The sequence below is a fragment of the Camellia sinensis genome, chromosome 5 (assembly GCF_055761805.1).
Source record: "Camellia sinensis isolate YWXY chromosome 5, ASM5576180v1, whole genome shotgun sequence".
In the NCBI taxonomy this organism is placed as follows: domain Eukaryota; kingdom Viridiplantae; phylum Streptophyta; class Magnoliopsida; order Ericales; family Theaceae; genus Camellia; species Camellia sinensis.
This window is the reverse complement of record NC_138965.1, coordinates 170,166,514-170,238,602: the sequence shown is the minus strand read 5'-3', so window position 1 is coordinate 170,238,602 and position 72,089 is coordinate 170,166,514. Positions and strand designations below refer to the sequence as shown.

Genomic DNA, 72,089 nt, shown 5'->3' with positions numbered 1-72,089 from the left:
AAAGTTATGAGGCCTATTGTAGACGCACCCTGAAGGCCTCATGCTACAGTTCGGACTCAATTTGTCACGGTTCTTAATCTGATCTCACAATGTGTGATGTGAGATTGATAAATCACCAAAGAGTCCAAATCCGGCAAATCGTTTTGGAAAATTGATTTTTGTAAAGAAGTGCCAAACATGGACTGCTTTGCCAAATACAGAGTCGCCACATAAATATTTTATTTTGGAGAAATTTAGGAAACCCTGACTCATTGCCTAAGGCCACGTGTCCATCATCACCAAATTTGCCTCGGCTCGGGAACTTGGGTACGATTGGGGAAGGTCATCTATGAGCACCCCCGCTCACCCGATCAAAGATCGGCCTGTACTAAACATGATATCTCATTTTTGAAAACACATGCGTTCTTATTCCGATTAATTAGCTAGAATTACTATGTGATGCACACAGCAAAACAAGTATAGACTAGATCGCCTAATTTGGAACAGAGCATTACATATCCGTTTGTTTGGAAAATAGTTTGGAGTTTGCTACTCGTAAGTTGGCTAAAATACGGATTTGATGAATTGTTCCAATTCAAGTAATCCAACCTTCAGCCACAGGCATTCAGGAAATTATATCATATAAGCAAATAGCCTCATGGCAAGCATGTTATCATGGCAGCACTCACACTCATCCAAGGATGCTAAAGCATAAACACTTACAGTGTACTCCGAGCCAGAACAGAAACTAGTTAGTAATCAATGTATGATCCTAGTTCACGTTAAGATGGCTAATGCAACACATGCGAAATGCAACTAGAAATAGGCCCGGCTATTCTAAGATGGCATATAAGATGCAACATTTGATACATGTATTTAACTTGGAATTGAAATACGATGCAGTTAGTATGATGCGCCAAGGCCGGTGCATGCAATACGGATGAATGATGCAAACATGCATAGCATAGGGATGCTATTGAAAATGACCTAAAACTAACCATTAAAAGCGGTAAGTAAAAGGGAGAAAGACGTGGGGTTGGAAGACATGCACACACTCACACACACTTATTACAAAAATTGGCCCTCTTGACAGAGGGTCCGAATGAATAATACATGCTAACTAATTAACTAACTCACAAGCTAATTAAATATTACATAACCAAATTGAATAACTAGCTACAACTAATTATTACAAAACTTAATTAATTAACAAATTAATTAATTACAAAACCAAATGCTAACTAACAAGTAAGCAATTAAACAAAGCTGCCCTGGCAAGTTGAAGGAGGTGAACATGCATGCTCGGTTCCCGTCCCAGTAAGCTCTCCGGTTGCTCTTTAGAGGCTCTGTCTGCAGGGTGTCCTTGAGACCTTGCTGATGGAACTTACCAAAACCAGTCTGGGGAGTGCATCAGTGGCCTGCCGGCCACCCGCCGGCCAAAGAAGGTATACTGCCGGCCAAGGATGAGGAGGTGTCGGCCATCTGTAGGCACTGTTGGCCACTGATGTGCTGTGACACCAAGCTACAACAGAGCACAAAATAGAGAAAATTGAGGGTCTCCCAAGGGCATGTGTGCACTATGCCACCCCATATCATCTCAAAACATCAAGGGAGAGGCATAGTCGGATCTACGACCATCAATCACGCATCCCGATGCATGATGGCCAAAGATCCGACTTGTGCAAATCAATATGAAATGAATGCACAAGAAAATTACATAAGTGCCTAGAACTCTATCATGGATCATCAAGAGTGTCGGCAACCGAGAATTGAGACACGTTTCATCACTTGAAGTATGAAACGCCCCTCGTTCCTCGTGTTTGGATTAACACTTAACCCAAACAACAATGCGGTGCAAGCACGCCAAATACAATACAATGTATGTAATCAAGGTAATGCAACCTAAACATGTAAACATCGTGGCATGCAACAAGTATGCAATCATGTATCAATACATGCGACAACATGTGATATAACAAGCATGCGACAACACGCAAAATGGCTAAGCATGTAACAACATGCAAACACACAAGCATGCAACAACATGCAAGGGGGTGGACTTAAACTAAAATGGACAGCTCTCAAATAGGTCCAAATCAGTGGCCAAAAGTGTTGGAATGATGGTATGGAAAACATGATATGGCGGGACAAACATGCATGCCAATTGGCTCAAGGATTAAGACGCAATGATGCAACTCTTAAGGACACTTAAAGAGTAATAAGCATGGATATGTGATAGCACCCTAAGCTCTGAAATCTCATGTAAATTGATGCCAAATCAACTCAACAATGCAAGTATGGCATGTTAGGATGCTTAAAGCTCAAAATAAGTAAAGGGACTTAAGCCATGGCCATACAAAGCAAGCCCCAAAGGGCCAAGGGGACCTAAAACAGTCCCAAGGCAAGTCCAAACAAGACCAAAAACAAGCTCGAAGTTAGCCAACATGAGCTAGAACACAAGTCCAAACACATGGAACATGCAAAGCTACAAAGAGGCATTACACCATACCTATTAGAACCAAACATGGCATGACTTGGACTACATAAAATAGAGTTACATCATGGTATAACAAGACCAAAAATGCACTGAAATGATGAGCCAAGGGCTTAGGCTTAATGGCATGCACAAAAGTTCATTCTTGAGGCATAAAGAGCCAAACCTCCAAGGCATTAAAAGCATGTCAAATGCAAGTGTATGACCACATTTTATGGATTGAAATAACACTTAGAATGATGGCAAAGCATGCAAACATCACGTGTATGTCATGGTGGGGACCTCAAAAACCAAGACTAGCCTAAGCATTTACACTATAGCTATACAAAAGAAGAGTGATATGGCCATGGCAGCCCAAAATAGTCCTAGGACAGCCTAAAACAAGGACAAAATCATGCTGGAGCAAAGCCAAAACATGCTAGGTTGATCAGTCAAAACATCATGCACATGATGCTAGTAAGCAAGATTTGTTCTACAAGTATATGGAGCATTTAAAGGATAACCAAACCCACTTTAGATAGAGTCATGACATGGCAAAATATCACCAAAAACATGCTGAAATGGGCTCAACATAAGTTAGAATGCCATGCTAAAGCAAGAAGCATACAAGACTAGTTTATGGGATTTACATTACAAGTGTAAGATGCATGCATGGAGTCACAAAACCAACCCAAAACAGATCTAAGGCATGGTAAAATATCACCAAAAACCTACTGAAATGGAGCCAACACGTGCAAGAAGAACATGCTACTTTGTAAGGCTTTGAATGGGATTACACTGCACATGTAAGATACATGCAAAATATGACCAAACCATCCATGGAAAGACTTAAGAAAGGTCCTAAAAGTCACAAAAAATGGTCTGAACCAAGCCTGAAAAATACATAGAAGCATGCTCCTTTGGAAGGCCAAAAATACAAGCAAACAAGAACCAAAACAGAGAGGGCCACCCCCTCTGATTTGAGGCCTAAAAATCTCATGCCAACCACTGAAAATCCACTGGATTTCAGTGGTTAGAAGGCCAAACCAAGGCTAGCTCGATGGCCTTAAGGCATGGCTCAAAACATGGCTAAACAAAGCAAATAAGAGGGTTGAAGACCCTCAACAGCACAAAGATCTTAAACAACTACCAAAGGCACTTAAATACAAGACTTTTTTCAGTTGAAAGCAAGGCCTAAAACAATATGCAAGAATGGCCTAAATGAGGTACAAAAAAAGTGCTAAAATAAGGAAGAAGCTCACCCTTGAAGCCCAACTTCGAAAACAGTAACCTCAGGGGCCAAAAACTCACTTTCAGAACTCAAGTAACCTTTCCAAGAACCTCAGTCCAATGGTGGTGGTGTATCTCTATGTGTTGTAGTGTAAAAGTGCAAGAACAAGGCACAAAACTAACAACAATATAGACAGAGAGTAAGAAATATATAGAGAGAGAGCTATAACTCTTCCAAAATGCCTGAACCCCTGCTAAGGAGAGAGGCTCTCTCCTTATATAGAAGAAAATCAATTCAAAGCTTGTTAAACAAGCTTGGCAAGAGCTTCATCCCTCCATACACGTGTATAGAGGGGAGATGAAAGGATTCCAGCTGGCTCAAAAGATCTGGCGTGAAACCTGCTGAGACAAAGGGTCTGCCGGCCATTAGTGTTGGCAGGCAGTGGCTCACTGATGGCCGGTAGGGGTCACTTTTGGACGGCATTGGCCATTCATGGCCGGCACACTCCCATAGAGGCCGGCAGCAAAAATCAGTCCTAGTCCCCGATTTGAAGAAAGCCTAACTCTTTCATCTAGATACCTTTTCAGGTCATTCTTGTTTGCAAATTGAAGCCCCGGAAGTCTTCTTTCTAAATTTGGCTGCCTCACCTCAAAATTCCATGTGTGATAAGAGATATCTCTCTTTTAGTGAAGGATGCTCAGTTTCGGTCCAACCAGAATGATGCCCAACTTTAACCAATCATATCTTCTCCATCCGGACTCGGCTTTAGGAGATTCTTAAGTGAAAAATGAAGCCCCGGAAGTAAGATTTCCAACGGTGGTGGCCTCATAGCTGAAATCCAAGTATTCAAAAGGATAGGCCTGATTTGGCGAGGATTGCTCGTCTCTCTCTTAACGGTTCATGCTTATTTTCTCCCTCAACTTGGTTTCTTCTCTCCTCTCCTCTTTTCTTCAACTCCAAACCCCTAAACAAGGTGTTTTGAAAGATTTTTCAAAGTGTTCATCTCTCTTTCATTCATTTCCACTTTGTCCTTGCTCGGTTTACCGAAAAGCACGATATTTAACAAAATGCGAGCGTTGGAACATCGTAGAATCATCTTTTCAAAAATATTTTGAAAGAGAGGGTTTTATGGTCTAAAAACCATTCAAAATAGTTTTAGTCCAAAAATGGGGTGTGAAGTTGGGATTTGACTCACTTTGCTAAAGAAAATCGAACCCTTGCACTGCACAGCTTTCAACACCAAGTAAACCATCAGTAACGCCCGAGTCTTAAGGGCGGTCAAAAATGGGGTGTCTACAGTTGCCCCTCTTTGACAGAGCTCAGAGTCATGAAGTGATGTGAGTGAATATCAAAGCCCAGAGACGACCCATTTTTTACAAGGCCGAAGACTTGGACAAACAAACAAAATACAGATAAATAATGGTTGCGCCCGCAGGCTGCCTACGTATCCCTTTGCAAGGAATCAAACCAGCGTAGTTCAGGGGCAGAAAGCAAAAGATACACAATATATATATATTAAAAAAAACAAAACAATGTAACGAAACAATGCAAATGATATGTAATGTAATTGAGATAATCAGACCACAAGCAGTACAAAACCACACAAATATCATAAAGGGATGGAGATGCAACATCAGACTACTTTTAACATAGAAAAGGCAGTGGGCACGAGCCGAACGATGCCTAACACAGGCTAAGTGCCTACATCCTCAGTGCTGGCCCAGCCCAGCGTGGATGATTACACATAACAGAACTGTGTTTCAACGTGAAAGGGGTGCGAACACATGCAAAACTATGTGTTTCGCAGAGAGACCACAAAGTACAAGTAATTGGGTGGTATGATATAAGTGAGGAATGATCTGCTGAGGAAAGATCGTGATCCTACATGCTGAATGCAACAAACTAAAATATGATGCAATGAATGCAATGGATGAAGTGAAAACGGCACGCGGCCAAACCATATTTTTCCTAGAAAAGGCATAGACACAAAACAAACCATGTCTAACATAGAAATGGTGCCGTCACCCTCAAACAATAGACGCGTACACATAATCTCATAACCATGCTTTAACGTGAAAAGTATGGGCACATGCCAGACTAAGCTTAACATGAAAAGGATGCAGGCGATACAATGGATATGCAGTGAATGCATGCGATAAATGCTATGTACAATGCAATAGACATACTAGATGTTGTAGTAGTTAGGAGGTGAAGGTACCATTCAAGGGCAATTGGTAATGACCTACCTCAGCAATGTCCTACCTCATGCTGATGTGGGAATCTTTCCCTTCTTTTAGGTTGAACCACAAGTACTACTTTTCTCCCTGGCTATGGTCGTAGCTGTCCCTATTCTCTAACAGGGTGACAGACTAGGTTGGTTCAGTATCCAAAATTGAGGCGCATACCTGCTACCTCAACCTATGGGGCTTCCATACAGATTTCAAGCCGAGGATACACACTTGGGTATTTAAACCAGACTTTAGTCTCGAAAATCCCGAACCTTTGCATTCTAGGCAACGGCCATTCGAACTCTAATTTCCACCATCTCAGTTGATCTCTTAGGAACTCACCGCAAGCACAGGCAGGTGGCTTTACCAGACCACCGAAAGTCGTTCGGGCATGACAAACACCAAAGGAATTGCACCTTCAGAGGATTTAAGGTCTCCTAAACCAGAGAGTGCACAAGACAGTGTGAGGCAGAGTGAATGCACAAAACAGTGCTATATAGGTGCACAAGAAATCACGATGCGCAAGAAAGCGCGATGCGCAAGAAAGCGCGAGTGCACAAGAAAGTGCGATGCGCAAGAAAGCGCGAGTGAGATACAAAAAGTAAGTGCACGAGACAGTGCGAGTGAGATATAATGTGTAAGTGCACGAGACAGTGCGAGTGAGATACAATGTGTAAGTACACGAGACAGTGCGAGGAATGTGCACAAAAGAAGTGCGATAAAATGCATGTTCTATGCAAGTGAGGTGCATTCTCTATGCGAAAGATACGAGCATTTTCTATGCAATATTGAAAGCACATTCTATGCATGAGGCAAGCGTATTTAATGCAATAGTGAAAGCATATTGAGGAAAACGAGCAACACTCAGCGTAATGCGTCATGTACATTATGAGATGAGTATGGAGCGCTCTGCCACAACCTATTGGAATGTTCTATAGAAGGAGGCAACTCAACAAAACTCTGTTAAGCAAAAAAACCAAAGTCAATAGCAAGAACAACCAATCACGCAGTTCAAAGTAACCCATATGTATAAACATGTAGACATAACACACATGCATTAATTATAGGGAATATGGCAATCCCCAAGAGAGTTTCGGAATGGTCGGAGATAGTTTTCAAAAGTTGAACCACATCAGAATCATCATGGGGGTAAACCCACCCTAATCCAGGGGAAAGTGCCCAACAGATGACTTTGGCAAACTGAGAGATAGGTTGGATCTAAGCTCCTTGTTCAATTGATGACCCGATCAGATGCACTGAAAGTTGCCCCTAGTGTCCAGTCATTGGGCACCGATTGGGTTTATGCCCCTTGTTCAATTGATGACCCGATCAAATGCAATGAAAATTGTCCCTAGTGTCCAGCCATTGGGCACTGATTGGGTTTATGCCCCTTGTTCAATTGATGACCCGATCAAATGCAATGAAAATTGCCCCTAGTGTCCAGCCATTGGGCACTGATTCAAACATTATGCAGGCACAGGTAATGGCGATCTTCAGATCCGTTGTCAACCCATCAGACTCATGCTTCTCTTCTGACATATTAAGAACCCACTGATCATAAATGTGTTGCCCTTTGCATGGGCACTCAGCTCATTTATGAATTCCACACATGGATTGTTTCCGAGTTAGAACGAACATTTGTGTATGGAATTTTGACCATGCCACTCTGTTGAACTTTTTTGAGCGACAAGCCTGTTAGGGTGACTCGATGAATAGCACTTTTGACAACACAACAGACGTGTTATGGTGACTCGAATAATGACATGCTATGGTGACTCAATACAGAGCGCAGATTGAGACAAACATTGGGCGCGACACAACATAACTCACAACTGACCCAAAAGTAGAAAAAGACTCAAGGTAATTGATCATTCATAGTGCCCCTAGTTTTACTTATGCTCCCTTTAAAATTCAATTTTAATTCCTGTTTTGCTCAAGGAAGAGATTCTACTGATAAGTTCAAGTATTGAAAATTGCTCCACTTGTCAATTCGAGTTAGTTCTTTCTTAACTAGTGCAATTATATGATATGCACAGCAGTCGATGTAGCTCATGGATTGATGTGAAGTTGACGACAAGACTTGGGCAAGGTGATTGAGTTGAGACAGAATGAGATGGATATGATTGAGACCGAACTTCAGGATGAAGCTGCCTACGTATCCCAAGCATGGGAATCAGGTTAATGTAGTTCATGGCGGAGGTTCCCTCGGGTGTTTAACCTCTCCTTTTATGCTCTAACTTTTGCCAAAGTCGCCTCTTCGGGGTTTTTAGCCTTGCGAGCTCTATTTATTTAAATTCTCATTTTTCCATGCTCTAACTTTTGCCTAGGTCGCCCTTTCGAGTTTTTGGCCTAGCGAGCCTCTCAAGGATAATGATACGACATTTGTGGTGAATGTGGTGAATGTAGTGAATTTGATCAATGGCCACCCTTGCCCTAATCACTGGAACTGACTTCACCTTAATTTGAGCTTGGTTCTCGAGGATGTCTTATTCTTTTCTCTTGCTCCATTTTGAAGGTTGGCTCTTCTTGCACTGTGGTACACATTGGTTTTCCCGAATTCATACAGAAATTCCTTTCCTGATAGTTGATTGAATTTCATTCCAATGGATGCCCCTAGCTTGATGATTAACTTCTTTCTTTTCTTTTTCTGTTCTTATTTCCATTTCTTTTTTTTTTCAATTCTTTTTAATTTTTTTTTTCAATTTTCTTCTTCTTTTTTTTTTTGTTTTTTTTTATTTCTTTCTCTTTGAAATAATAAAAACACCAAGGGGAGAGATTCTATGACTTGTGAAATCTGAAAGTTGCTTTGTGCTTATAGGTCTGAAAGCTGCCTTGTGCTTATCAAAATGATCGCCTGACGACGAAGAGAATCCCCAGGACAAAGTAAAATACCACACACAATTCTAAAACTAACTTCGCAAGCTTTGCAAAAGAAACAGTTAAAAATTCTTGACATCGTGAATGACTTTGTGCCGGCAAGTCAGAATTCACTCAAACTATTCAAGGGATCCTTCTCAATACTCGAGCATATTAGCGGAACTTCAATCAGAAAACAATTTCAAAAACAAATTCAAAGTCTTTTCTATCTGTAAAAGGTCACACATGCATCACTATAGGCACAATAAAATGATCAAAAAAACTTGACTCTCATTTTCTTATAAAGATGAAAACCTGAGGGTACATGAGAGCGACTCAAAGGAAAAGACTCAACTGACGCTACAACGTAAGAAAAGGAAGAAAATAGCATTCACAACAAAACTATTTACAAGACACACATCAAAACAAAATAAAGTATTTCTGAGACCAAAAGGGGATTACCCTTCTCCAAGTCCATCCGCAGAATTCAAAAACAACTTGAAGTAGCCCATAGGAAGGCCCAGACCTGCCTTCAATACGCATCCACGCCCAAAAAGGTTGGTTTCAGACTTTTACCTTAGTTGAGACTGAGGTTTCTCATTCCAACCACCAGTGTTGGCAGCACCACTTGATAAATCTTCCACACATCAAGATCAAGTGAATTTTCCATCTCTTCAACGATGCTATTTTCTTTGTTCAGACTGGAATCAGAAGATTCTGGGATAAACCCAATGGGTTCGGGCTCATTAGCGGGTATGATATGTTGGCCAGGGAAATGTTTGGCCATTGACAAGCTATTTGCGGGTTTTATGTTATGGCATGGCAATCTATTGCGGTCAGGGAGGAGGTCACTGACAGCTTTGGGATTTTCAGGTGGAGTGATGACTTTCTTATCAAACAGGTCTTGAATTTCATGGCGAAGGTGAAAACAACTGTTAGTGCCATGACCGGCTCGTTGATGAAAGGCACAGTACTTGGCCGGATCATGTAAGAGAGGGAGATGATTCGGGAGAGACCGAAGCTCAAGGGGTTTGAGATGGCCTTTTTCGATCAACACACTCATGGCTTTGGATAAGGGCATATAAAGCGGGGCGAAGAACCTTTTGCCTCGGGGTGGGTACTTTGAGGTTTGTGAGGTTGTGTTGGATGTACCGGCGAAAAGGTCGGCAGGTGTTGACTGGGTTTGTCGATCTCTTTCGAGTGTAGGACTGGAACTGAAAGGAGTCTTTCTAGTACAACATCCCTTGTCTCGGCTTGCCCCTTGATTCAGAATGCCCTCATCCTGAGTAGCAAAAGTGTCATTCATCGTTTTTGCAACAATTGTAAGCACTTGCTATCTACTTAGCCCTTTGACCTTCAATGCCTTGATAACCCACTGAAGTTGTACATAAAGATCAATACTTGCCCCGGCTTTGTCGTTGCCACTTACTTCTGCTTGGCCAAGGGATTGGATTTCTATGTCGGAGCGGAGCCCAATTGTCATTGCCACGTCACCACCCAGACTTAGAACAGCTTCGGATTGGCCTTTTTCACCTACAGTTTGCCCCATGGTTGAGGACCTTGGTGAATTGATCGAAACGCCAAATGTTAAAGCTGCCACTGTTCCTTGAAGGTTTTCAATCATTCCCAACATCTCAACAATAGTGGGTTCACTCATGTTGCGCCCTCGGCGTTCCTGAATCGGATTGGGTGCATCCATCATACACAAATCAGTACTTTCTGGAATGAACACCTTGGGCTTGGGTAAATGGGCCGGGGTGATGTATATGGTGGGGTTAAAGGTAGGCGATAGTGTATAGATGAGGTTAAGGTAGGCAGGAGATGTTTGGTCATTGGGTTCTGGAGGTGGAGCTATCGTCTGGTTGTCGATGAGATTCTAGATCTCATGACGAAGGCGGTAGCAACAATCGGTGCCATGACCACGCTGCTGATGGTACATACAGTACTTGGTGGGGTTATGTCTGGCAGGGAGTGGGTCAGACAGAGGTTGAGGATCGAGGGGTTTGAGATACCCTCTTTCCATCAAGACTTTTAGTGCACTGGTTAGGCTCACATAGAGGGGGGTGAAAATTCTGCCTTGTGCTCGGGCTGGGCTGGTTGTTTGTAGGCTTGGTTTGGCAAAAGGGTCAGTTGTGGTGACTGTGTTGATTTTAGTGGGTTTAGGAGTAGCGCTATTACCAGCATTGGTACTCCCGGCAATCACTTTCCTTATCGGTTCACTTGTTCTGGGAATGATCCCACTGTTGAACGCATTCTCGACCTGAACCCCTAGTTCATGCAAACTTTTGAAGGTGAATAGTGGAACAACTATTAATTTCTGCAACAAGTTAGGCTCAAGGTTCTGCACGACTATCCGCACTTGGTCCCTCTCAGAAGGGCGATCCGCCATCTGTGCCACCTTTGCTCTCCACCTTACAGCAAATTATGCACAAGACTTTGTAGGATTCTGACGGGTTGCTTCAAGCTCTTGAATGGTCACTTCAAGTTGGGTATTGTAAGAGTACTGATTGACAAACGCCTCAGCCAACTCTTCCTAGTTCTGCTTCACTGTATCCTCCAACTTGGTGTACCAAGTGGCTGCTATACCCAACAGGGTTCTCCCATACAGAGAGAGCTTTTGAGGCTTAGTCAGACTTACCGGTTTTAGGATGTCCAAGAAAAACCAGATGTGTACCATAGGATCTCCAGACCCGTCGAAACGGTCAATATATGGCATTTTGAATCTGTCTGGGAGTCGTACAGCAGCCTCGATCTACCCATCCTCAATGTCAGGAATGGAATCAAGTCCCTGTGCCTTTTTAAATTGCTTCTCAAGATTAGCAATCTTTACCAAGGTCAGGTTGAGATCATTAACATCAAGGGGATAAAGCCTCTCATTAGACTGCACTAGGGGTTTGAAAACTCGAGCTCGAGCCACCCCTGCTCGGGGATCCGGACCTTGCACATTTTCAGTTGGCGGAGGTAAGTCAAAGTTCGGCTGGGGGCCCAGGACTGGATGTGTAGTAGATGTCCCAGATGGGCGCTGCATTTCAGCATTGGTCTCATCTTGTATAGCAATTCCCTAGTTTAGGGCCGTTCTCATGGCCACAGCTTCTTCTGGACTTTGAGCCATCACGGGTCTGCTGAGTCGGATAGCTGTAACCTAAATGCTGACCAACAAGGACTTCGACCTTGTTATACCTGATGTATCTGAATTGGATTAGTTTAGACAGGTTTGACTGGATTGGGCTTTTTCAGAGTGGGCCTTTTGACATTAGCTGGTTCTTTTCTTAGCTGACCTTTGGCGGATCAAATGGATTGGGCCTTTGCTGAGTGAGTTTTTTTTTTTTTGGGATTTGAATAGACTGTGATGGGTTAAGGTAAGTACTGCTCCTTCTCTAGCTCAGACAAACCCCTAGCATTGAAAACAAATGCTCCATTAGATCGGGATACTGGATATGCTGGTCAAAACAAAGCAAGATACAATTCTTCCCCGGGTTCTGGTTCTGGTATATTTCCACCATATCGAACACGAACCCTTGGATTTTGACCCAAATCTGATTCTGATATGATCCCCAAGGTTTGAAGAGGTCATTCTCCATATCAAGACTCTCAAAGGATTATGTCACACATTCCCAACGAGTTCACATTCTGCACAAAAGCACTCAAAACACCCCTATGAGAGGTTAGGGTTTCCCTGTCCTATTTTATCAGAAGCTAGGGTTTCACTACGCATGCAGCGGTTTCAAGCAACCTACAATCAGGTAAGCAACCTGTCCTAGTTTGGAATAGTCAGTATGGATTCCGAATATGCACTAGGTCGAATGGCCAAAATGGGTGCCCTAGTAAAACTGGGGTTTGTATTCCTGTCGTGGCAGAGCCCGCAATCGGTCAGCCTTATGGCATGCTTTTCCAAGTGAGCCTCCGACAAACCGTTCAGGAATAGCATACGGCAAACACGGTATCCTAGATGCACCAATGCAATGCAAAGAGACACATAAGTGTAGTCAAAACAAGATATCATGAGTTCGAGTCAAGTTCTCTAAGTCCCCAGCAGAGTCACCAGAAACTGTAGACGCGCCCCGAGGGCCTCATGCTACAGTTCGGACTCAATTTGTCACGGTTCTTAATCTGATCTCACAATGTGCGATGTGAGATTGATAAATCACCAAAGAGTCTAAATTCGGCAAATCGTTTTGGAAAACTGATTTTTGTAAAGAAGTACCAAACATGGACTGCTTTGCCAAATACAGAGTCGCCACCTAAATATTTTATTTTGGGAGAATTTAGAAAACCCTGACTCGTTGCCTAAGGCCACGTGTCCATCATCACCAAAGTTGCCTCGGCTCGGGAACTTGGGTACGATTGGGGAAGGTCATCGATGAGCACCCCCGCTCGCCCGATCAAAGATCGGCCTGTACTAAACATGATATCTCATTTTTTAAAACACATGCGTTCTTATTCCGATTAATTAGCTAGAATTACTATGTGATGCACACAGCAAAACAAGTATAGACTAGATCGCCTAATTTGGAACAAAGCATTGCATATCCATTTGTTTGAAAAATGGTTTGGAGTTTGCTACTTGTAAGTAGGCTAAAATATGGATTTGATGAATTGTTCCAATTCAAGTAATCCAACCTTCACCCACAGGCATTCAGGCAGTTATATCATATAAGCAAATAGCCTCATGGCAAGCATGCTATCATGGCAGCACTCACACTCATGCAAGGATGCTAAAGAATAAACACTTACAGTGTACTCCGAGCCAAAACAGAAACTAGTTAGTAATCAATGTATGATCCTAGTTCACGTTAAGATGGCTAATGCAACACATGCGAAATGCAACTAGAAATAGGCTCGGCTATTCTGAGATGGCATATGAGATGCAACATTTGATACATGTATTCAACTTGGAATTGAAATACGATGCAGTTAGTATGATGCGCCAAGCCTGGTGCATGCAATACGGATGAATGATGCAAACATGCATAGCATAAGCATGCTAATTGAAAATGACCTAAAACTAACCATTGAAAGCGGTAAGTAAAAGGGAGAAAGACATGGGGTTGGAAGACATGCACATACTCACACACACTTATTACAAAATTTGGCCCTCTCGACGGAGGGTCCGAATGAATAATACATGACAACTAATTAACTAACTAACAAGTTAATTAATTATTTTATAACCGAATTGAATAACTAGCTATAACTAATTATTAAAAAACTTAATTAATTAACAAATTAATTAATTACAAAACCAAATGCTAACTAACAAGTAAGCAATTAAACAAAGCTGCCCCGGCAAGTTGAAGAAGGTGAACATGCATGCTCGGTTCCCGTCCCGCTAAGCTCTCCGGTTGCTCTTTAGAGGCTCTGTCTGCAGGGTGTCCTTGAGACCTTGCTGCTGGAACTTACCAAAACCAGTCTGGGGAGTGCATCAGTGGCCTGCCGGCCATGGAGAGATGCTGTCGACCACCTGCCGGCCAAAGAAGGTATACTATCGGCCAAGGATGAGGAGGTGCCGGCCATCTGTAGGGCACTGCCGGCCACTGATATGCTGTGACACCAAGCTGCAACAAAACACAAAATAAAGAAAATAGAGGGTCTCCCAAGGGTATGTCTGCACTATGCCACCCCATATCATCTCAAAACATCAAGGGAGAGGCATAGTCGGATCTACGACCATCAATCACGTATCCCGATGCATGATGGCCAAAGATCCGACTTGTGCAAATCAATATGAAATGAATGCACAAGAAAATCTCATAAGTGCCTAGAACTCTATCATGGATCATTAAGAGCATCGGCAACCGAGAATTGAGACACGTTTCATCACTTGAAGTATGAAACGCCCCTCGTTCCTCGTGTTTGGATTAAACACTTAACCCAAACAACAATGCAATGCAAGCATGCCAAATACAATACAATGTATGCAATCAAGGTAATGCAACCTAAACATGTAAACATCGTGGCATGTAACAAGTATGCAATCATGTATCAATACATGCAACAACATGTGATATAACAAGCATGCGACAACACACAAAATGGCTAAGCATGTAACAACATGCAAACATGCAAGCATGCAACAACATGCAAGGGGGGGTAAACTTAAACTAAAATGGACAGGTCTCAAATAGGTCCAAATCAGTGGCCAAAAGTGTTGGAATAATGGTATGAAAAACATGATATGGCGGGACAAACATGCATGCCAATTGGCTCAAGGATTAAGACGCAATGATGCAACTCTTAAGGACACTTAAAGAGTAATAAGCATGGACATGTGATAGCACCCTAAGCTCTGAAATCTCATATAAATTGATGCCAAATCAACTCAACAATGCAAGTATGGCATGTTAGGATGCTCAAAGCTCAAAATAAGTAAAGGGACTTACGCCATGGCCATACAAAGCAAGCCCCAAAGGGCCAAGGGGACCTAAAACAGTCCCAAGGCAGGTCCAAACAAGACCAAAAATAAGCTCAAAGTTAGCCAACACGAGCTAGAACACAAGTTCGAAAACATGGAACATGCAAAGCTACAAAGAGGCATTACACCATACCTATTAGAGCCAAACATGGCATGACTTGGACTACATAAAACAGTGTTACATCATGGTATAACAAGACCAAAAATGCACTGAAATGATGAGCCAAGGGCTTAGGCTTAATGGCATGCACAAAAGTTCATTCTTGAGGCATAAAGAGCCAAACCTCCAAGGCATTAAAAGCATGTCAAATGCAAGTGTATGACCACATTTCATGGACTGAAATAACACTTAGAATGATGGCAAAGCATGCAAACATCACATGTATGTCATGGTGGGGACCTTAAAAACCAAGACTAGCCTAAGCATTTACACTATAGTTATACAAAAGAAGAGTGATATGGCCATGGAAGCCAAAAACAGTCCTAGGACAGCCTAAAACAAGGACAAAATCATGCTGGAGCAAAGCCAAAACATGCTAGGATGATGAGTCAAAACATCATGCACATGACGCTAGTAATCAAGATTTGTTCTACAAGTATATGGAGCATGCAAAGGATGACCAAACCCACTTTAGAAAGAGTCATAAAATGGAAAAACATCACCAAAAGCATGCTAAAATGGGCTCAACATAAGCTAGAATGACAGGCTAAAGCAAGAAGCATACAAGACTAGTTTATGGAATTTATATTACAAGTGTAAGATGCATGCATGGAGTGACAAAAACAACTCAAAACAGATCTAAGTCATGGTAAAATATCACCAAAAACTTTCTGAAATGGAGCCAACACATGCAAGACGAACATGCTACTTTGTAAGGCTATGAATGGGATTACACTACACATGTAAGATGCATGCAAAATATGACAAAACCAGCCATGGACAGACTTAAGGCAGGTCCTAAAAGTCACAAAAAATGGCCTGAACCAAGCCTGAAAAATACATAGAGGCATGCTCCTTTGGAAGGCCAAAAATGTAAGCAAACAAGAACCAAAAGAGAGGGGGCCACCCCCTCTGATTTGAGGCCTCAAAACCGCATGGCTACCACTGAAAATCCACTGGCTTTCAGTGGTTAGAAGGCTAAACCAAGGCTAGCTCAAAGGCCTTAAGGCATTGCTCAAAACATGGCTAAACAAAGCAAATAAGAGGGTTGAAGACCCTCAACAGCACAAAGACCTTAAACAACTACCAAAAGCACTTAAATACAAGACTTTTTTCAGTTGAAAGTAAGGCCTAAAAAAATATGCAAGAATGGCCTAAATGAGATACAAAAGAAAGTGCTAAAATGGGGAAGAAGCTCACCCTTGAAGTCCAACTTCGAAAACAGCAACCTCAGGGGCCAAAAACACACTTTCAAAACTCAAGTAACCTTCCCAAGAACCTCAGTCCAATGGTGGTGGTGTATCTCTATGTGCTGTAGTGTAAAAGTGCAAGAACAAGGCACAAAACTAACAACAATATAGAGAGAGAGAGAGAGAGATATAACTCTTCTAAAATGGCTGAACCCCTACTAAGGAGAGAGGCTCTCTCTTTATATAGAATAAAATCAATTCAAAGCTTGTTAAACAAGCTTGGCAAGAGCTTCATTCCTTCATACACGTGTATGGAGGGGAGATGAAAGGATTCCAGCTGGCTCAAAAGATCTGGCGTGAAACCTGCTGAGACAAGGGGTCTGCCGGCCATTAGTGTTGGCAGGCAGTGGCTCATTGATGGCTGGCAGGGGTCACTTTTGGACGGCACTGGCCATTCATGGCCAGCACACTCCCATAGAGGCCGGCAGCAAAAATCAGTCCTAGTCCCCGATTTGAAGAAAGCCTAACTCTTTCATATGGATGCCTTTTCAGGTCATTCTTATGTGCAAGTTGAAGCCCCAGAAGTCTTCTTTCCAAATTTGGAAGCCTCACCTCAAAATTCCATGTGTGTTAAGAGATATCCGTCTTTTAGTGAAGGCTGCTCAGTTTCGGTCCAACCATAATGATGCCCAACTTCAACCAATCATATCTCCTCCATCCGGACTCGGCTTTAGGAGATTCTTAAGTGAAAAATGAAGCCCCGGAAGTAAGATTTCCAACGGTGGTGGCCTCATAGCTGAAATCCAAGTATCCAAAAGGACAGGCCTGATTTGGCGAGGACTGCTCGTCTCTCTCTTAATGGTTTATGCCCATTTTCTCCTTCAACTTGGTTTCTTCTCTCCTCTCCTCTTTTCTTCAACTCCAAACCCCTAAACAAGGTGTGTTGAAATTTTTTTCAAAGAGTTCATCTCTCTTTCATTCATTTTCACTTTGTCCTTGCTCGGTTTACCGAAAAGCACGATATTTAACAAAATGCGAGCGTCGGAACATCGTAGAATCATCTTTTCAAAAATATTTTGAAAGAGAGGGTTTTATGGTCTAAAACCAATTCAAAATAGTTTTAGTCCAAAAATGGGGTATAAAGTTGGGATTTTACTCTCTTTGCTGAAGAAAATTGAACCCTTGCACTGCACAACTTTCAACACCAAGTAAACCATCAGTAACGCCCAAGTCTTAAGGGCGGTCAAAAATGGGGTGTCTACACCTATGGCCGTTCTATGAAAGTTATGAGACCTATGGCCGTTCTATGAAAGTTATGAGGCCTATGGCCGTTCTGTGAAAGTTATGAGGCCTATGGCCGTTTTGTGAAAGTTGTGAGGCCTATGGCCAATCTGTGACATCTGGGCCTATGGGCATTCTGTATGATCTGTTAGTATGAAACAAAGTGCTGCCATGCGAGTCATCTCTAGAATTCGTGCGAGCCACCTCTTGAGTTCAAACATACATGAAAAGGGCTGATTGCCATTTTGTTTAAGGGCTCAATGCCACTCTGTTCAAGGGCTTAAAGCCATTCTGTTTGAAAACTAGGCCCAAGGCCGTTTTGGAAACAATTGCAGGATAAAATTAACTACATGTATTTTGCATTATATACGCATTGATATGCATTGTAATTCAAGTTAATTAATGAATTATTAAAGTACTATTATTCACCGAGATTGTCTCACTCTATATTTTGTCTAATTCTGTAGGTAGCAAATTTGGAGGTCAGCCTTAACCCTCGATGCTCGTCTCTCCCTTCGTCAGCCTCTGTGTGTCCAAGCATTTGGGTGAAACCTACCCGTTTTGTGAAGTTTGCTAAGTTTTGGCTTATACTCTGATTGTCTATTATATGTTGAAGTTCCAATGTTTTTGTTATACGCCCAAACAAGGGGTGGGGTTGTATATGTGAATGTAAATATTTATCACCTGATTCACTGTTTGTGATCCTGGCATGATAGTGGTCGCTCAATGGGTGTAGTTTCTTTTTATTTCATGTTATTTTGTAATATTTACTGCTTCCGTTCAGGCCCTATATGTATGTATACCGAATTTTACGTTTGTTTCAGAAATGATCATGCCTAAACTTTTAGGGGTGAGTTTGGGGCGTGACAAGTGGTATCAGAGCACGAGTTGCTATCTCACACACAGATCCATTGAGCTTTAGGATGTCTAGAAAAAACTTAGGCATCATGCATAATATTTTGAATGCAAACGGAAGGATTGATAGCAACGTTAAATGTACTCTGTTAACACTAACGATTATGATCCATGCCTATTGTATATTCTTTGTGTATATTGTGATTGATTGTTATGCAGAATATAGTAAGAACTATTGCTTCTATCTTAAATGGATTGGTGGATAACGCAAGACATGCAGATGGGATTAAATCAACAGCATTACACTACGGAAGCGTGGTGAGGATTCGAGCTGATCGATAAGAAAATTTATATGTAAATCTGTAGAAAATGATGATAACGTGATTGTGCTTTTTAACATCGGTTTAGATGAAATGATTAAACTCTAAGTATGAAATATTTCTAAGACCAAAGGAAACGATATATGTGATGCTCTAACTTCTATGATATAGTTATGTCTTCCTTGCCATAACAATGTTTAGATCTGTGATTTTGAGAAGTTACTGTGTTTGAATGTTTTGATAAGATGTGTTTTGCGTGATAATTGAAATTGTGTTAAGAATGACTGACTGTAAGAAGTTATGCATATCATGATCCCTCCTAAAATTGTGTAAGGAGTTAATTGGTTGTGATCTTGCTCCCAATTAATTGTTTAAATAGACAAGCTATGCTTGGAAGTTCGGTATTGACCTTGAAATAGCATATAATGTATATGATTTCATAAATCGAGAAATTGACTGACGACTTTTGGTGAGGAATCGAGGGAATTATTGATGGTGTCGGATAAGTTTTGTTTATATATGTAATCGGGATTTGTTTGTGAAATCTGTGATCTGGAATTTGCAACCTGTCATCGGTACTCTGTAATTTGTTTTGTTTATGTGTAATCTGTAATCTGTAATATGTAATCGAGATTCTCATAAAGAATGGTCGAATGATAGGAAGAACCCCACCTATATTACGTGTCTACCCTATATGACACCCATAAAAAGATAGGCAGTTATTTACTACTTTGAGATCAAACTAAATGATTGGTAATCTGACAAGTTACCGCAAGGAAAAAAAAATCCTGCCTCTGTACAACAATGACTCAAGATTGAGGAATCATTCCTGTGATATTTCTGTGAAAACATGCAAATTTGAAAACTAAATGTAAACTGTTCTGCATGATATTGTAACCTCTGAGAGAAGCAAAAAGATATGTATTGGACATTTACCTCTGATTGCAGGCTTATACGGATGTATACGATACCCATTACGTAGTTACACATTGATCTAATATCCTATTGAACTAACCTGGCCCAGAATTACTAACTGTGAATTCTTTTGCTATATCATTGTCTATGTAGTGTTGACCTTATGGAATCTGGACGGATGTGATAATTATGATTGTTGTATATGTAAGGGGATTTATGATTTCTGTATAGTCGTCTGTTGGTTACTGCATTTCTAAATTGTGAATACAGAACAATGCGGTTGATCTTGTAACAAGAGGAATGCTCAATAAGGGAGGATGTAGTACCCTATTGTAATGACTGATTAATTAAATATGATTTTGAATTTGACCTTTGGCCCTATCTTTGGATGAATTTCTTTGCTAACAAAAAAAATAAATAAAAAATGGTTAATTTACCTGTTTCTGTTACTCAGACCCGAACTTATAATAGTATGATTAAGTGTCTGTCATGGCACAGCTGCATGAATTTGCAAAAGTATATGACACTAGTTTTGATACTGTTGTAACTGTTTGATTCGGAGCATGGTTCTCTTTGTGTTACTATACTTAGGAGTGATGCTCTAGGGAAATAACGATGTGTATTGTGATCCTTCTTTCTATTGTACTGACTTTGTGAAAAATTATTACATATTGTTATGAACCAATATAACGGTATGACTTTAAAATGCTTTTGGAAAGCGGGGAATATTATGAACAAACTGTGAAGTTGGTGACTACATACGTAAGTGACTTATTTGTGATTGTGGAAAGGAAGTATACCTTGTTAAATAGGTAGAACCTTGTTGATGGACTCTGATATCCGATTTCATTGTGCATAATATGATTTGAACTTAACTACAAAATGGATCTCTCTTGAAAACGATATATAATTTTGGTTAACAACTCACCTCTAAGTGACTTGTACTATGTGATTTATTCAAAGAAATGATATGGGAATGTATATATAAATTATGTACCCACGGAAATGATATCTATTATGTTTCTGTATTTGAGAATTAGATGTTTTTGTATTGGCAAAATGATACTATGGAACTTAACAAGAAATATCGTGATTATAAACTTGCCTACCGAGAATCTCATACTTTGAGTGTCCTGCAATGGACTCTTGAACTCTTATCTCATTCGATATATGATCCAAGATATGATCCCATGAAATGAATATATGGACTGTCCTTTTATTCTACATGCCTGAAATAGACATCGAAACGACTAGTTGGATAAAACCATACGATGCTTATTATGTGGAGGACTTTTGTGAGGCCCCTGACTTTTTTTGTAAACCTTATTAGGTCCCTAAATTTTGAATTATTATAATAAAGCCCCTAGTTAGTCGATTAATCGCAAATTAAGCCCTAGGACTGAAAACACATCACGGGCGAATCCATACAAACCCTAATCGATCCTGGAAGCTTAGAAATCAATTCTAACACTCTAATATTAATTACTTAACTCTCAAATTTTAGATTAATCGCTCTAAACCTTAACTTTCAATTTTTACAGTCATCGTTCGGTTATTTACCTTTAAATTCAAAGCAAGATAATACAAACTGAATTATTTTACACTGGAAATAGATACTTTGATTGAACCCAAGCCCTCACATTTTTATTAAATCACAAATTGACCCCAAACAAGTACTATTATATTTATATATATATATATATATATGCACTTATACCCAAAAATCTTTTTTTAATAATGTATTTTGCAATTTCCAAGATTTGTACTATATATATATATATATATATAACATGTCCATCAATTCACCATCACATGGCTAGCCATCATACCCCCCCCTAGACTATAATCATTGTACTTTAAAATCTCTTGAAATCTTGGAGCAATAATGATTTTGGTACCTATAAAGATTTGCTATATTTTTGTGTGTACTTCTAAGATATTTACATTAGTCCTAGACCTAATTAGGTCATAATTAAATACATCATTAAGGTTCTAATCCTCCTCATTTCATTACATTTAATGTGAAGCCCCGGAAAAATGTATTTGAATTATCTCCTTAAAAACCCCTTAGTTTCTTAAATTATTTCAATTACACTAGCCGGATTAAGTTCCCTAACCTAATTTAATTTAATTCTACATAAGTAAGGTTCCAATACATGAGTTTAATTCCAAGCCCTCACTTCTTTATTTAAATTCTAAATTTACCCCAAAATAGTACTTGTACCTTGTACCTTGGTATACCATCAATCTTGCAATATATATATATATATATATATGTATACACCTTGAGGGATGTGCCCTTGTACCTAAAATTAATAAAAAATAACCCCATCATCCTAGGGAAAAGAGAAGAGCCAATTTTCAATATATATCATCATGATATTCTAGGAAACCCAAACCTACCCTAGACCTAGGTTGTTAATTCCAAAACTAGTTCCTTTCTAACTAGTGTTGCCTAAATCATTGACCAAGCCTCCCAAATCCCTTCCATTCCTTTAAAATTTCAAACAAATCCTAACCTTCCCATCCATTTCCAACTAAGGGGCTTTTAGGACTTTTTGCCTCAAAAGTTTGCCTATAAATACCAACACACCCCCTAGCTTGCAAATACACACAACACACTCACTCACACACACATTTTGGTTAGAGAGAGGGAGGAGAGCAAGGAATAGAAGTCTAGAGGAGGAGAGGGAAGAAGAAGAGAGTTTCTTGTGCAAAGCTTAGTAGGTAAGCCACCAACACAACCTTCTCTTCATTTTCTTTTCTAATGCATGTTCTTTTTAAAGATTTTAAGTGATGTTTCAGATCTGTTATTATCATGTTCTCATGTTAAAAATACCAAGATTTGAGTATTGTTTCCATCTCTCTTGTATTTTCCTCATTTTGGTACAAACCATCTTCTTTTTGAACAAATCTCTCAACTTTTCAAGGGTACTCTTTCAAACAAATTTTTTGAGTTAAACATGGGATAGTTATCATGTTTTCCTCACAAAAGAAATGAAACTTTTCCATGGTGGAACCCCCCTTTTATAAATTTTCTCGTTTTGGGCATTCCACCTTAAAACCTGTTTTTTTCAGTCAACTTTCAAAAATTCCAGAAAAATGTAAAAACATATTCTGAACCTCTATTTTATGTCAAAACCTTCCTTAAGGAGTTATCTTTCAACTAAAATTGGTTTCATCGAAAAACATTGAGCGGTTTGCAAGAAACTCAAGTTTTCGTAACAGTCGACAGATCTGGGCAGATTCTGGACAGATTTTGGGACAATGCTGGACTATTTTCTAAATAACTTAAAATCGGGAAAAGCAATCCCATTTCCGAAAAATGTTCTAGGAACTAGATCAAATTCTCTACGAACCATAGGAAAACCGAGTCTGGTGGATGAACCTAAGTAGTTCTTCCATATTAACCTTCATGTGATGTTAAATCTGGAAATTTGTTATGTTTGGATGTTTATTACCCTTGTATTCATGAAAATGTTTAATGGCCTATTATCATATCTTGGCAGAATGTTGTATGGGTATGTCATGTTATTTATCTTCTTGAGGAAGCATGCTTATGTGAATTTCATTTTATTGTTTAGTTGGACTAACCTTGACTTAAAACACTTAATTCAACGGGAAACCTAATTGGGAGGGTATTGGGTTTTCGAGCACTTGAGTAATGAAAAGATGAGAATATGTGATATATGGATTGTTGGGATGCGTTCCCTATTCGAAAGTTAAAGTCTTGTGCGAGTGGTTTTTGGAACCCTTGAACGGAGCGGTTGTATTCGGACCCTAGGTAGCTTGGTGTAAGGAGGGATTCGGGCAAGGCCCTATTTTTACCATCTCTTTTGCGGCCCTGCGGTTGGCGCTACGCGGTATATAACCGTTGGTAGGCATCCGAGGTTAGTTCTGCAACAAAGCAGCAAAAGAGGGGGCATACCGAATAATCCGCGTCCGATTCTTGTGGTTGGGAGGACGAAATCTCTTTGGGGGATTTCTAGTTACTAACTTCTGACTCAACTCTTAATGTATTTATTTGTTTATTGGAGTATCATGCTTTATTACTTGATGTTATAGTTGTGACTGTGTATTGGACTGGGAAAAAGGGGTAGGGTGTGTGTGTGTGTTTACTGGGCATTCAAAGCTCACGGCGTATCATGCCAGGTGACGAAGCGGAACTCACAGCGGAAAACGACGAGCCGGAAACTTTTGAAGACTTTTGGTTATCCTAGAAAAATTAGAAGTTCTTTTTGGATGTTTTGTAAAGACTCATATGAGGATTTAAGTTTTCTTTTGGGGATGTAATGTAATGGAACAAACTTTGTAATAAAAGATATTTGTGGCTATTATGTTCTATATATGTATTAACCTTATCGTTGCTTATGAGACCTTGTGTCAATACCTTTTAAGATCTGTCAAAAGGGTAGTGCGCTACCTAAGAAAGCTGGACTTAGAAGGGAGGCTATTTTGACTCCTCCGGCGATCTGGGATCTTACTTGGCTATTGACCATAGGACTCATTAGTGACTCTCCTTTGTCTGCAACCAATAGTGTAGAATCGGGGCGTCACAACATGGTATCAGAGCCTAGGTTCAACCCTTACCCACGCGTTTCGACCTGCAATTAGAAACTACCTTGCGTTGACTATGTTAGAATCTTTCTTGACCTAACTTAGGGAATTTCTTCGAATTTCGGGCGCACCAAGATCAACTCATGAGGACCTACTTCAGGATCGTGAAACGGTTTTAACTTTGAGTGCGGCCTCACATCGGGCAGTAGGGGTACTATTAGTTCTACGCGTCTTCTATCGATCGTCATACCCTCATCCTATATTTGTAACCTTTATTCGATGTCATCATTTTCCAGGATTAAGTCTTGTCCTTCTAGTCCTGTTTTATACACTACTATTTGTAAATTTGACCTCCTTTGACCCTTGATTATTTAGCCCAGGGCTTCTTGTAAATAATTTCCTTTTCTTTACTCAGTGACGAATCATGGATGTTCAGTTTGAAACGCGAATGGCCAACGCAGTTTCAAGTTAAATATCTAGTTTAGTCACTACCTCTATAACCTTGATCACATTGAAGTTCGAAACTACAACATCATACCATTCATCCATATTTCAGTTAATCCTGGTGTTATCACCATAACTGCTTCATATTCTTCGTCTCCACTTCGATCCAATTTCAGGAATCTTGTAATTATTATTTATACGTGAAGTTGTGCTGCATGAACACCCTAGGATAATTAAACTCTAACTTAAGATTAGTTGCTTACCCACAAGGAATTGCCTCTGTAGTTAGAATTTGACTTACGCTTCACCCCATTCAAAGAACAACAAATGGTGGACCATACTTCGAGACAAGTAATAGCATGAGCTCGCAAGCAACGATAAGAATGTGGTACCAGGAAATTGAAATCTTAAGAATGGACTAGTCACCGTGGCTAAAATCTCAAACCCTATCAAGAATCAAATTTTGGAGGAGTCTTACCATCTTTGTGGAAATAATCGGCACAACATTGACGTCAGAATGAAAGGAGGTAGAATCCAAGAGGATTTAGAGCTTGTGGAAAGAAAACCCAACTTCATGAGGGACCAGAAAGGAGCAACCAGAAGGCAACCGGCAGAGTATTTGCCTTACAAGAGGAAGAAGCAGACCCGTCTGTAATTGAGGGTAATTTAGTGCTATACAATTCTTGGGTGCATGTTTTATTTGATACCGGTGCATCACATTCTTTCATATCCTCTGCTTGTGCTAAGTCATTAGAACTTGTATGTGAACCCTTAGCAACTGCCTTAAGTGTAATGTCACCTATGGGAGGATGCGCTCGGGTAAGATCGATCTGTAAGGACTGTAAGATAGGGATGTCGAACCTACGCTTAACTTGCGACCTTCGTGTTATGGAAATGTCGGACTTCGATATCATCTTGGGCATGGACTGGTTGTCCGCCTACCGAGCAGTGATCGACTGTCGTCAGAAGAAAGTGGTAGCTCATACACAAGATGGAACACGTTTCCAGTTTAAGGGGGATAGACAAGACCCCATGGTTTCAACAAAGCATCGGACGCAGTGGCGCGACCAACTTGCGGGTAGGATAGCAAGCCTAATTCTAAATGAGGAAGGCCAAGGAGAAATAGAGCTTCCGCGCGTAGTGTGCGATTATGTAGATGTATTTCCTACGGAATTACCAGGATTGCCGCCAACCCGAGAAGTAGACTTTAGCATCGAGCTGCAACCTGGAACTACCCCAATATCCATGGCTCCGTATCGTATGGCACCAGCAGAACTACGAGAATTGAAGACACAGCTACAGGAATTGCTCGAGAAAGGATTCGTTAGGCCAAGTACTTTGCCATGAGGAGCACCCGTGTTGTTTGCTAAGAAGAAAGATGGGTTGTTGAGACTATGCATCGATTATCATCAACTCAATCGAGTCACAATTAAAAACCGATACCCATTCCCGAGGATTGATGATCTTTTGACCAACTTAGAGGCTCAAGGTGCTATTCAAAGATCGATCTCAGGTCAGGTTACCATCAACTACGAGTCAAGGAGGAGGATATACCAAAAACTGCCTTTCGTACTAAGATGTGGCCACTATGAGTTTGTAGTAATGCCCTTCGGACTAACTAATGCACCGGCAGTATTCATGTGTTTGATGAATAAGATCTTTAGACCATACCTTGACCCGTTTGTAGTAGTATTCATTGATGACATCTTGGTATATTCAAGGTCTGAAGAAGAACATGAGCAACATTTAAGGACTATCCTCCAAGTTCTTAGGGATAATCGACTTTATGCCAAGGCAAGTAAATGTAAATCCTGGTTAAATGAAGTAAAATTCTTAGGACACGTGGTATCAAGGAATGGGATTGCGGTAGATCCAACCAAGGTGGAGGCAGTATTAGATTGGAGACAACTAAAAACCGTGTCAGAAATCCGCAGCTTCTTAGGATTGGTCGGTTATTACCGGAGATTCATCCAAGATTTCTCCAAACTAGCTAAACCAATGACTCGTTTGACGCAAAAAGGAGTAAAGTATGAGTGGGATGAAAAATCCTTCCAAGAACTAAAGAAGAGGTTAACTAGTGCACCAATTTTAACCATCCCAGAACGAGAAGAGGGGTACACTGTGTATTGTGATGCATCTAAAGAAGGGTTGGGTTGCGTACTCATGCAAAATGGAAAGGTGGTCGCATATGGATCTAGGCAAGTTGAAACCACATGAACGCAACTACCCCACACATGACTTGGAGTTAGCAGCCGTAGTTTTTGCCCTAAAGCAATGGCGACATTACCTGTACGGGGAACAATTCGAGATTTTCACAGATCACAGGAGTCTGAAGTATCTATTCACACAGAAGGACCTTAACTTAAGACAAAGACGATGGATAGAGTATCTTGAGGATTCCCAATTCACTCTCTCATACCACCCCGGTAAAGCCAATGTAGTAGCAGATGCTCTAAGTCGTAAGAGCAGAGGGATGATGGCTAAGATCTCCGTCAAGGAATGGGATATGGTTAGGACACTCAATGAGTTCAGGATCCAAGTAGAATCTCAAGATACAAGAGCATATCTTAGCGCGCAGAAGTGATGCCTAAGTTAATGAGTGAGGTCATGGAGGCCCAGAAGCACGATCAAGAGGTAGCCTACATCAAGGGACGTCTGGAGTCAGGAGAACCCATGCCCGATTAGGTAATTCACCCCGATGGGAGTTTAAGATACCAAGGCAGATTGCTTGTACCAAGCGACGAGTTACTTAGAGAAAAGGTACTGAAGGAATGTCATCATTCTGCATTTGCGGTACATCCAGGAGGAACAAAAATATACCGAGATTTGAAGAGGCAATATTGGTGGAATGAGATGAAGAAGGAAGTGGCCAAATTTGTAGCAAGATGTCTGACATGCCAACAAATGAAGGCGGAACATCCGAAACCAGGAGGAATGTTGCAACCTCTACAAATAGCCGAATGGAAGTGGGAATACATGACGATGGGTTTTGTGACAGGGTTGCCTAAGTCACCTAGAGGGCGCGATGCTAGATGGGTAATAGTGGACCGCCTCACCAAGTCAGCACATTTCTTACCCATCCAACAGAATGCTTTTATTATTTAAGGGGGATAGACTAATGATGCAACAAATCAACCAACACAATGGGAAGTGTAGATCGCCACATCAGGAAATTGGCAAAACAAGCCCTCACGCGGAAGCAGCAACGTCATTACCCTTGTAGTCAACAATTCAAGAAGCTCGGAGATTAGCTTATCTCCTTAGTCATTAATCAGGGAGGAATTCGATTCAAGACACTATTATTAGAAAGACCAATGGCGACTCTAGACAGAACGAAGAATAACATATAAAGAGAAGATGATCTGAATGATTTAAAAACACGTTGCCAGCACTAGGACGTAATTCCCCACAACAATTTCGAGGACGAAATTTATTTAAGGGGGATAGGTTGTGAGGCCCCTGACTTTTTTTGTAAACCTTATTAGGTCCCTAAATTTTGAATTATTATAATAAAGCCCCTAGTTAGTCGATTAATCGCAAATTAAGCCCTAGGACTGAAAACGCATCACGGGCGAATCCATACAAACCCTAATCGATCCTGGAAGCTTAGAAATCAATTCTAACACTCTAATATTAATTACTTAACTCTCAAATTTTAGATTAATCGCTCTAAACCTTAACTTTCAATTTTTACAGTCATCGTTCGGTTATTTACCTTTAAATTCAAAGCAAGATAATACAAACTGAATTATTTTACACTGGAAATAGATACTTTGATTGAACCCAAGCCCTCACATTTTTATTAAATCACAAATTGACCCCAAACAAGTACTATTATATTTATATATATATATATATGCACTTATACCCAAAAATCTTTTTTTAATAATGTATTTTGCAATTTCCAAGATTTGTACTATATATATATATATATAACATGTCCATCAATTCACCATCACATGGCTAGCCATCATACCCCCCCCCTAGACTATAATCATTGTACTTTAAAATCTCTTGAAATCTTGGAGCAATAATGATTTTGGTACCTATAAAGATTTGCTATATTTTTGTGTGTACTTCTAAGATATTTACATTAGTCCTAGACCTAATTAGGTCATAATTAAATACATCATTAAGGTTCTAATCCTCCTCATTTCATTACATTTAATGTGAAGCCCCGGAAAAATGTATTTGAATTATCTCCTTAAAAACCCCTTAGTTTCTTAAATTATTTCAATTACACTAGCCGGATTAAGTTCCCTAACCTAATTTAATTTAATTCTACATAAGTAAGGTTCCAATACATGAGTTTAATTCCAAGCCCTCACTTCTTTATTTAAATTCTAAATTTACCCCAAAATAGTACTTGTACCTTGTACCTTGGTATACCATCAATCTTGCAATATATATATATATATATATGTATACACCTTGAGGGATGTGCCCTTGTACCTAAAATTAATAAAAAATAACCCCATCATCCTAGGGAAAAGAGAAGAGCCAATTTTCAATATATATCATCATGATATTCTAGGAAACCCAAACCTACCCTAGACCTAGGTTGTTAATTCCAAAACTAGTTCCTTTCTAACTAGTGTTGCCTAAATCATTGACCAAGCCTCCCAAATCCCTTCCATTCCTTTAAAATTTCAAACAAATCCTAACCTTCCCATCCATTTCCAACTAAGGGGCTTTTAGGACTTTTTGCCTCAAAAGTTTGCCTATAAATACCAACACACCCCCTAGCTTGCAAATACACACAACACACTCACTCACACACACATTTTGGTTAGAGAGAGGGAGGAGAGCAAGGAAGAGAAGTCTAGAGGAGGAGAGGGAAGAAGAAGAGAGTTTCTTGTGCAAAGCTTAGTAGGTAAGCCACCAACACAACCTTCTCTTCATTTTCTTTTCTAATGCATGTTCTTTTTAAAGATTTTAAGTGATGTTTCAGATCTGTTATTATCATGTTCTCATGTTAAAAATACCAAGATTTGAGTATTGTTTCCATCTCTCTTGTATTTTCCTCATTTTGGTACAAACCATCTTCTTTTTGAACAAATCTCTCAACTTTTCAAGGGTACTCTTTCAAACAAATTTTTTGAGTTAAACATGGGATAGTTATCATGTTTTCCTCACAAAAGAAATGAAACTTTTCCATGGTGGAACCCCCCTTTTATAAATTTTCTCGTTTTGGGCATTCCACCTTAAAACCTGTTTTTTTCAGTCAACTTTCAAAAATTCCAGAAAAATGTAAAAACATATTCTGAACCTCTATTTTATGTCAAAACCTTCCTTAAGGAGTTATCTTTCAACTAAAATTGGTTTCATCGAAAAACATTGAGCGGTTTGCAAGAAACTCAAGTTTTCGTAACAGTCGACAGATCTGGGCAGATTCTGGACAGATTTTGGGACAATGCTGGACTATTTTCTAAATAACTTAAAATCGGGAAAAGCAATCCCATTTCCGAAAAATGTTCTAGGAACTAGATCAAATTCTCTACGAACCATAGGAAAACCGAGTCTGGTGGATGAACCTAAGTAGTTCTTCCATATTAACCTTCATGTGATGTTAAATCTGGAAATTTGTTATGTTTGGATGTTTATTACCCTTGTATTCATGAAAATGTTTAATGGCCTATTATCATATCTTGGCAGAATGTTGTATGGGTATGTCATGTTATTTATCTTCTTGAGGAAGCATGCTTATGTGAATTTCATTTTATTGTTTAGTTGGACTAACCTTGACTTAAAACACTTAATTCAACGGGAAACCTAATTGGGAGGGTATTGGGTTTTCGAGCACTTGAGTAATGAAAAGATGAGAATATGTGATATATGGATTGTTGGGATGCGTTCCCTATTCGAAAGTTAAAGTCTTGTGCGAGTGGTTTTTGGAACCCTTGAACGGAGCGGTTGTATTCGGACCCTAGGTAGCTTGGTGTAAGGAGGGATTCGGGCAAGGCCCTATTTTTACCATCTCTTTTGCGGCCCTGCGGTTGGCGCTACGCGGTATATAACCGTTGGTAGGCATCCGAGGTTAGTTCTGCAACAAAGCAGCAAAAGAGGGGGCATACCGAATAATCCGCGTCCGATTCTTGTGGTTGGGAGGACGAAATCTCTTTGGGGGATTTCTAGTTACTAACTTCTGACTCAACTCTTAATGTATTTATTTGTTTATTGGAGTATCATGCTTTATTACTTGATGTTATAGTTGTGACTGTGTATTGGACTGGGAAAAAGGGGTAGGGTGTGTGTGTGTGTTTACTGGGCATTCAAAGCTCACGGCGTATCATGCCAGGTGACGAAGCGGAACTCACAGCGGAAAACGACGAGCCGGAAACTTTTGAAGACTTTTGGTTATCCTAGAAAAATTAGAAGTTCTTTTTGGATGTTTTGTAAAGACTCATATGAGGATTTAAGTTTTCTTTTGGGGATGTAATGTAATGGAACAAACTTTGTAATAAAAGATATTTGTGGCTATTATGTTCTATTTATGTATTAACCTTATCGTTGCTTATGAGACCTTGTGTCAATATCTTTTAAGATCTGTCAAAAGGGTAGTGCGCTACCTAAGAAAGCTGGACTTAGAAGGGAGGCTATTTTGACTCCTCCGGCGATCTGGGATCTTACTTGGCTATTGACCATAGGACTCATTAGTGACTCTCCATTGTCTGCAACCAATAGTGTAGAATCGGGGCGTCACAACTTTGGACTAACTGTAAATTGTTTGAACTACGGACATACGTGAACATCTAGTGGGAAAATGAGCTTTCTAATCTATTACATGGTAAAGCAAGTTTGAGGGACCAAACTTATTTAAGGGGGGAGAGTGTAATAACCCAACCCTCATATATGTTTCTGGCACACTTTCAGTCCTTTAATCTGTGCATTTAAATGCCACTGTGGAATTCTATTTGAAATTAAATTTAATTAAGCAATGTTTATAAATGCATATATGTCCACTAAGACGAATATCTGTCGCACTCCTAATGTTTGAATCAGAAATTGGAAGCCTCAGAAGCTTAATATTTTGAAATTGATTTCATATTTAAGGTCAGCATGATTTTTAGGCCATAATATGATTTTCTGTGAAATTTCAATTGGGAATGATTGAATTGATTAAATTTCGTCCTCATTCACTTATATATATATATATATATATATATGTGGCTCCCTAGACATTTGACTTAGGATTGTGAACTCAAATATTTCTGAGAGAGTTAGGGAAGGAGAATTGGGGAGGAAGACCTTCAAGGAAGGCATTGGGAAGAAAATTTAGAGGGAACTTGAGAGATTTGAGCTCAAAGTAAGTTTGTTTATCTTCTTTAACTCCTCTCTTGAATTGGAGTGTGATTTCTTCACAATTGTGTAACCTAGGACTTGGCATTGAACCTAGGGTGTGATTATTGCTTAATTTGGATCATGTTTTATCATTTGAGTGATTTAGAACTAAGTTGGTTATGCTATTTCTTGTTTTCTCATGAAGAACTTACTTAGTTTACATATGTGATGTTGTGTGCAAGGGAGAATTGAGTTATGTTTATGTTTATGGGTTTAAGAATTAGAGATCTAGTTTATATCTAGATTGATGTGTGTGTTTGAGGATCCTATGAACATGATTTTATGCCATGTTTTATCAATTAAGAAAGCTATTTTGGGCCTTGTTGATGTTCACCAAAAATTGGGATTGTGTTTGAATTTTCGAGCTGTGGCTGCACAGAATCGCCGCACGTGCAGGGGTCATGGCCGCACATGCGGGAGCTTGGCCGCACGTGCGGGAAATGAAAAAATTGGAGACTTTGGCTACTTCTTAAAATGCACATGCAGGCTTCAGTGCCGCACGTGCAGCCCATGCTGAAAAATACGGGTTGCTCCGTTTTGCGTGCTTGACCCTCAAATATTTTTAGAATTTGTATTTTATGCCTACTGATGTTTGTAAAATTCATTTGAAGTGGAATGAATTAGGAACTAATTCAACAAAGAGAAATGAACTAATTTGCAAGTTATGAATGTGTGCAGGACACACTCCGGGAGGAACTAATACGTCGTCACAACACTGTGAGTAGTAGTACTGTAATCGTATGTTTAGTACCGTTAATGATTCTTATTATTAACGCTCTGTTCTGTGCAAGTAATTACGTTAACGCTTATGTTGTTGGAAATCGCTGAGGATGTTGGAAAAACTCTATGTACATCGGCATGACTCTGGAACTGCTCTGCATTCTGGTTACGGTTAATAGTTAGCGTTAATGTGCTATAACCTGAAAGTTACCTATGGCTCTGTATAAGAATTACATACGAATTATTAATACTGTGCAACGAGTTGACGAGAAGGCATTACAATTGTAAACCCCGTTTACCGAAAACATGAGATTCTGAAGGTCCTATTAGGGACTTCTATAGTCTATATGATGCAATACATGTCTTATGAGATAGATATCTGCCTAGTATGTTCATTGGAATTAATAATCAAATAAAACTGCAGGTTGCTTTATATGTTACTGACTGTTGAGGAACTATGATAAATATCGGATTGACCTATGAATGACTCAACCTGAGGAAAGAATTGGAAATCAATACCTTTATTATGTGACTCACATTATAAGGTGAATTATTCTGTCCCTACTGATCGTACTGTAATGATACATGTGTCTTCTGTCGATAAGCATTGTTAATGTTCTGATACATATAAGATAATTATGTCAACCTGTAAGAAACCATGGGGTACCTTATGAACACTATTATGGAATAATATTCTTATGAACCTGAGATTATTCTGTTTTGTTTAATTGTTCTGTTTATGCCATGATGTGATATGAATTGTTCTGTTTTTAAGACCTATTAACTTCTGGTATGGAGCAAAGTGTTGTAAGGAACTAAGTGCTGCAATGCGAGCCACTTCTAGAATCTGTACGAGCCACTTCTTGAGTCCATACATATGTGAACTGAGGCCTATGGCCGTTCTGTGAAAGTTATGATGCCTATGGTCATTCTGTGAAAGTTATGAGGCCTACGGCCATTCTGTGAAAGTTATGAGGCCTATGGCCGTTTTGTGAAAGTTGTGAGGCCTATGGCCAATCTGTGACATCTGGACCTTTGGTCATTTTGTATGATCTGTTAGTATGAAACAAAGTAATGCACGGAACTAAATGCTGCCATGCAAGTCATCTCTAGAATTCGTGCGAGCCACCTCTTGAGTTCATACATACATGAAAAGGGCTGATTGCCATTCTGTTTAAAGGCTCAATGCCACTCTGTTCAAGGGCTTAAAGCCATTCTGTTTGAAAACTAGGCCCAATGCCGTTCTGGAAACAATTACAGGATAAAATTAACTACATGTATTTTGCATTATATACGCATTGATATGCATTGTAATTCAAGTTAATCAATGAATTATTAAAGTACTATTATTCACTGAGATTGTCTCACTCTGTATTTTGTCTAATTTTGTAGGTAGCAAATTTGGAGGTCAACCTTAACCCTCGATGCTCGTCTCTCCCTTCGTCAGCCTCTGTGTGTCCAAGCATTTGGGTGAAACCTACCCGTTTTGTGAAGCTTGCTAAGTTTCGGCTTATACTCTGATTGTCTATTATATGTTGAAGTTCCAATGTTTTTATTATACGCCCAAACAAGGGGCGGGGTTGTATATGTGAATGTAAATATTTATCACCTGATTCACTGTTTGTGATCCTGGCATAATAGTGGTCGCTCAATGGGTGTAATTTCTTTTTATTTCATGTTATTTTGTAATATTTACTGCTTCCGTTTAGGCCCCATATGTATGTATACTGAATTTTACATCTGTTTCAGAAATGATCATGTCCAAACTTTTAGGGCCGAGTTTGGGGCGTGATAGCAAATTTCTCATTTCTCAAATTTTTTTGTCACTTTGGGAATTAATCCTAAACTACAGATGATTCCTACATATTTGCTGTTAATATGACACAAGCAAACATGCCAAAAATTAATAGAAGACAACGTATAAACCAAATTGGTAGATGGTTTATTACTCTCAACATTCAGTTTGAACATCCCATCACAAGAATAACCCTTACCCACAAAAATACACTTCTTGGTAATCACATATTGACATAGTTTGCTTAAGGCCAGCCTTATTCAACAAATAACTTGACATCAAATTCTTCCTCATGGACGATGTATAAAACACATCTTTTAAAGTAAGCACACGTCCAAAGGTGAACTTAAGGTCAACCTCACCACTCCTAAGTATCTTGGTTTGACCAGAGTTACTAAGCATAATTGTTTTCTTATCATCATAGGGAGTATACACCTTGAACTAAGTTTTATCATATCAAACATGTCTATTAGCACCAGAATCTGCCGACTAACCGTTCACATAATTAACCATGCAAATGTTTGTAATCATAGCCACGAATGACTCCTCGATAACGTTAGCCTTTGGGGCAGGTGCACGTTTTCGAAATTTGAAAGTTCGAGCAATATGCCCACTTTTGCGACAGGCAAAGCATATAAACTTTTGTGAAGGTGGTGGACCTTGGTTCTTATTTGGATTAATCCATTTATTGTAAGGTATACTATAATTCTTCATATTCTTTTTATAAGGCTTTAAATAAGCATTCTTGGAATTGTGACTTTGGGTAAGTTATTATTTGTTGAAACAAAGTTTACCTTTGTAGTAGAATTGTCATTACCATCTTGTGTTATTAATGCATCTTGGTCTCTTGCCTCCTCTTCGACTCGGATGCGAGTGATCAACGCTTCTAAGGAAGTCTCCTTTTGTTTGTGGCCCATACTCTTTTAGAATTCTCTCCAAGATGGCGGTAATTTGTTAATAAGTCCTGCAACTACCAAGTTGTCACCAATCTTAATACTTTTAGATCTTACTTCTGCAACTATCATTTGGAAATCTTGTGCTTGCTCCACAACAGATTTTCCATCCACCTTTTGGAAGCGAAAAAATTGCCTAGCTGCATACTTTTTTGCTTATACCTCTTCAGTATCATATGTAAAGCTTTCTAATTTTTCTTTGCAAAAGTGTAAGTGATGTCATAGTAATCATAAAATTGATCATCAAGTTAATTTAAGAGAAAAAAACGACATTTATACTCATCTGTATTGTATAAAGCCAATTCTGTCATTGATTTTTTCTAATACTTGTTCCATTTTAATTTCCTTAAAATTGTTAGTGAAAATACCAGAAGACTTATATTTAATTGATAAATAATGCAAAGAAAATAAGATACACAAAGATCAGGCTGAGGCACGGATATCTCATTTTCTTTAAGGAGATCAAGCCCACTGTGGTAGGAAGAACCCAAATACCGATGCAGGAGTCACTAAACTATGACTTGTCCTTCCAAGATACAACAGCCCGACCACTTGTCGTATGGTTCAGGCCAACTCTGCATAAGATGGTAAACCCAAAGTTCTACCATTAAAAAACACCCGTCTTTGGCTAGTAATCTCTCAAGTGTAAAAAATAGTTGGTGTAGAAAAGAGTAGATAAGAGGAATAATTTAAAGGCTACTAGGACTTTACAAATTACACCACAATATAATGACCATTAAACTAGAGAAAATGGAGAGTCTCAAAACCTTCAAATATTAACTCACCACCAAGCCCATGACCTTCCAATTAATCTCCATTCATGTATAAAATAAAAGGTGACCAAAAAAAGAATATTCATGAACAAGACAAAAGGTCACCAAAAATAAATAAATAAATAAATAAAAGATATTAAAATGGTTCAACACATTACAACAAATAAGAGTCTCTAAAAGTGAAAATTTTGTTGTAAAAGACATTTAGGAATCAATTTCTATTGTCATGAGAATAGTTGCTAAAATATCGTCTCAAAAAGTCCAAAACAAGGCTTTTAGCGACAAAATTTTGAAAATGTCACTAATAAATAGACTTTTAGGGACAAAATAATTTGGTCTCAAAATGATTTATTTTTTGAAACAAAAAATTTGGTCTTAAAAGGATAATAATTCATCACTAATGTCTAATTTTTGTTACTAAAAATATAATAATGGCACTTTTCGCAACAAAAATATTTGATTCCTAAAAAATAATTTTATTCCTAAATTTTGGTCTATAGAAACTTAATTTTTTGTAGTGACATTTTTGTAATATCACTTATGTAAATTTATAAAAACTTACATAATATTGTGATAAAATTATATACGGTGTGCATTTTACACTAACCATTTTGCCATTTCGAAGCTACTTGGAAACAAATTTGAACTATTTTATTGAATTCGTTGTATTTGCAAACTGCGCTTTATTGCACTTGATGTTCTTTACTCTGGTATTTGATATTAGGCCCATGCTTTTTTTCCAGTGTAAAATCGGATCGGAGTGTATTATTTGGCTTCATAGGCCATTATAGAATCTACATCGATGATCCAAAATGTTTAATAATTAGGGCTCGTCGAATATTTCATTTTTGAAAAAATCACGTTGATCAGATATAGATAGCCATTTGATCAGATCAAATTTGTGTTAACAGTAACTGTGATTTTAAAATAAATTATTGACACAAATATGATCTGATCAAGTAACTAATATAATTTTTTAATAGAGATGAAAAACTGAACGAGTCTTATATATTAAACGATTTGAATCATTAATATGAGTTTTGTTGTGGGCCACATAACTCTAACACAATACTCCAATTAAAAAACCTAACCGGAGAGAAGTTGAGTCGATGAGTGGGGTCCTTAGTATTATTATTAAATTCCTTAATTGTTCAGTTTCACTAAAGTCCAATATATTGGTAGATTAACAGTAAGGTTATGGACAAAAAATTTACCATAAGATTTAGGATAAATTATTGATAGATCTTAATAATTGAATTTAATTGTTATCAAATCTTATTAAAAATAATTTTTAATAATATTATTGTTAAAAATAATTTTTTTGTGACTATTTTTGTGTGTGTGTATATATCGTTAAAAATTGATAATGAGTGACTTTTTTGTCACAATTTTTGTATATTGTAGCTAAAATTTATAATTAGTGACTTTTTTGTGACAAATTTTCAAATTGTCGCTGAAAATTGAAAAGTAGTGAATATTTTGTGACGATTTTTTTAAACTGTCGCTAAAATTTATAATTAGTGAATTTTTTTGTATCAAAAATTTCAAACTGTCATTAAAAATTAATAAATAGTGACTTTTTTTTTAATAATATTTGATAAAAATGTCATTAATTATCATATGACCTATTAAATAATAAATCTACTTATTATACGTAAGTCCCCTTAAGTTAATTAAAAAATAATCTCGAATATACATATTATATGATGGCGTCTACTTATGTTTTATGTAGTTGATCATTCTTGTTGGAAGATTTATGTTCCTCTTTTTATTATATTTTATATATAATCTATCATGTAGTGCATTAACTTTTACGTCAGGCTCCGTTTGGGAATTAAATGTTTTAATTAATTTTTTTATTTTTTTATTATAAAAAGATATAAAAAAATAAAAAAAATGATGTAATAATTTATAATAATTTTTTAACTAAAATTGAAAATCTTCGACCTTAGTAGATATATATACATATATATGTCCATACACGTAAACACGTATTTTGACTTTTGTTTCAAATATTTTATTTTAAATGTTTAAATTTTTTTTAAATAAATAAAAATTAATTTATAACACTTTCTTAAACATAAACCAAGAAATCAAAAACCTCATCGGCCATAGCATTTTTTCTCTTAGATTTATAGATGGCTATGGGTTGGCGTCGTGCAAAAACAGCACTCTAATCCAAACGAGGCATGACAATACGGATGCATCCACCACATTTTATGTACAAAAATCCAAATAAGATATTACAATGGCCTGCACTGCATCCAAATATTTATGTACAAAAAATTTAACAGTGGTGATACACTAAAAAGAGAATATTAAGTCAGTTTTAATGAGCTGATAGTGTAAGAAATTTAAAAAAAATAAAAATAAACAAAGAGTAAAACATCAAATTAATTAAAGCTACAGTATATTTAGAGCTGTTAGAGTTTATTGTTTTAAAACTCTTAAATAATTTTCAAAAATCTAACAATAATGATTCATCTCACTAATTTGGGAGCATTAATTGACCACTAATGATGTAGAAATTCAAAAAAAAAAAAAAAAAAAAAAAGCAAAACATCCCATCATGTGAGACTCACATCACTTTAGAGCCATTAATACTCTTCTTTAGTGGTCTCACTCATTTTTCAAAATCTAATATGCTGATGTAGGCTCTTACGTCACTAACATTAAAGCCTACCATGGCCGACCTGAGCTTTCAAAGCCAATCATGGCCGACAAAATTTCCATCAATAATAAGTTATGTGTTAATTTTTAATTTATTATTATATTATTTTATAGGGTGTATCTCTATTTTTATTTTTATTTTTTAAAAATTTTTTTCTTTTTTTTTATCATTTCCGATGTATCAAAAAAAAAAAATATATCTCTATTTTTATATTATTATAAAAATATTTGAGAACTTTAAATTATAAATTCTAAATGAGCTCTAATAGGTAAGTCTTGCCTTCAGGTATGATGTTTTGACTATTTTTTTTTTCTTTTACTGTCAACTCATTAAAATTGATTTTAAAATTCATTTATAAAATTCTCTATTATTGTTGATATTATTATAGGTCAAATAAAATATTTAAAATGCGAGTCTTTAGCATGAAAAAGTTTTGTATATTAATAGAATATCAATTGATATTAATTAACCTTTTACTAATCACAATAATATATATTTTTAAATATCTAATAATATGATCTATATTTTATTATTTTTTACCAATTAAAATAGTAAAAGATATTATATAAATATACCCTAATCACATAAAAAATCACACCTATAACACTACCTAAAGAAAAATTTTCAAATGGTGTCTTGAATTTTTGAAAGACCAGATTACAACTAATACAAAATAATTGAGCATCTTAGATGATTTCCAGTACGAAATGATCAAGGGTCGCCATCTATGTGGGAGAAAATTATTAGTTGTCTCTAGAACGTCACGTGATTATATTTTTTATTAATTATAATTTATTATATTTTTTTATATATTTTAATCACTCAAAATAAAGTTATGGGTCCTATCTTCACCACTAATCATAACCTTATTGGGGCATCATATGACAGTTTCTCAAGACCAACTAATAACTTCTCCTAAACGAGGCTTAAAAATGTAATTAGCTTGTTTGGTATCATAACTAAGGATTTATTTTTCAAAAAATTAATTTTCTTAAGTTTTTTTTAATTTTTTTTTTGTTTTTATTGAATTTTTTAATATTTTTAATAATTTTTTTAATTTTAAAATGCATTTAACATAAATAAACTTTAAAAGTATAATATTTGTATAAAAAAAATTTAAAAATTTAAAAATTTACTAAATACAAAAAATACAAAAATTCAATACACTTTTTGTATTTTTGTGTATTTGCTATTTTTTAAAATACTTTTTATAAATATTTTATTTTTTAGATACATCTAAGTAAGATACATCTAAAAAATTTTAAAAATTACTTCAAATTTTAAAAATATTCACTAAAATTTAAAAAAAATACAAAAAATAAAAAATTAAATTTCTAAAAATTAAATTTAGAAAATTGAAACCAAACGTCACTGAATAATGTTAAGAGTTTAGACCTTATTTGGCAACATCATTTTTTAGTTTAAAAGTCAAAAAATCATTAAAAAAAATCAAAAATCCAACAACCTATATAAAAAAGTTAAAGATTTTTTTTTTAACTTTTTGTATATCTTTTCGTAAGAAATCAAAAAATCATCCGAAATATACTAATTTTTTTTTACATCATGTTTTAGTCAAAAAATTAAAAAAATTACTAAAAAGACCTGTTCTCAAACGAGGCCTTTGGGAATAGACTTTTTTAGTAACTTTTGACTTTTTGGCTAAAATGTGATGTAAAAAAAATTAACATATATGTGATAATTTTTGAATTTTTACGAAAAGATGTGTAAAAAGTAGAGAAAAAAAAGAATTTTTGATTTTTTAGTATAAATTATTAACTTTTTAATTTTTTTAATGACTTTTAACATTTTAGTTAAAAAAATTATTTGCCAAACGAGTCCTTACTATAAGAATCATAGCTAAATGAGGCCTTTGCTTTGTTTTTTTCAAACGCAATTTTGGTACAAAGCTGTATAAATTCTACATAGCCAACCCATCCACCACCAATCCCGCTAGCTCCAATGGCTTTACAGAACCACCAGCAGCTTCACTTCATTTTAGTACCTTTAATGGCGCCAGGCCACTTCATCCCCATGATTGACTTGGCCAAATTATTGGCACAACAAGGCGTGACTGTCACAGTCGTCACCACTCCTGTCATTGCCTCCAGGTTCCGCCCCATCATCGACCGTGTGATCGAATCGGGCCTCCCCCTCCGCCTTCTCTCTCTCCGGTTCCCGTCAGTGGAGGCCGGCCTGTTGGAGGGGTACGAAACTATAGACGCTATTCACTCTCTAGACCTAATGATGAAATTTTTCAAGGGCATTGACATGTTGCAACAACCATTCGAGCAGTTGTTTGAAACGCTCGAGCCATGTCCCAGTTGCATAATAGCCGATAAAAATTTAGCATGGATAGGAGACACTGCACGTAAGTTTGGAATTCCGAGAATTCTTTTTGATGGAATGAACTGCCTCGCTCTCTTATGCGCACACAATTTAGAAAATTTTGAAGATTATGAGAATGTTTCCGAGTCAGAGCCGTTCGAACTTCCTGGCTTGCCTGATAGAATTGAGCTAACTAAAGCTCAGTTGTCTATGTTTTTCAATCCAAGTTCACCAGAATGGCAAGATTTTCGGAATCGAATGCAAGCTGCCGAAGCTGAAGCATATGGGGTGGTGATTAACAGTTTTGAAGAGCTGGAACCGAGATATGTCGACGAGTTTCGAAAGGTGAAAGGAGATAAAGTTTGGTGCGTTGGGCCGCTATCATTGTGCAACAAAGACAACTTGGATAAGGCTCAGAGAGGAAACAAGGCCGCCATCGACGAAAACCAATGTTTGAAGTGGCTCGATGAGCAAGAGCCACGCTCCGTGGTCTACGCATGCCTTGGAAGCATCTCACTCCTCTCACTTCCTCAGTTAATTGAGCTAGGTTTAGGCTTGGAGGCTTCGAAACGCCCATTTGTGTGGGTTATAAGAAACGGAGACAGGGCGGTGGAGATAGAGAAGTGGCTGGCAGAAGACGGATTCGAGGAAAGAACGAAAGGGAGAGGGCTTCTGATTCGAGGCTGGGCACCGCAAATACTCATATTGTCGCACCTGGCTGTGGGGGCTTTTTTGACACACTGCGGGTGGAATTCGACGCTGGAAGGGGTGTGTGCGGGTGTGCCGATGATAACGTGGCCTATGTTCGCTGAGCAGTTTTTGAATGAGAAGCTAGCTGTGCAGCTTTTGGAGATCGGAGTGAGTGTTGGTGTTCAGACAGTTGGGCGCATATTTGCGGAAGACAATTGTGAGGAGTTGGTGGAGAGAGAGGTAGTTAGGGCTGCTGTGGAGAAAGTAATGAGTGAAGGAATAGAAGGAGAAGAGAGAAGAAGAAGGGCAAGAGTATTTGGGGAGATGGCAAAGAAGGCAATGGAAGAAGGGGGTTCTTCATACTTGAATATTAGATTGTTCATTCAAGATGTCATCAAACTAGTTAGCTCATTCAAGCTGTCATCAAACTAGTTAGCCACGAAGACTCAACGCAAGAATGTTTTGGAAAGATGATTAAAAGTTATTTTTTAATTTTTTTTGACTTTTTTATAAAAGAAGAAAGTGTGTTAAAAGTTGAAAAGTAACTTTTAATCCACTTTCTAAAATAGGCTACAAGAATGCGGATTGAAAAAGTATTAGTTATTCTTGTCTTACGATGTAATATTATCTGTATAATATATTCCACAAATAATAAATTATAATATGTATAAAGTAAATTGTAATATGCATAAAGTGAATTATGGCTTGTCTCTTAATTAAATAATAAAAGTGAATTAACAAATTTTTCTTACTACATAATTAATTTAGAATACTTTGTAAATAATTAATTTAGCATATCATGTAAATAATAGTATATGATAGTAGAAATAATTACTATACAAACTTGGTGCCAAGTCAGTTTAAGCGATGAGGGAAGACCATACATTGATTGTTTTTGTGGACCAAGTATATATTCATCAAAATTGCATATTGCCATTTTATTCTGGTTTTTTTCTACGTAAACTTACCTACAAATTTTAATAGGTAAACTTATTATTTAATAAGTCTCATGATAATTAATTATATTTTTCCTCAAATATTATTAAAAAATTTAACTAATTGTTAATTTTCAGCATAGTTTGAAAATTTTATCACAAAAAAGTCACTAATTATAAGTTTTACGGACGATTTAAAAAAATTGCCACAAAAAGAAGTTATTAATTTTTAACTTTCAGCGACAATTTAAAAAATTAGTCATAAAAAGTCACTAATTGTAAATTTTAGTGACAATTTATAAAAATCGTGACAAAAAAAATATATTAATTATTAATTTTTAGCAACATATGTAAAAAATTGTCATAAAAAATTATTTTTAGCGATGATTTTATTAAGATTTATTTTCAATATAATTTGATGAGAATTAAGTTTAACTGTTATGATTTATTGATAGCTTACCATTTTTCTACTAAGATTAAGATCACAAGTGTAAAATAATTATGTCAATAAATTTTTATTTTAAAGGGTAAAATATAATAAAAAAGGTTATTTTATTATGATTTTTGTAATGATCTTGTTTTGTTTTTATTATAACAAGACATGTCAACATAATGTAATTTAGCAGTTTGCGCTAAAGTCTGGAATGACATTAAAATCATACATCCTAATACTATGCAATTCAGCTTTAAACATATATTGTTGGATACCATTGTAGAAAGATCCATTACAAAAAAATCTTAATACTAAATTTGATGTTTGTCATCAAAGTGTGCACTTAGTTTTATTTTAGTCGTTATTATTTCAGTCATATCAATTTGATCTCCAATAATTTTTATTTAAGTTGTCCCAATGCCATTGTCATTTAAATTTTCATTCAAATTCTTAAAAAAATATATATTGCGATGTAAAATTTGGAGAAAACAACCATAAAGACTATTTCAAAAAAATAGATAACAAACGTGATTTATATATTTAGGCTTCGTTTGGGAACAGAAAAATTTAGTAATTTTTTGACTATTTAGCTAAAATATGAGTTAAAAAAATTAGTATGTTTGGGATGACTTTTTATCCTTTTACGAAAAGATATGCAAAAAGTAGAGAGAAAAGAGAATCTTTGACTTTTTGGTATGGGTTATTGGCTTTTTGGCTAATTTAGTAACTTTTTGACTTTTTGACTAAAAATGAGGGTTCCCAAACGAGGCATTAGAATTAAAATGACACAATGTGCATGCTTTAGGGACAAACAATGTATTTAATCTTATTTTAAATTTAGAAAAAGTTTTAAAAGTTAGGTAATTAATAAACTGGCCGCTCTTTGAATTGAAATAACTTTGAATTAAAAAACTAATAAATTATGTTTAATGCTCATATATTTTTTGATCTTGACATAATAAGAATGTGTAACAATATAAAATGAGTATATTGAAAAAGTATGGGTGTCGTAATCTCAAGAACTAAAAGACTGAGTTGTTAAAATAAGTATATTGAAAAAGTATGAGTATCGTAATTGTGGGAGTTGAATAATTATCGGAATTAGATAAGCGAAGTATAGAGGCCTAGAGGACAGACATTATTCAGCCCTATCCTGCACGATTAGGAGGCCGAATACAGTAAATAGGTTGAAAAGATATTGGGTTATGGAGCCGAATAAATAAGAGGATGATGGGCGAAAAGGGGGCCAGGCCCGAGGCCTAGGAAGCGAGTATAAATAAAGGAACAAACAATCAAAGAAATGTATGTGAGAACTAGTATGCTTAACTTAAGATACAAGCACTTAAGAGAGTATACACTGACTTATTCGTCGGAGTGCTAATTCCTGCATCCCCGACCAGAGTGTTTATTCCTTTTCAGGTGACTAGCTGAGGATCACGAGCGTCCCCTAGGATCGGAAGAGTATTTCCAAACCGCCATCTCCACAATTGGCGCAGTCTACACTACAAGAAAAAGCATTTTTGCCGACCACTTTTAGCTACCAAAACTAATTTAGTCGCCAAAAGTCACGGAATTGGCTACCAAAAATAATATTAGTCGGCAAAAGTCAGATTTTTAGCTACTAATTTTTTTTAGTAGGGGAATGTTGATTATTGGCTACTAAAAAAAATTTAGTAGCTAAAGATATTACAATTGGTGACTAAAACAATTTTTAGTAGCTAAACATATGACAATTGGCGACTAAACAAAAATTTAGTAGCCGTAGAGGTACCTTTAGCTACTAAATTGTTTGGTAGCCGAATGAAAATAAAAAAATTGATTTTTAATCTTTCCCGACCAAACTTTTGGTCGCCAAATGTCAACTTTCCGCGACAAAATTTATTTTAATCGCTGTATATCTACTTTCGGCTACTAAATTGTTTGGTAGCCGAATGAAAATAAAAAAATTGATTTTTAATCTTTCCCGACCAAACTTTTGGTCGCCAAATGTCAACTTTCCGCGACAAAATTTATTTTAGTCACTGTACCTCTACTTTCGGCTACTAAATTGTTTGGTAGCCGAATGAAAATAAGAAAATTAATTATTTTTTTTATTTTTATTAAGAGGTTGTACACCCACCATCCAAAAATATTAATATCTTTTTTTTTTATTATCTCAAAATATAAATTTTTTGAAAAAATTAATTATTAAAATAATATGAATTTCTTATTTTGTCCTTTTTTTAAATCTATATAATAAAGTAGAACGGATTTTGAATTTATCCTAGAGACATTTGTCCTACTAGGACATTTTAAGGGTCATGATTCATTTGTATATTCACATGGACGGCTCAAATAACCCCCTTAAGTTTATATCAATCCCCTTCCCGCCCAAACACTAAAGTACCTGCTCACCCACGTCTCATCTCCATTCTACTCACCCACGTCTCATCTCCTTCTATCTTTAAGATCACTCTATTAATCTTTATCTATTCCCCTCTTTGTTCTCACCCACCCCATTCCCTCTTTTATCTCTCTGCTCTCCAGCCCTGTTCTTCTTCTTCTTCTGCTCTCCAGGTAAGATCACTTTTCAATTGCTCTATTGTTTGATTATCACTTTTCAATTGTTCTTGCGATCATAAATAAATGTGGTCTCTATCACTCTGTTGTTTGATTTTTCAAATTTTTTAATTATTATTTTCTCTCCGTACCCATTGCTTCAATTGCTCTGTTGTTTGATTATCACTTTTCAATTGTTCTTGCGATCTTCAATTATCACTTCTGATTAATTCTTGCTATCTGTTCTTGCTTTCAGATTTTCTGATTATCATTTTGCTTCTCTTTCTCTTATTCTAATCTTCTTTTTCAGTCCAGGGCTTCACACCCAATAAGTGTTTGTTTGAATGGGTTTGAGAGGTTGTTCCATTTTTTAACTGAATCGACAGTTGGGTTTTCTTGAGCTGTCCATTTCATGGGTTAGTTCTGATTAATTCTTGCTATCTCTTCTTGCTTTCAGATTTTCTTTTTATCATTTTGATTCTAATCTTCTTTTTCAGTCCAGGGCTTTCACACCCATTAAGTGTTTGTTTGAATGGGTCTGAGAGGTTGTTCCATTTTTTAACTGAATCGACAGTTGGGTTTTCTTGAGCTGTCCATTTCATGGGTTTGTGCTGCTGGGTTTTCTGGGTTTTCTGGTTCGGGTTTTCTGGTATTGCCATTGTTCTCTTTGTTCTTTGTTCTCATTGTTGATTGCTTATGCAGATAAAGGTGGTGATAAGTAATATTTGAATCTGTTTTTGAATCTTTATAAAATATTACTAATCCCAAATCATCTTTATAATGAGCATCAATCCATAAGAAGTAATATTACGGAATGTAATATCTCTATAATGAGCATATTTTTTCGAACAAAAATACTCCATTTTATAAGAAGTAAAAAACATCTGTTTATAAGAAGTAAAAAACATTTGTTTATAAAAAACATGCTTAAAGAAGTAAAAATGGAGTGCAGAATCCATTTTTAAGAAGTAAAACATGCTTTGGGAATTTTGAATTTTTATAATGACAAACATATGTTATAAAAAGATTTGGGTATTTGAATTTGGCTTAAGTAATATATGTGTTAAGCAAGCATCTGTAATTTTTGTGTGTCCAAATTCAAAACCCAAATCTGTACTGATATTGATTTTTTTACAGATGTATGCTTAAGTAAAATTACAGATGTATGCTTATTTTTTTAACTTATGTGTGTCCAAATTCAACTACCAGATGGGATTCTTTCCAAAATCATTTCTATGCTGCCATTGAAAGAGGCTGTGAGAACTAGCGTCCTATCAGAACGATGGCAGTTCATTTGGATTGATCATGCTGACCTCTATTTTGATTCTGCTAATATACTTGGGAGCATTGTTTACTCCAATAGCATATCTAATTGTCAATCCGAGTTGGATAGGAAACTGCAGAGGTGTAAGTTTATAAAGCGGGTCAATCACTTTATGCACCAATGATGCAAAGGCACAAAAGTGGGCTCTTTTGCTGTCCAATTTCCCTTGATCAAGGATTCTGCTCTTCACATTGATCAGTGGATCAGTTCTGCAATCACAAATGGAGTTGAAAACATTGATCTTGACTTATCAGAGTCATGTAGCTTTATGGTGGATCATGCCTCTTCTACTGTATCAGAAAAATATTTGTCAAATCATCAATTATATTAGTATAATAATTTCTCCATTCAAGTAAAGATTAATTTTAATTTTAGGTGTAATAAATGAGAGATTGTTTGAATTGTTTATTATTGTCAAATGATTTCTTAATCTTTCATTCTCTATCAAAAATTGTAATTTATTGGAAGGCCATTAGATTTTTTATTTTGATTTTTTTACTTCTATATTTATTTATTTTTACATTTTTGTAATTATGTAAGATATATTAACCTGTATTTTTTAAATATGCATCAATTAGAAATTTAATGACTCGAAAATAAAAATTGAAAATAATATATGATTGAGAAAATATGAAATAATAAGTTTTTATACATATGAATAAATAAGTAATGTAAATTGTGGGAAAAAAATAAATCCATTTATCCTTATCTTTAAAAAAAAAATCAAATAATTAATATATTAGTTTAAATAATAAATTTTACGTTGTTTATATAGTGTGGAATAAGTCTTATATTAAATTATTAGAATGTTATATAGTAATATTCTTTTTAGAGAAATTGTTTATTTTTGACTATTGTATCAATAAAAATTAATTTTACGTTGCTTACAATTTATTGCTGCTTCTCTGTTAGATTTGTGATTTTAATTTGTTTAGTTAAGCAATATTGGTAATTGGTAAGTTGGATCAACATATACCTTATTCTCCTTTGTCTACTAAATGCTTGATGAATTGCTTCACAGGAGAGGTCCTCTCTTTTATCATTTTTTTATTTGCTGCTTAGATATTTTCAACAGATAAGAGAGAAAGAGAGTAAGATAGATCTGAGGCCTTTTTTTATTTTTTTTTTAATTTTTATAAAAGAAAAAAAAAGATTTGAGCTCATATATGTGTTCAAGGCTCAGATTCAAGCAAATTCCTCCTCTTTTTTTAAATTTTTTTAAATTGTTGAAACAAATTGCAACAGACTAAAAAAAAATGACAAATAAAATTCAGAGAAAAATTATTACTGTTATGGTTTACCAACAAAAAAATTATTGAAAGGTGTGCATTATTTGATATTTAATTTTTTTAATATTTGATTTGTTTGGAATTGTAGAGTATAGTCTATTAAATATATTTTTATAATTATATTTTAATCTTAAATTTAAATAGTGTTGCGATTATAATTATATTATAGTCCTAACATTATTTATACCGTGCCTTCAGGCACGGGCATACGCTAGTCTATTAATAATACAAAAAGTACAATTATGACAATTGATATGTCTAAAAAAATACACTATCAAAAGGTAATTTTGAAAAATTAATATTTTTAAAATGTAATAATTGTATTATAAAAAGAAATTAAATTCTGAAAATAGATTATTATTTTTAGATGGAAGAAGTAGACAGCTTTCATTTGATGGTTGAACACATCTTTTAATAATTGGGCCCTCACGCGAAAGGTATGCTAAAATGGGCAACTTGTTATTGGCTGTTTGTCGATAGTTTTACATTGCAAAAATTTAAAGGCATAGTTACAGTTTCAGTCTGATGAATTTAATTTATCGAGCTCCTTCTCGATTTATCAATCCACTATAAGAAAATACACTTTTAGCAGCCACGTTGTCTATCTCTCTCTCTCGCTCATCACTCTATCTCTGTCTCTCTCTCTCTATCTCTCTTCTTTATCTGACTTTTATCATCACATCACCACCACCACAACTACTACTACCGTGAGGCCTTAGTAGATTAAAAATAAAGAGAATGATGCGACCGAAAATAGATTAAAAACTGAATTTTTGATTTTTTTAGTCTTCACAAAAGAGGCCTTAGTAGATGAAGATTCACGTTTTATTCCCAATGCTACCACCGTCTATGTCACCACTATCCTATCACCATCACCGCATCACATCATCAAACCACCTCATAACTATCATCACATCACCACCACCACAACTACTACTACTGTGGTTGCACCACACCATTTCTACAAATATTTTCAAAGTTGAGAAAATAGTTATATAACAACACTACAAGAAAAACACATTTTTGGCGACCAGTTTTGACTACCAAAACAAATTTAGTCTATAGCAACACTGCATGCCTGATCCACTTTTATAGACTAGAGGCAATCATGATGATAATATTATGACAGTTAATTGACCTTAATTTTGATGATGACAGCTTGAATTAAAGAAGATAATAAGTCAATTTTCTTTAATCTCAAATATTCTTATATTTGAATTCACTCCGTCCGTTGCACCACCACATAACTTAGGCACAATGCAGTGTACTGATTACATAAAATATTCAAAATCTGTAAAATTAGTGTCTCCCTTCATCAGTAGAAAGAGTTCATGCAGCATTTCATAAAGCCTCTCAGAACAAGGGTGGATTTTATCAGCAACATAACAGTTGTGAGTTTCACTATTAATATATCTCTGCAAATGTGTGTGTATATATATGAGGAATTTGGGGATCCTGGAGAAGAGAAAAAAGAAGAAAAATGAAAATCATGTGTCTCTGGAAATGTGTATATATATATATATATATATGTATATATGTATATATCAATCGACCTATGTATTGGAAAGAAGTGAATTACAGAGTTGGAAAGACAAAAGCAGACAAAATCTTGATCACAGTTGACCGTTTCAAATCTGGGACCAATTTGAAGGCTTCCCTGTGTTTGAGTTTGTGTTTGATTTCTTTTATTTTTTTATTAGTCCTGTGGAAGAAAAAAAACTTCTCAATCTCATCTCTATTCTAATTCATACCACCCAAAAAAAAATTTAAAATTAATAAATAAATTTTGACAATAATGCGATAATATGATTATTATAAATAAATTTGTTTTTTATATTAATTTATTTTAAAATAAGAAATTCACAATAAATTTTTCTATTTGTATAGTATTAGTCTTTTAAAAAAATATTTACAATATTGAATTATAGGGAAAATTTTTAAATTATGTATTTGAAAAAAATTTTAAATTTTGTATTTTGAAAAAAATATTAGGACAAATATTTAAGATAATTTAATATTTATAATTTAAAATTTTATTACTTATATTTTTATTTAAATATAATTTTAATATATTTGTTATGTTACGGTTCGATTTGCTCATTGGTTCGATTTTACTATTTTTATTTACTATTTGTTTTTGTTATTTTTTATCTTTACCGAATTTTTTTTGAAATTTTATAACAAAATTATAATTTTTCGATTTGTTTTGTCGAATGAAAAGAAAAGAAAAAAAAAATTCACTTTTATACCTTTCGCGACCAAAATTTTGGTCGCCAAAAGGTTGCTTTAGAATTAATTAGTTTCGGCGACTAATTTCATTTTGGTCGCCAAACGTCCCACGAAATTGTGGAGGGAATATTACTTCTTCTATTTGCATTGCAAAAGGATCCCAGTTCCCTCCCTCTCGCACTCCTGCCTCTATCACTGCTCTGTCTCCATCGCAAGAGTTGCTGTACAGGTATCTCCCTCTCTCTCTCTCTGTATCTCCCTCTCCATTTCTTAAACATCTCACACGGCCTTTCGATTTCCCTCTTTCTCTCTCTCTCTCTCTGTTTACACACACACACGAATCATATATTCACAACATTGATTCCATATATACTGGATTATTTTCCCAAATCATATGTACACTCACGCCTCTGCCCTTTTCTGTACAGGAATAGTCTCCATCGCCCGAACTCCCCCGAACTGGATCATCCCCCGAACCCCCTCCCAGGTATGTTTGAATTTCGCATCTGTCTCTCCCTCTCTCTGTATCTCCCTCTCGATTTGCCTCAGTTTCTATCTGTCTCTGTTTACACACACACACATATATACATATATATATATATATATGTGTGTGTGTGTGTGTGTGTCAAAACACACAGAATATGAAGTACGAAATGCCCTCAATTAGGGCATTGTTATTGAAATGTGTTTCAAATGAAAAATTAGGGCAATGCTTGGGGTGAATCAACCCATTTGCTACATAAACTAGGGCAAAGAGTACTTTTGGCATCTTCATTCTAGTATTACCCATTTTTTAACATATGGCATTTTTTAACATATGTTAGCTCAAGTGAAAGAGTACTTTTGGCATATTATGTAATCCATGTGAATTTGTATAATTAATCAAGTATACAAACATTGATAGAGTAGAATAGTGAAAAATGATTTATGTAGTCTATCTCACTTGAATAGGATACAAGCCTTAATTTTAATTTGGTTTGGACTGTGGCAATGCATTTTTCTATTGGTTAAATGGTGGATCATCAATCTTACATGACAATAATGTTTTCTGTTGTAGGCAATGTGAGGTTAGTTTGCTTTTCTAACATAAATTCTTCAACTAACTAAGGCATATTGATTGCTAAAGGAAATTGTTTGCTAGTGAAAATCCAGTCATCCTCTGATCAGCTGCTATTATGTAGCTTGGGTATTTTTTATGTTAACACTAACAGTTAGGGGTGAACCGCTGATATGTACCATGGGTAGTTTTTTATATTAATACCAACAGTTAGGTGTGAAGAATGGAACATTTCATTTTGCATGACAACGTGGTAATTTGAAATATACTTATATAATCATATTACTGTACAAGGGATGCTTATCTTGGACTTATGAATAGGGATTTTCTGCACCAAACAACTCTTTGGCTCAATTGATTTGTACCCGAAGTTGACATCCTCTTACTTTTGTTTCACATCCAAGTCTTTCCTACAAACCTGTACTGTCCAACAAGATGAGGGATTTTAACTTTGTTAATTAAAAATTTCTTTTCTATGGTGTTTGCACTCGCTTTTCTCATTGTCGGTAAATACATCATTGCCAACTACCCAAAACCAGGCTGCTTGCTAGAGCTTGCTGGTCTACTCTGTGGAGTTACCCGTAATGGTAATCCTGTAGCACAGGATTGTCATTCAGGTTGGTTTTTTTTTTTTTTTTAATGGATATTAATTATTAGCTGCTTTAGGTCACATATTATAATATATGTTTGTGGCCACTGTTAGTGCAGGACTAGTAGTACTTAAACTTGCATGTATAGGATTTTGGAGTTTTAACTTCCCACGGTAAGTATGCTATTTGTAAAATGCTCCGTCACCTTTATAGCCTTGTCGTCAACCATTGCAGCCTCCTTCGTCCATCATCTTCTCCAATTGGCCCTCCCTCGCTATTCTGATTTGTGAGCGTCAAAAAGCCTATGGCTTTGACATTCTTCTCTTGTTAAGAAAACAAATCTGAGTTTAAGTGGTATAAAAGTCATGCTTAACTCTTAACCTGTTTCATTGTAATAAGAGCATGACATGGTTTTCATTATTTTGATATATCATTCTATCATTGACCATATAGTTTCACTAGTACTAGTGCTCTACTAGTTATGCTATGTAGTGGTCCAAAATTACGGGTCATTTCTTAAATTAACTTGTTTTAGAACTAATCGTGTCATAAAGTTCCACCCTAAAAGAGATTTATGTGACAAGCCAAACAGTGAATGAAAAACAACCTAATCTATCTCAACTTGAAATGCGTGTTCTCATGGCTTCCTCGGTTAATGTTTGTGTGAGTTGTAGGTGACAAAATGGACAAGAGTTGGATGACGATAAATAATCGGTTGACAAGTAAAGAGTATCAACAAGGGGTGAAGTCATTCCTTGATTTTGCTACGGCAAATTTAGGCGTAGAGGATGAAATTAGGTGTCCGTGTGTCGATTGCATTAATGGCACAAAATATAGCAGACAAGTTGTGTGGATGCACTTGATCCGAAGAGGCATGGCATCTTCGTATCTAACTTGGGTGCATCACGGGGAACATGTTCCCGTGTCTCGTCCTAGTGTATCAAATGACCAATATGGAGGTAGTGGCGAATGTATGACAGATATCGATGATCCGCCCATGGATGAATTGCCTATTATGTTGGAAGAAATTTATGTGAGTGGTCTTATGGATGATCATACCGACGAGGAACCTAATGGTTTGGAGAGGGAGGATTTGCATAAGTTCACTAGGTTATTCGAAGATGCACAACGCAAAGTTCACCCGACATGTGAAAAGTTTTCTGTGTTATCATTCGTCATTAAGATGCTTCATGTGAAGGTGTACAACAAATGGAGCAACAAGTCATTCGATATGGTTATGCAGGTATTCAAGGACATTCTACCAGAATGTGATCCAACAGTTCCATGGACACTCTATGATGTTAAGAAGTTCTTACGTGACTTGGGGTTGGGATATGAAACAATTCATTCGTGCAAGAATGATTCTGCACTATTTTGGAAGGAGAGTGCTAATTTGGAGAAATGCCCTACATGTGACGCGTGTAGATACAAGTTGAACGATGATGGTGGTAAAAAGATTCCACACAAGGTATTGCGGTACTTTCCTTTGACACCGAGGTTGAAAAGACTGTATATGTCCAAAAAAACAGCCGCAGATATGAGATGGCACAATGAGAAGCGTGTGGATGATGACATATTAAGGCACCCGGCCGATGGTGAAGCATGGAAGGACTTTGATAAGCAACATCCGACGTTTTCTGATGACTGTCGAAATGTAAGGCTAGGGCTGGCAACAGATGGTTTCAATCCATTTGGGAATATGAGCACATCGTATAGCATGTGGCCCGTAATCTTAATGCCTTACAATCTCCCACCGTGGAAGTGCATGAAAGAGCCATATTGCATGATGCCATTGCTTATTCCCGGACGATCGGCTCCTGGAAGAGACATTGATGTTTACTTGCAACCACTAATAGAAGAATTGAAGAATTTGTGGGAGCATGGTGTGCAAACATATGATGCATCGAACGGGCAAATTTTTAGAATGCATGCGGCGGTAATGTGGACCATAAATGACTTCCCTGCGTACGGTAACATGTCAGGGTGGAGTACAAAGGGTTACTTGGCTTGCCCTAATTGTAACAATAATGCATCGTCTCAGGGATTACGAAGTAAAATAGGGTATATGGGTGCTCGTCGCCACTTGCCTGAGAACCACACTTGGCGAACAAGTAAGCTCTTCAATGGTCAAACGGAGCATAGGTCCAAACCTTTGGAGTTATCGGGGGACCAAATACTAGAGCAAATTGATTCTGGGACTTACAAGCCGTATGGGAAGCACCCACAAAATCGAAAACGACAAAGGAATGAACATCAAAATTTGAATTGGAGCAAGAGAAGCATTATGTTTGACTTGCCCTATTGGAAGACGTTGAAGCTTCGACACAACCTTGATGTCATGCATATTGAGAAGAACATATGTGACAATGTCGTTGGGACACTTTTGAGCGTAGATGGAAAGAACAAGGACACGGACAAAGCACGCTTAGATTTGGAGGACATGAAAATACGTAAAGAGTTACATTTGAAGAGGCGTTCTAATGGGTCCTTTGAGAAGCCTCCCGCATTGTTCACATTGTCGGTGAAAGAGAGGGAAGGCTTTTGTGATTTCTTGAAATCAATAAAGTACCCTGATGGCTATGCAGCAAATATCTCCAATTGCGTAAACGCTCAAGCTGGAAAATTATCTGGACTCAAAAGTCATGACAATCATGTCCTTATACAACGACTTCTTCCAATTGGGATGCGTGGCTACCTGAATAAGGAAATTGGAACGACACTTTTTGAGTTGGGAAATTTCTTCAAACAATTGTGTTCAAAGACATTGAGGCGTTCAGATTTGCATAAATTGGATGAACAAATCGTACTCATACTTTGTAAGCTTGAGATGCTATTCCCGCCGGCTTTCTTCGATGTCATGGTCCACTTGGCAATTCACTTGCCTCGAGAGGCTATGCTTGGAGGCCCAGTGCAATATCGATGGATGTACCCAATTGAGAGGTATTAACTCAGCCCTCATATTACTGTCAAATTTAAGTTAATGCTTTACTGCTGATATAAATATTGCAGTATAACATTGTTATGATGCTTGCAAAATTAGGTTGCTTGGCCGTCTAAAAGGGTTTGTGGCCAACAAAGCTCATCCTGAAGGTTCTATTGCCGAGGCTTACATTTCCAAAGAATGTACAACATTTTGTTCAATGTATTTGGATGGAGTTGAAACATTGTTTAACCGCCCAGAAAGGAATTATGACATGGGTGACCGTGGCCTAGGGTTGGCGGTATTCACTCAAACTGTACGTCCCTTTGGTCTAATGACAAGGGCGTCCGATGTGTCCGTAGCTGAACGCGAGTTGGCTCATTGGTTTGTCCTACACAACAGCACAGAAGTGGATAAACACGTAGAGTATGAATCCTTCATACGTATTTATAATGTTTTTGTTGTAAATTGATTTGTCTTTATCTTAGTAAATAGTCTTTGAATCGCATTTCTTGTAACTAGGGAGCACAAGAACTTGTTACACCAAAGAGCCGGTGCGTTCGACATCGAAAACAGACATCGAAAAGAATTTCCTAAATGGTTCAAAGATCATGTAAGCTAGTATTCTCATATCCTACCATAGATCGTACATTACGTAAATGTTACGCATGCTAGTAACATGACACATGTTCTTCATGTAGATGAATGAATTGCGGAGCCAACATTCCCCCGAAGCAACTGATGATATGTGGTCATTAGCCAATGGTCCTAGTGGCTTAGTGAACACATATTCAGGATGTATTTGTAATGGTGTCCGTTATCATACTATCGACCGTGACAACCGTCGGAAAAGTCAGAATAGTGGATTACTCGTGGAAGGGGAGCATGAAGGGCAATTGATACACTTCTATGGACACTTGTGCAGAGTGTGGGAACTGAACTATTTGTTCACACGTCGGATTGTATTGTTCCAATGTGAATGGTTTAACAGCGGTAGTAGTAGAACTATGCGTGTAGAGCCACATTTCACAACAGTTGATGTAACAAGTCGTTGGTACAAAGATGACTCATTTGTATTACCAAGTCAAGTTGAACAAGTATTCTATGTTAATGACACCAAATTAGGTACCAGTTGGAGAGTCGTTGAAAAGTTTGAACATCGAGGAATTTGGGATGTGCCGGAGATGGATGTCGTACAACCTGATGATGCGTTCCAACAAGAAGAAACCACCGAGGTCGTACCTACTATGGCTATTGATGATGATGTGGCTTTGCGTGGAGATGATATTGATTCTGAAATTATTCCCTTGGAAGTTTTGCAATCTGTCAGAGGGGTAGAAGCCAAGGGTGTTACAGATGATGCCTTCATCTGTGATGACGAAGATGGATTGATGAGGGAGGGTGACGACACAGACGAAGAATATGACCTACAAAGTGATTTTGATACAGATGTTGATGTAGAATCTTGAATTTGGTCGTGCTTTAGTTCATGCCATAATTTGAGCAATGTGAATGTTCAATTGGTGCACAAATGCAAAGGAAACTCAAAATAATGAAGGGGGATCTGTCTTCGTCAATGTCAATAAACTCAGAAATCAATGTGTGTTTAAGGCAGCTAATCGAAACTGAAATGGGTGGAGTTTTGCTGTGGGTGTACCCACTCAGTGCAGAAGTGCAGTCCCTGGACTCATGTTTTTGTTCTCTGCCATTCTATGTTTTTTTCCTCTGGTTTATCTCTGCCCTGCCTTTGCTGTCCACAATGTAGTGGGAGGCATTTTTGGTGTATCTTTGGTAGTGAATTTTATGGTGTAGCTTTGGTATCTAACTGCTGCTTACTGTGTGAAGTAGAATGTTTTCTGAGGGGGCTAATTCTAGATATGAGATGTTTTGATTGGTGAAGGTTGGGATGTAATGGAGATGTTAAAGTATTTAAATAAAGATGTCATTTTTTCACGAAGAGGAGTTGCTGTCATTGTATGTCTATGAATGGGCCAGATTTAAATGCTCAATTTGTATGTCTATGAATCTGCTTGAATGCTCCAGGTTTTGGTTCAGATTATGTGTGTAAATGTGACTGAATGAGCCAGATTTTGAATGCTGAAATGTATATATCTGTTATGCTCCAGGTTATATTTTATGGTAATATTCCAGGTTTTGAATGTATGTCTATGAATCTATGAATCTGCCTGAATGCTCTAGGTTTTGTATGTCTATGAATCTGCTTGAATGCTCCAGGTTTTGAATGTCTTTGAATGGGCCAGATTTTGAATGCTGAATCTGTATGTTGAATGAGCATTCAAGCATAACAGATTTTGTATGTCTGTGAATTTGAATGCTTGAATGCTCCAGATTTTGTATGCTTGAATGCTCCATTCAAACAGATCCATTCTGTGAATCTGCCTGAATGCTCAATCTGTTATGCTCCAGATTTTGAACAGATCCATTCAAACAAATCCCTTCTGTGAATCTGCCTGAATGCTCATTCTGTTATGCTCCAGATTTTTAACAGATCCATTCAAACAAATCCATTCTGTGCATCTGCCTAAAAGCTCAATCTGTCATGCTCCAGATCCATTCAAACAGATTCATAATAAAATGCTCCAGGTTATGATTGTTCAATCCATAATAAAACAGATTCGTTCAAACACTACATTCAAATTACATAATAGAATACACAAAATATGTCCATTACATCCATTTAAACACTTGTCTACTGTTGATTTGTAGGACGATATCCTATTTGAAGTGCTTTTGCAACGGTTTCTCGTGTCCTTTGGTGCCAAGCAACAGTAAGCAACACATGGTATATAATCAATTTAATACTAATTTGATAGAGCCCGAGATTTGTACGTTTTTCATGCAGCATTCGGTGGACATGCAGCATTTTAATACTAATCATTTTCTTCTTCAGAACTTTAATACCAATTTAATACTAATCATTTTCTTCTTCAGAACTAATCATTTTAATACCAATTTAATACTAATCATTTTCTTCTTCAGAACTTTCCTCTGCGTCAGCATTCGGTGGACATGCAGCTTTTTGGGTTGAATCAGTAATCGGTTGTTGTAAAACTTCCTGTTGCTTTCTATCTCCAGCAAGTATCTTGGTCACATCGACAATCTCTGCGTCTCTGCAAGATGGATTATCTTCATGAAGCTTAGAACCAGAGCGTTCATCAATCTGTTGTGTCTCCGCAAGTGTTCCATCATTTACGGTCACACCACCTTCTCGACAAGATAGATTGCCATTAAAGCCTGATACTGAAGGTTCTGCTTGTTGCTTAGCTTCTACATTTTCTCTGTATTGAGAACTATTGACTTCATCTACATGGTTTCCATTGTAGTTTGTTTGATTGTTTCCATTCACGTTGTCATCTCGTCTCAACTGATTTTGCTCTGATCTAAGAAATCTCTTACAAAGTTTGTTTGCCCGATGTCCATTCTCCAATCCAATGAAAGCAGCGAGATCTTTCCTAGCTAAAGACGCCTTTTTCTTGACTTCAAAGTACTTCAAAATTGCATGAGAATATGCACAAAAAGGGCAGTAAAATTTCCCACTGTCATCAAAGCTGGGTGCAGAGCTCAAGCACCTCTGATGAACCACTAACGGACACGTGCTTGAACTACAAACAGTTCTTTATTGCTATATGCATGAACCAAGCGGACTTATTTTTGTGTAGTTCATGTATATAGGAAAATGGAAAATGGAAAATGGTGTAGTTCATGTATTATTTTTGTTATTGTGTTATTTTTGTCTAGTTCATGTATTATTTTTGTCTGCAATAATCAAGCGGACTTATTTTTGTCTAGTTCATGTATATAGTGTTACTTATGTTATTGCAGATTGGAAAATGGTTCCTGGCTTAAAGATTGGTCGGCTTCGGAAGAAGACACTCACGCAGCCAGAAACAGACTCGCCGGCTGCTATTCCTTTAGGATCACCCGTTGCTCCGTCTCCTGTTGTACCCGTCCGATCAAATGTGGGACCATCTCATCATGTCACTAGCCAACCAATGGATGATTCTGATGAGACACAAGCCCAATCCGAAACGCAGCCGAGTGGCGTAGGTAAGAATGAAGTGTATAAAATTTGTCAATTACCACATGCCATTGCCATTGTTTTTTTGTAGCCAAATTTTAGGCAATTTTCATGATGTTATGTTGTTAACAGGGACTTCGAAGCCCCTACGTGTACGTGGACCGACACTTGGCAAGGGCATACAAAAAATAATTAGAGCCAACAAAGGGGAAAAATGTTATGTTCACATCGATCGTGGGTTGAATGCAATGACTGGCAAGTATGCCACTCCAGCAACTAACGAGTTAGGAATTCAAATTAGAACCTTGTGCCCTTTGAAAGATGTGAAGTCATGGCTGGATCTTGATGAGACTACTAAAGCTGCCGTCATCCAAGGAGTTCTTGTAACTAATATTACTTGTCCACAATATGTAATTGTATTATGTGAGTAATAAGAAAGACTAATATGTAATGATTACTATTTCAATTTGTTTTGCATGTAGGACAAGTTTCAAATTGGAGACGATTTCCACAATGACTTACAAGCACAGGAGATTGTGAATAAGAAGGCCTATGGGTTGTACAAAGATTGGAGGTACACCTTGAAGCAAGAGTTCGAATTGTTAGAAGGACTTCCACGTGATGAGATCTATGGTCATCCGCCCGTAGGGGTGAGTTTAGATAATTGGAAGCATTTGATCGATGTGGCATGGCAAGATGCATCTCACCAGGTAAAATAATAGACTAGATAGAGTACATACATCTATGTGAAAATGTGATATGCCTTAATATTGACAAAAAATATTGTTTATCTGCTTGACTTATTTTTAGAAACGGTCAAAAGCTGGCAAGAGTAATAGGAGTCAATTGCCGTACAATCATACCAATGGGTCTCGCTCATTTCCTATCGCAATGGCTGCTATGGTGAGTTCGATTTTTTTTAAACTTGAATCCATTATATGTTGTTTGGATTTGAAAAATGTTATGTTCTCCTACACACACACACACACACACATATATATATATATATATTTTTTAAACTCTGTTAGTAAACATGTACTGTCTGCAAAAAATCCGTCTGGAAAAAATCTGTTAAATCTACCCTTGCCACATGTTTGCATTCTAAATCTGCCTACACTATACTCTGTCTTTCTTTCGAAATCTGTCTCACAAAATCTAAACTATACTATGTTTACACTATAATACACTATAATACACAAGCTGTCCACACTATAATACAGTATATATAAATCTGTCTACACTATAATACACAATCTGAACAATATATATATATTTTTTTGAACGGCAAAAAAAACTTTATTGATGGAAGAGGAAAATTTACATCAATAAAGAGGAGCTTGGAGCTAAAAACAAGCTCCAACCTCCTAGTTGGTGAGAAGCCAACGAGCATACAAAACAGAGAAAAAGCCAGAAAAAGCAGATAGTTTCTCTGTTGCTGTAGACCACACCTCTGCTGAGATCTGATAGAATGCAAAACAATACCAGCTCAACGCAGAAGCAGAATGAAGAAGCAGCCCAGCTGATTGCAAGCCTCACCCATCTCATTTCCAGAGCCCAACCCTACATCCACTCAGAACCAAACTGAAGCCTTCCAAGGATACCTCAAAACAGATCAGCAAAACAGACAGATCAGCAGCTGAAAACCAAAATTAGTGCAGTCCACTCAGAACCAACAGATCAGCAAAAATCAAAGCCAATCTGAACAATATATACTGCACTATACTACAAAATGTAAACTATACTCTAAAAATCTGTCTAAACTATAATACATATTGTGTATAGTTTAGATTTATAAATCTGTGTACACTATGCTACACTATAATACAGTAGACACAATAGTTTTACTAAATCTGTCTACACTAATTCATACACAATCTGAACTATATATACAGCCCAAGATCTAAACTATACTCTGTTTTTCACTTAAGATCATTAGTCTTGTAGCTATGTGTTTTAGATTTAAGTTAATACATTCACAAAAAACAGATATTCCTGTACATACACATGTTATAATACACATAATCTGAAGTGATTATAAGTGGCTATGTGCCAAAATCTGTTGGACATAATCTGTTTGAGAAATTCTGTTTGATAATCTCTAGTAACATAGCTCATGTAAATCTGGTGGACATAATCTGTTTGAATTTAAAATCAATGAGGATTGGGTTAATTTGATTATGAACGCCTTTACTAATAGCCACTCCTCCATACTTTGGAATGGAGAAGTGATTAATGGTATCCATAATGAAAGGGGCGTAAGGGAAGGTGACCCAATCTTACCTTACCTTACCTCTTTGTACTCTATATGGAAAGACTCTCAAACATGATCACTTCGAAAGTTAAAGATCGCACTTGGAAGGGCATTAAAGCCTCTAGAAATAGTCCCCCACTTTCTCACTTGTTCTTTGCTGATGACCTCATACTCTTTGCCAAAGCTGATCAACCCAACTGTGAAATTATCATGGATGTTGTCATTGAATTTTGTGATGTGTCTGGGCAGAAAGTCAACCATGCTAAATCTAAACTTTTTGCCTCTTCTAACCTTCCTAGACATAAAGCTATGACCTAAGCTTTCAAAGTAGGATCCCCCTGACGTCAGATCTTGGTAAATACCTGGGATCCCTACTTCTCCAATTGAGAGTTAACAAGCCAATGTTCAATGAGATCATAGAAAAGATGAAGAGTAGACTCTCAGGGTGGAAAGCTAGAAATCTATCTCTTGCTGGCAGTACCACTCTCATTCAATCTGTGACCTCAATTATTCCCAGTTACAACATGCAAACTATGGAACTTCGTAGGAGCCTTTGTAATGATATTGACAGATTGAACATAAATTTTCTCTAGAGGGACACTGATAGCAGGAAGAAAGTTCATTTGGTGTGTTGGGATAATGTGTGTAAAAGAAAAGTTGAAGGGGGACTAGGTATTAGAAAAGCTAAAGATGACAATGCATCCCTTCTCATTAAACTGGGATGGAAAATTCTTAGTGAGAAAGACAAACTTTGGTGCTAAGTACTACAGTCTAAATATCTTATACTTAATTGGCCCATAAGGAAAAGATCATCTCATACTTAAGAATAACACCCAATCATTAGTCTAGTAAGGAAAAGATCATCTAAATATTTTCTCTAGGTTTTTTTTTTATTTATTTAAATACAAAATAGGACTTCCAACTGTTGTCATACTACCAATTTCCACCTATAATTCACTGCCACTATGTTGGTTGAAGGATTTGGAAAAGGAAAAGTGTGTCAGCGTAGAGGATTCATTTTTTTGATACATCTATTAAAGAATTGTGTGTTGTATAATCTAAAACCACAATAATATTCATTTGATATCAGTATCTAATCAATTGATTTGTCATAAAAAGTTTAGAAACACCCACTTCATTCTCATTAGTTTTTTTCATAAGTTTCAGGACAACTCACACATATGCATCAAATAGATGAAAACAAAGTTTGGGCATAAATCATCAACAAACCAAAAAAAGGCCAGTAGAAATAATACCACACCATATGTCAAAGATTCGTTTAATTTAAGAAGAATCCATCTCATGTTTAACAACTAAAGCAGTAGAATAGAAATAAGCCATCAAAATTCAAACTTTAACACAAATCCATAACCTTCTGCACTAAAACAAAAACACAAACAGTAATTCAAAGTTGAAATCAAAGGATTAATCACCACCAGACTTCTGATAAACATAGGTGAAGCCACACTTGCCACAATAGTGCCGATCAAAATGATTCACCATGAAAGTCCTAGCACCGTACTCCCCATTAAGGCTAGGTTGGGGCTCATCCTTAAAATATCAATATCGCATATTTAAAAATCAATGATGGACTGCAACAAGTACACATATTCAATCCCATTTAGGTAATAACCTACATGTTTGGTGTTTAGAGCAATTTTAATTTATTTTTAAAATTGAATACGAATCTGGCTTCAAATCTGGCAGAAAATTTGTCTTAAAATTTGTCTCCAAATCTGTCTCCCAATCTGTCCAGCAATTTGTTTAAAAATCTGTTCATGGAAATTTGTCTGTTTGGTGCATAAAGTGTCATTGATTTATACATTGATGTGTTAACAGGTAGCAAAAGATGGAGAGTTGGATTTCCCAAAGTTCTATGAGGACAGCCACACTTCAAAGAAAACGAATGACTGGATCCATCCGAAATGCCGTGAGCTGCATGTAAGTATGTGACAAGGAAATATATGTATTCAATATTTTCTTGTACTTAGTACCCAATAATACATATATGTTGCCAAAGTTTTTTAACCCTTATTTATTTGAAATGACAGCAAGAGATGGTCAATGTACAAGCGGCTGCCATCGAGTCGGGGACGCCATTGACACAAGAGGATATTTCAAGGCAAGTGCTTGGACAGAAGAAAAGGTACTTGCTTGGATTTGGGAGTGGCCCACAACCGTCTACCATATTTGCAACACGAGCACACGATAAGGACATGGAGGCAATGCGAGCTGAGGTGGAGGCACTTCGTGAGGAGCGGCAAAAGGATCATGACGAGTTAATGAAAGAGCGAGAGGAGCGCGAGAGATGTTACAATGAGTTGTTGAAAGAACGAGAGGAGCGCATTCAATTATCCAATGAGATGTTGAAAGAGCGGGAGGAGGGACAAAAGGCAAGGGACGAGACAAATACAAAGGTCGAGCATCTCAATAACGTAGTCGCCAAACTGTCACAACTCTTGGGAATCTAAGTTGGGCATCCGACGTTTGTTTTTTGGTAAGAACAATTTCATTAATGTCACACTTACTTTGTTTAAATATGTTCGCTTGAAGAGTTGAAAATGTCATCAATTTGTGAGTTATTTGGGGTTAATGATTTCTTGTGTAGTTACTAGAGTTTGGTATTGAGTTTTCTTAACAATGAACTTGTATTTAAAATATGTACTTGATTAAGATTAACTATAGTAGAAACATGTTAAAAAAACATAGCGAATTTCAATCTTCGTTTACAGTAACATGTAAACTTCAACAGTGGTATTTTGAATAGTAACTCGAATATGTGTTTAAAAGTAATAGTAACCTTCCCGGTGACAAAAGTGACACGTTGGGACAGACGGTACGTAAATAGGACACATACGTTGGGAGTTAGAGTTGAAAAAGTCATAAACTTAGACGAAAAAAGGGGTTCGGGGGGCGAAAATGCGAAATAGCCCCCGAAACACTATTTTCTCATAACGGGAAGCTTCCCGGTGGTAAATGTGACATGTAGGGACAGACGGTACGTAAATAGCACGCCTACGTTGGGAATTAGAGTTGAAAATGTCATAAACTTAGTCGGAAAAAGGGGTTCGGGGGGCGAAAATGCAAAGCATCCCCCAAAACACTGTTTTCTGATAACGGGAAGCTTCCCGGTGATAAATGTGACATGTAGGGACAGACGGTACGTAAATAGCACGCCTACGTTGGGAATTAGAGTTGAAAATGTCATAAACTTAGTCGAAAATAGGGGTTCGAGGGGCGAAAATGCAAAGCAGCCCCCAAAATTTTATTTTCTGGTAACGGGAAGCTTCCCGGTGATAAATGTGATATGTAGGGATAGACGGTACGTAAATAGCACGCCTACGTTGGGAATTAGAGTTCAAAATGTCATAAACTTAGTCGAAAATAGTGGTTCGAGGGGCGAAAATGCAAAGCAGCCCCCAAAATTTTATTTTCTGGTAACGGGAAGCTTCCCGGTGATAAATGTGACATCTATGGACAGACAGTACATAAATAGGACAGCTACTTTGGGAATTAGAGTTGAAAATGTCATAAACTTTGTCGAAAAAAGGGGTTCGGGGGCCGAAAATGCAAAACAGCCCCCGAGCCACTGTTTTTCCGTAATAGGAAGGTTCCCGGTGATAAATGTGACATGTAGGTGTCCACAATACGTAAGTAGGACAAGAACTAAATGTGACGAATGATATATCCTGTTGACGTAGTCCTTTGGAAATTGGAACAAAGGATTTGTAAAGTTCAGCTAAGGTTTAGGCGCAATTGTGTATTTGATAAGTTTAACTATCACCACTACAAAATGTGCAACAGTTGAACAATAGATAGTTCATATACATAACATGGCCTCAAGATTTGGCTGAAGGGAGGATAATTCCTCAGCAACAGAATAGGGAACTTCGGACTAAAGAAGCTAAGTATTGAAGGTACGTATCAAAATTAGATAGTGTAATGGAAGAATAGTTAAGCATAATCTTATATAGCTCGTCCCCATAAGCCTATAAAGAACCCAAGGCATTACTCATTCACAAACAGAAGCATATCTACATCTATAAACCCACTAATTAGTTTATTCTTTAAGGAAAGTGTTTCCAAAATTTCAATGATTATATTGAGAAAATTAGAATCTTTTATGAAGAAAAAGACCATATTAATTTCCATCCGTGGAGGTCAGAAAAACACTGAACTAACGTAACTGGAAGCTTCGTGGAGGTCACAAAAGCATAAGCATAGTGAGTTTTATGGATACCAGACAAACTGTAATGATGGGTTTTCTTACATTTTTATACCAAATAATTTTTGGATTAAATGGTAAGTACACCCAAAATTTTGGTAATTTCATAATACCTACACAATTTACTTTCACATTTAAGTACTAAAATTTACTTCGATAGATTTAGAGATAAAAAAGCTAGAACAAGAACTCGTGATGGGTTCATGTTTGGATGTCTTGCATTAGTTAATAGATATCACTGTCTTTGTCTTTTAATGTTTGAAATTATTACGATATATATATGTCGTCCAGAAGTGCCATTACATGCACCGAACTAATGATTTTTTCCCCCTTTTTTGCAGATGTTTTTGGACATACAAATGTGGATATGTTTTTGTTGACAAGTACGGGAGGGCATTTTGTTCATATCTCTATCCGTATATATAGTGGTTTGTAAAAAATTTTTTGGTGGTAGCAATTAACATAACACGTGGTACATAATATAATTTTTGTTGTGGTACAAAAGTTGTAGGTGCACAAAGAATTTGGTTATTCCAGTATTATGTATTGAATTAAATTATTGACGTGGGCTTACACTTGGTTCTTATGAAATTTGTAATATATATATATAAGTGGATGTTCAATATTAATTTTTTGGATGGTTGGAACTGAAATGTGTGTAATTGTTATTGAATGCTTCATAACATATTTACTGTTGATGGATACAGGAATGCTGATTAATAATGGATACAGGTGCACCAAATATTTTAATTAAAAAAAAAATGTTAACATATTTGGCCACCAAATATTTTGGTAGCTAAATATGTAATCAAATGTTTTGGTGACTAAGAATTTAGTAGCAAAAACATAACCCATTAATTTTTTGTGACCAAATAATTAGTAGCTAAAACAATTGAGAAAGAGATAAAGAAAGTATTGGCTACTAAATGTTTTAGTCACGGAAAAAATATGGTGTCATTTGGCGACTAAAACGTTTGGTGGCAAAAAATGAAGAAGTAAATGTGAGCAGGCTTTTGGCTACAAAACTTTTAGTGGGCAAAAGTAACAATGACAAAAATTGCTTAGTCACTAAAAATATGTATTCTATTGGTGACAAAAATGTTTGGTCTATAATAGTTATTCTTAAATTATGGTAGCACTTTTAGTGACTAATACTTTAGTGGCAGAAACAGACCTTTTGCCGACTAAACTCAAAGTAGTAGCCAAATATGCACTTTCGGCGACCAATTTTTTTGTAGCTAAAAGTGAATCTTCCCCGACCACCACAGGTTGGTAGCCAAAAAGCCTAATTCTGCGACCAATTCTTTAGTGGCAGAAACAGACATTTTGCCGACTAAACTCAAAGTCGTAGCCAAATGGTGATTATCGGCGACCAATTATTTTAGTAGGGGAAACATACCTTTTGGCGACTAAAGCCAATTTAGTAGCCAAATGTGTACACTTTCGGCGACCAAACAGATTTTAGTCGCCAATACTATCGCCGACAGGGTAAAGGCGACGAGCTTAGCGACGAAAAATTTTGGTCGCTAATTCATTTTGGCGACTAAATAAGTGACTTTTGGCGACCAATATTTTGGTAGCCAAAAGTGACATTTCTTGTAGTGCTATGGGAATACTCAAATACATCCATGGCGGGTGTAACGGAAGACCCTCCGATAGTCACTGACGAAACGACATGAAGATACGACCTCACTCTAACAAACATGCTTGGACAGGAGACTATCACCGCAAGACGCGCCTTGAAGTTCGCCTCACCCTCAATTTCAGCACAGAAAACCATGCAAGTGATCATGGAACAAGCAAAACAAAACGAACAGAGGTTGGAGAACATGATCGCTGAGAACGAACGTCTCCGTCAGGATTTGGCCTTGGAAGGGGCGAAGTCCAAACAAGCTGTACGCCAGGATTCAGAACGACCTCTGAGAGCAGGTGGTCGACGACCTCGAGCCCGACAATAAGACACTGATAGCGACTCCGACTCATTATCCCTGGAGCCCAAGAAGAAGGGACGACCCGAAACTACCTGTTCCTCCGAAGAGAGTCCACGCATATGGCATAAGCGAAGAAGAAACAGTTCAGACGAAGTAGACCAGCACGATCCCTTTGTACGACAGATTTCAAGGGCAGTACTATCCAAGAAATTTAAAACACCGTCATTCACCTTGTACGACGGTAAATCAGACCCCACCGATCACATCTGCCATTACAAACAAGTCATGACACTGCATGCAGATGACGAGCCTCTCATGTGTAGAATATTTCCGAGCAGTTTGGGACCACTGGCTGTCAGGTGGTATCATAAACTGGAGCCGGCTTCGATCAAGAGCTTTCACCAGCTCCAAAAATCCTTCAGGGCAAGATTCATCACTAACGAGGTCCAGCCAAAGCAAGCCGATTCCCTTTGGGCAATGCAGATTCAACCGGAGAAAACCCTTCGTGCGTATTCGGCACGGTATTGGGAGTGTTTTAATCTGGTAGATAATGCTTGCAATGACTCCATGGCCATTACCGCCTTCAAGATGGGGTTATATCTTGACAGTGCCCTCCGCAGCTCTTTGACCATACGGCCTCCCAAAATAGTCTGGTCGTTGATGAAGAAAGTTAAGGAATACTGTAAAGTGGAAGATGACTCCCTGCGGGTTAAAGTCGGAAACGTGGCCAATAAGACAGCTCCTTCTGAAATTGCTCAGCCGTTAAATTTTGTATCACCTCAGAGCCCTGAACCACGGCATTGGGCTAAACGAGACAAAAGGCGAGATTCTCACCGATCAAGCGACCAATGCTCCCACTAAGCAAATGAACAACTACAAATCGATAGCAGGCACACAAGGCGTGCCGGCAAGAAATATACGAAGTTGTCAGAGCCGATCAGCACAGTTATGTCCAAAATCCAACACCTTTCGTTCTTCAAATGGCCGTCGAAAATGGTGGGACCTCCCGACACGCGAAGACGGGATAGGCGGTGTGAGTATCACAAGGATCATGGCCATGATACTGAGAGTTGTTATGCATTGAAGGATCACCTGGAGGAATTGGTACAAGATGGTCGGCTACAACAGTACGTCCGAAAAGGCAACTCAACCAAAGCAATAGCCTTAAGACAGGATTCACCTTCGCTCAGCGTGATCCACATGATATACAGCCTGCCAATGTCATCTGCGGTGCATACGATTCGGTCGAATCCCGATCCTCAAAATAAACTCACTCCGGCTAAACGGCCCCATGAAGCTGCGAGCATTGCTTTTGATGATTCAAATTTGGCCGGAGTGACACTTCTCCACATTGATCCCTTGGTAATCGAGTTTTGCGTAAACCGATTCACCGTTGAGTGCATACTCATTGATCCAGGGAGCCCATCGGAAGTTATGTATTACAAAACATTCACCAAACTCGACTTCTCCGAATCGGATCTTTCTCCGGCTCCTTATCCACTATTCGATTTCAACGCCAATCCAAAATACCCGTTGGGGAAAATCACACTACCCGTTCGAGCAGGCTCCCGAACAGTGGATGTGGAGTTCTTGGTTGTCAAGCTGCCGTCGCCGTATAATCTCATTATGGGGTGATCTTGGTTGCATACTATGCAGGCCGTCCCAAGCACCTATCATCAGCTGCTAAGCTTCCTGACAGAACGCGGTATTGAGCAAATCTGTGGCTCCTAAAAATTGGCACAAACATGTTATCTCCTTGCTGAAAAGACGCCAAAGGAGTTGCAAGTGAACTTTATTGAGGTAACGGATCGGGAGAGCCTCGACAATGTTAGGCGGCTCCCAAGTGAAAAGGCCACAGAAGCCCTAATTCGAGTTGAAATCAATGGAAACCCAGACAGGTTCTTCATGGTCGGCGTTTCCCTAAGTCAAGCCGACAGACAGCAGTTAATTTCCTTCCTGCTCGGTAGCCTTGATGTATTTGCTTGGACTCCATATGAGATGCCGGGTGTAGATCCGTCTATTTCGCAGCACCGTTTAAATGTTGACCCTAAATGCAAGCCGATAATCTAGAAAAGCCGGCGGTCAGCCACAGAGCACACTGCCGCCGTTGTTGAAGAGGTTGACCGATTGCTTGTCGCCGAGGCAATCAACGAAGTGACCTACCCTACATGGCTCTCTAATAATGTAGTTGTGAAGAAGAAAAATGGGACTTGGCGAGTGTGCGTTGATTTCACGGACCTAAACAAAGCTTGCCCTAAGGATTGTTTTCCCCTCCCCAAAATAGTCTGGTCGTTGATGAAGAAAGTTAAGGAATACTGTAAAGTGGAAGATGACTCCCTGCGGGTTAAAGTCGGAAACGTGGCCAATAAGACAGCTCCTTCTGAAATTGCTCAGCCGTTAAATTTTGTATCACCTCAGAGCCCTGAACCACGGCATTGGGCTAAACGAGACAAAAGGCGAGATTCTCACCGATCAAGCGACCAATGCTCCCACTAAGCAAATGAACAACTACAAATCGATAGCAGGCACACAAGGCGTGCCGGCAAGAAATATACGAAGTTGTCAGAGCCGATCAGCACAGTTATGTCCAAAATCCAACACCTTTCGTTCTTCAAATGGCCGTCGAAAATGGTGGGACCTCCCGACACGCGAAGACGGGATAGGCGGTGTGAGTATCACAAGGATCATGGCCATGATACTGAGAGTTGTTATGCATTGAAGGATCACCTGGAGGAATTGGTACAAGATGGTCGGCTACAACAGTACGTCCGAAAAGGCAACTCAACCAAAGCAATAGCCTTAAGACAGGATTCACCTTCGCTCAGCGTGATCCACATGATATACAGCCTGCCAATGTCATCTGCGGTGCATACGATTCGGTCGAATCCCGATCCTCAAAATAAACTCACTCCGGCTAAACGGCCCCATGAAGCTGCGAGCATTGCTTTTGATGATTCAAATTTGGCCGGAGTGACACTTCTCCACATTGATCCCTTGGTAATCGAGTTTTGCGTAAACCGATTCACCGTTGAGTGCATACTCATTGATCCAGGGAGCCCATCGGAAGTTATGTATTACAAAACATTCACCAAACTCGACTTCTCCGAATCGGATCTTTCTCCGGCTCCTTATCCACTATTCGATTTCAACGCCAATCCAAAATACCCGTTGGGGAAAATCACACTACCCGTTCGAGCAGGCTCCCGAACAGTGGATGTGGAGTTCTTGGTTGTCAAGCTGCCGTCGCCGTATAATCTCATTATGGGGTGATCTTGGTTGCATACTATGCAGGCCGTCCCAAGCACCTATCATCAGCTGCTAAGCTTCCTGACAGAACGCGGTATTGAGCAAATCTGTGGCTCCTAAAAATTGGCACAAACATGTTATCTCCTTGCTGAAAAGACGCCAAAGGAGTTGCAAGTGAACTTTATTGAGGTAACGGATCGGGAGAGCCTCGACAATGTTAGGCGGCTCCCAAGTGAAAAGGCCACAGAAGCCCTAATTCGAGTTGAAATCAATGGAAACCCAGACAGGTTCTTCATGGTCGGCGTTTCCCTAAGTCAAGCCGACAGACAGCAGTTAATTTCCTTCCTGCTCGGTAGCCTTGATGTATTTGCTTGGACTCCATATGAGATGCCGGGTGTAGATCCGTCTATTTCGCAGCACCGTTTAAATGTTGACCCTAAATGCAAGCCGATAATCTAGAAAAGCCGGCGGTCAGCCACAGAGCACACTGCCGCCGTTGTTGAAGAGGTTGACCGATTGCTTGTCGCCGAGGCAATCAACGAAGTGACCTACCCTACATGGCTCTCTAATACTGTAGTTGTGAAGAAGAAAAATGGGACTTGGCGAGTGTGCGTTGATTTCACGGACCTAAACAAAGCCTGCCCTAAGGATTGTTTTCCCCTCCCCAGAATCGACCAACTTGTAGATGCGACAGCACGCCATCAGCGCATGAGCTTCCTCGATGCTTACAGAGGCTACCATCAAATTGCCATGCATACGGAGGATCAAGACAAAACTGCATTCCTCAACCCAAGAGGAACATTTTGCTATAAGGTTATGCCTTTTGGGCTAAAGAATACAGGGCCAACTTACCAAAGACTGGTCACTGCCATATTCAAGGAGCAGCTCGGCCACACTGTGGAAGTGTACATCA

The 72,089-nt window shown here is 37.6% G+C and overlaps 2 protein-coding genes and 1 pseudogene across 3 annotated transcripts; all 3 read left to right on the top strand.

Moving 5' to 3' along the window:
• The first annotated feature begins 40,964 nt into the window (after positions 1 to 40,964).
• On the top strand, positions 40,965 to 42,854 carry LOC114263930 (UDP-glycosyltransferase 73C4 pseudogene; annotated as a pseudogene). The gene has a single exon (XR_014330487.1). The product of XR_014330487.1 is annotated as a UDP-glycosyltransferase 73C4 pseudogene (transcript).
• A 9,595-nt stretch (positions 42,855 to 52,449) lies between these two features.
• Positions 52,450 to 56,953, top strand: LOC145791864 (uncharacterized). The gene is made up of 6 exons (XM_082872319.1): positions 52,450 to 52,591; positions 53,239 to 54,032; positions 54,606 to 55,504; positions 55,605 to 55,868; positions 56,007 to 56,097; positions 56,186 to 56,953. The coding sequence occupies exons 1-6, from the start codon at positions 52,450 to 52,452 to the stop codon at positions 56,951 to 56,953; spliced, it is 2,958 nt and encodes a 985-aa protein (XP_082728445.1).
• Positions 56,954 to 59,659: 2,706 nt separating this feature from the next.
• LOC145790265 (uncharacterized) lies at positions 59,660 to 66,446 on the top strand. The gene is made up of 6 exons (XM_082868040.1): positions 59,660 to 59,906; positions 60,006 to 60,233; positions 60,334 to 60,426; positions 63,614 to 63,715; positions 63,826 to 64,271; positions 66,341 to 66,446. Exons 1-5 carry the CDS (start codon positions 59,772 to 59,774, stop codon positions 64,243 to 64,245), a joined length of 978 nt encoding a protein of 325 aa, XP_082724166.1. The 5' UTR covers positions 59,660 to 59,771; the 3' UTR covers positions 64,246 to 64,271; positions 66,341 to 66,446.
• Positions 66,447 to 72,089: the final 5,643 nt, after the last annotated feature.

What these genes read in the sequence shown, in the direction of transcription:
- LOC145791864 (XM_082872319.1), top strand. Translation starts at nt 52,450, where the DNA reads ATGGTGTTTGCACTCGCTTTTCTCATTGTCGGTAAATACATCATTGCC. An exon ending in TGGATGTACCCAATTGAGAG is followed by an intron (nt 55,505 to 55,604) that starts GTATTAACTCAG and finishes TTGCAAAATTAG; the next exon opens with GTTGCTTGGCCGTCTAAAAG. An exon ending in CTAAATGGTTCAAAGATCAT is followed by an intron (nt 56,098 to 56,185) that starts GTAAGCTAGTAT and finishes TTCTTCATGTAG; the next exon opens with ATGAATGAATTGCGGAGCCA.
- LOC145790265 (XM_082868040.1), top strand. Translation starts at nt 59,772, where the DNA reads ATGACTGGCAAGTATGCCACTCCAGCAACTAACGAGTTAGGAATTCAA. An exon ending in GGCAAGATGCATCTCACCAG is followed by an intron (nt 60,234 to 60,333) that starts GTAAAATAATAG and finishes ACTTATTTTTAG; the next exon opens with AAACGGTCAAAAGCTGGCAA. An exon ending in CGAAATGCCGTGAGCTGCAT is followed by an intron (nt 63,716 to 63,825) that starts GTAAGTATGTGA and finishes TTGAAATGACAG; the next exon opens with CAAGAGATGGTCAATGTACA.